A 72,089-nucleotide genomic window follows, 5' to 3' on the forward strand; every position below is an offset into this window, starting at 1 on the left:
TTGTGTTTTCCGAAGTGTTTGACAAGACCAGTAAAGGTGATCCCATCGACAAAAACGAAACAGAAGAGGCCCTCAAACAGCTAGGGAGATCTAAAGTTGGTCACGACAACATTTTCCGTTGTTACAAACCAAAGAATAAAGATTTCCAATGCATTAACTGCTTCAATGACAAGGAACCTGTAGCCCAGTGTGTTGGTAATGTCGACTGAAGATTGTTAATTAATTCATGCTCAACAGAAATAATCTCTGCTTTCTGTCTAATTTCATTGTGCTTCTACTCGCCCTTATATTATTGTACTATTTCATTTTGTAAATGTGATAATTTTGTTATTTGTTATTTGGCTTTAGTTTGACCTGAAAGTTGGAGCCCCTGTTACTTTGTTTTTTGGTATCTTTATCTTCATATGTGATGTGATGAACACTCACAATTTGATATTATCACATCTGTCTTATTGCGCTACCTGCTGGTCAAAGGCCTGTACAACAACAATACAGCCACTTCACAAACTGTTCAAATGCGCTCTTACCCTACTGGATAAAAAATGAACTCATATGCCATTATTGCAATATTATTATTTTTTTGTTTATGACTAATATTTGTTTTATAAGACAGTGCATGGTTGAGCTCCGTCACACCTTAAACAATTTGTTGTAACAGCTTGTGGTGAAATAAGACAAACAAGATCTTCAAAAGGAGAAACTGTCATATAAAATATTGCTCTACAAAATTAGCTCAAACTTCTTTTTCAGTTACAGCAGAGTGTATTAGTTTTAATCAGCTTAAATCTAATATTAAAAAGTGTCTGATAATACTTCTCTGAATGGATACACACTGCTTATTGTAAACTGTTTTAAATAAACCAATAAAAGAAACTTAACCTTAGTATTTCCAGAACTCATGTCATTGTACTCTAGTTCTCTGTAAAGCTTTGGAAAATCCTCTAATGTTGTGTTTCCTTTTCCCCAATTAAATCTTGGCTTGGCATCGATTCTGGTCATTTTTCTGCGTGTCAGTTTGAGTATGAATGAGTAACTGCTGTCATCTGTTATTAACTGTTTAGATAAACCAAACAGTAATACCTTTTTTTTATATTTCAGTGCTTATCTCTGTCTTTCCTTTACTGGGTGGAGTGCAATGTTCTACTGTATAATGCAATTACATAACACCCTTCAGCCCTATACAACACAACAGTCAACTATACAATATTATGTTATAATACATAATACATTAAAACCTTACTGTCATCATGTTATCATATATTAAACAAATAATTCAACTGGAAAAGTAGGTGAAATCAAACCGAATCCCATTAGGTAAAGAGATCACTCACAAAATATAAACTGTCAATGAACCCTGAATTTTAGCACTGTTTTCTCATTTTTACAGTTGTTATAAACACAAAAGATGAAATTTCCTTAAACTAGAACCAGACAAGGTTTTCTCCATTGAACCTGGTTATATTTCAAGTAAACACGAACTACTTCTAAGGAAAATTATTTGCTTTTGAGACTGACACATATGTACAGGCAGACAGTCAGGCAGGGATGTCTAACCTTATCAGGGGCTGAAAAATGAAGCCAACACCGAAGTATGACAAGCTGCAGTTCCTCTAATGGCCACTAGAGTCTGGCTCCAACAGTGAGTCAGTCCCCATAGACTCCCATGTTAAAATGTCCAACTTTACAGCAGAAATAAACATGTTTACAGCCTGGTACAAAAACACCTGTTTATATAACTCACCTGTTTACATTTTATTTAGGACTAAGGTTATGGAGAATTGAGGGCGTGGCCTCTTTGAGTGACGAGCGTATGCTTGCCACAAACCGGCATGAACTGAAGTCTCAGCTCCACACACGCTCCTCCTCTTTGACCATTTATGGATTAGCTGGGAGTTAGAGGCGGAGTCAGACTCTGAGCTTCACAACCACTCTTCAGAAACCTGTGGGTGACGTCACAGAGGCTACGTCCGTCATGGTTTTTATGCTGTTCAACGAAAACATGTTTCTGTGAAATTGTGGATGTCGCAACACCCCTAACACCAACAAGTGTGAAGGCCCTGTGAACCTGCTTAGTCATGACTTCATGCATTAGGCATGACTTGACAAACAGTCGACAAACAGCTAGCTGACCACACACACACATGCACACACGTACACACACAACAAAAACACACCAACACTGTCTTCAGCACTGTTGTTTCAAGTGTAGGTGACCCAAAGGTGTTTTAAGACACACCTTAAAACGCTGCTTCAGTTCATTTAGACTGCTGTCATACAAACACAGGTGAGGACCACACAGCTGCACTGAAAACACTTGTAAACAAACTGCTGTATTGTGTGTGATTTGAAAAGCTAAACAAAAAAACTCCTTTGTAATTAAACAAAATAATTTGGTCACTTGACTGCATTTATATGGCACTTCTATCCAAAGATCTTTACAGTGTAGGACAGTTTGCTGCCATCAGCGTGTGTGGGTGTGACTTTAGTCGTTCACACTGTTGATGGTTCTCACGATCAAACAAAGAGATGAGAAAAAACAGGAAGACTTTGTTTTAGTCAATAATCCACTAGTCATTCACTAAAGCAGAAGTCTTCATCTTATCTTCATCTCTTAATGACTAAACCCTCAGAGAGAGCTGCAGCACACATGCACAACTCAGCACAACTCAGCACAACTCAGCGAGGGACCACTGATACTGTTCTCATCTTGTACATACGATCCTCTCTAGAGTATATGAACGTGTTATATGAACATGTCACGACATCATGTCTTGTGCTGAACATTTAAACTCTCAGTCAATCACTTAATCATTCCTAAAATGTTTATAAAATGTACAGAATGGTGATACAAGTCCATCACAGTTTCCCAGAGCTCAGTTTGACCTCTTCATATTGTTTGTTTTGTCCAACCAACAGTCAAAAATATTCTGTTTACTATCAGAAACTGTGTGACAAAGAAATACAGCAAAACCTCAAATTGATGAAGCAGGAACAAGGGTATGTTTAGCAGTTTTGCTAGAAAAATCACATCATTTCAAGTTCTGATCTGTAACTTTTCCACATTAAAATGTTGAAAAATGACTAGACTTATGTTCTATATGTTGTTGAGTTGTGTTCTTACATTATCCTGAATGTTTCCATCCATTCTCAGAGAAATCTGTGGTTTTAATCATGGTAACGTTTCATTTGGTCACCTGTCGATGACATCATATCCTCTATGCCAGACAGATAGGCAAGCAGAGCTAAGCAGCCAAACCCAACAACACAGTCAAAAATATAGACCGAACTGAAACATACCTTTTCATGACGGTAGCAGGAGTAAATCTCTCTTCATGTGCTGCTTGTCTTTCCTGTGCTGAAAGTCTCTCTCCTCCTTCGTGTTACTCTCTCTCTTTCTGGGCATCTTCACCTTTCTCTTTCCTGGCTGAAGAAGTTTTAGGATTATTCTTCTGAACTGATAGTGAACATATCAAAAGTGCAGTATAGAGGATAAATGAAAATCCCTTCTATGGTAATCTTCAAAATATACAATTAAAGTGAGGCAGATAAGCAAAACAATCAGTCATTTTAAGAGTAAAGCATGAAAGTTTCAGCTTATAATCTACATACCTCAACATTTTATTTCAGGGAGGCAACTTGTATCTGACCTCTGGTGACCTGGAGAGGTTACCTCAGCATTGCTATTTTCCAGTTGTTGCCCCATCTCTCCATTATAATCATGTATATCATTGCCAACATGGTATAAAGGTGCTTATTTGCTGCTATGGTCATGTAAAATAATTTTGTTTAAAGCGCCAATTTTGCTGGGACTGCAGACCCCCCCCACACACACACACACACACATACACACACATACATACACCCCATTTACAAGTGGTAAGGTAGCCATAGCTTGTTAACAACATTGACAACTTCTGCCGTGTGTTATATGGAATTACATGACTAGCTAGCACATTAGCAAACATTCTAATCAGAAGCTAGCATGCTAGTTTGGTCCGGACCACACTCATTATCATCAGGAGGCTCTGCCCTGTCCTAGAGGTCACGTCTGAAATCCACGTTTCTAGAAACACTGAATAAGGTTTTATGCTTTAGTCATAAAGTACACAATACCTTCCATATACAGGCTTATCTGCTGCATTATAACTGTCAATGACAAGGCAGAATCGTTTATTTACCTGTGTCAGTGTAGTTAACCTTTCCTGGCTTGTTGTCTGGACTGTAGCTGAAGCACAGGGCAGACGCGGGAACTTGGGTCTCGAGGAGTCGTAGCATTTATCTACTGACAAACAGCCTGAAATGTACGTAAACCCACTGCTACGTTCATAGCTACACTGCTAACGGCTAACTAGCTAACTCTGCTCCGGTCGCCAGTCTTACTGCTGCCTCTCTCTCTCTTTCTCGCCCGCTGCGCACACAACGTACGTACTCAGCTATTCCCGAGAGAAGCTGCTCTACTCCTGGCTACAAACTTACTGTAAATCTCACACAGATATGATAAATCAGTGTAATTTGCATGTTTATTTGCTCCTGCCTACTACTGCTATATAAGCTATACTGCTTATCTACTGCTGCCTCTCAACGGTTATAAGCAGGTTTAGTTCCCACACACGTCTGCGCATGCGTATAATGTGTGCAATCGTAACTGATCGCAGAACGGTAGAAGTTGAGACAACGGACAGCTTGACAAGCACATTTAAGCCAAAGATCCTCTATACAGTAATAAAATTGTAAAAAAAAAAAAAAATAGGAATAAATATTGGACCCAGTTTTCATAAGCCACGCGTCTTCAGAACATTCTGACATCAAAATGAAATTTTTCAGATGAACAGATCCGGAGAAAATTAACTATTCGAGATCTGCCTCAGGGCCATACTCTCGCGAGATCTATCAACTGCCGACGACGTTTGCCAACCGATAACCAGATGATTAGATGGACCCGCAGTTATTTTTGGATTGATTTACTTATATGTGAAACCATGGATTAAATTTTTAAAACTTAAATAAAACGTGTTTCATTGCTTAATAACCGCTAAAACAGAGTAAAACTGTTTAATTAAACTGACATGACTTTGTACCTGGCAGATCAAATGTCATTAGTAGATAAAAACAGCGGGAAAAAAGGCGCAAATTTGCACTGTATTGTTGTACTATTTTGGCAGGGACAAGTAATCCATTAGTTCGAGCTTTGTGCAGCAACAGGCTGTAAGAAAAACGTATCTGTCTTTTCTTTCCCAAAGGATGCAGAGAGGTAAATCTAGACATGGATAGATTAGATTAGCTACTGTCGCTTAGAGGGAGGGGTTGGGGGTCAATGCCCACTTAGGAGACCGGAACTGTGTCCCATTTCACACCATTGGCGCTGCCTGTGATGCGGCATCTGCTGTATAGAGGATCTTTGAACGGCTGGAAGTCAAGCTAGCTTTCAAATTCACACAGGTCTCAGATCCTTTGTGGGGCAGAAAGCTGTCCTGAGATCAGATGTAAGGAGAGATATCGGTTCTACTTCAGTAACACTGATGCGCAGCAAGGCGGGCAACTGCTTGGGGACCCAGGCTGTTGGGTGGGGGGGCCTTGAGGGCTGACAAACTTTATTCCACAGCAATGTCTCAAAATGTGGCTCCCTCCCCCTTAAACAAACAGTGGACTATTTGCAATGACATCTTAGTAGGAAGCCCCCCTAAAGGGGCCCCATGTCATTCCCATGGACGTTTTGCAACGACATCTCAGAAAGATAATTGAATTAAATTCATGGATGTAACTATGCAGCCTTATAATGTGGGAAATTTTAAATGTGACAATGTTGAAGTTATTTTATGGTAATTTAATTAGGTATTTGTTGTTCTTTATATCTGTAGTTTGAAAAGTACAAGTGCAATGTTCTTTAGATTAAAAAAATTCTACTAACGTGAACATTTGGAATTATCATTACACAATTGCGATGAATGCTGATTGGAGAATTACCACAGACTGAGTGATGTGCTTATTTATTACACAAGCATCTGCCTTAATGGCTTCTCCTTCAATTTAAGATTTAAATTGATGTTTTTATTTTCTTTTATCTCTGTGTCTTAATAAAAAAATAAACTGATAAATTATGGTGATTATGGTGATGATGAATGATTTCTCTTTTTAACTTCTCAAATCATGCTGAGATGAGACTTTACTCCTTTTTCTACTCTTCCTCTTCCTTCTTTTTCAAAAACTTGTTCAAATAAGGGTATAATGCAGCTGTGATAGGTTTGACCATTGTCTCTGTGTCATCTACAAAAAATAAAGTCACTTCCTCCTAACACTGTTCACTGCTGCAGTATCTTCACCAAACACTGAGAAAAAACCAAGAGGACTCATCGGCTTCAGAGCATCAATCAGACATCGTCGTCTACCAAAGCAGGTACATGAAATAAAGCTGCAAAGTTTCCCTCCGCAGGCTGAAACAGTCTAACGATTATTTTCATTATAGATTAATCTGAGTAGGATTTCCTCGATTGAGATTTTGGGCTAGAAAACATCAGAAAACAGTAAAAAATAAATAAATAAATACAGTAACAATTTTCTAAAGCCCAAGTTTACATCTGAAAATATATTTTTTTTATTACAACAGTAAAAAACTTAAAGATATTGTGTGTTTAATGAGAGAAATGTCTGCTCATCACATCATATGTTTTGCATCTTTGCATCAAAATGAACTTCAGCTGTTAATCAGTTGTCAAAATCATTAATGATTATTTTAACTGATAGTCAGCTGATCATGTCGCTCTAAATGGACATTGAGATGTCCTTTGTGTCAGTTATTGAGCAGGATTTAGACCAAACTTTTCTTTTCAATATTAATGTGTATATATTTTTTGTAGGGTGTTAAACCCAGCACATCCTGCTGACAACAGTAATGAAGGTGAGTTATTTATTCAATGGCCTTTGTAGATTTATATTTTATTATATTTACAGTTTTGTCCTTGTTCTATTGGACTTTGGCCCATATACCTCATATACATCATATGCACCTATACTGTATATATGTTTATATTATCTCTCATACAGCTAATTTAAAAAAAAATCATTTTTATTATTCTCCCATGTTATTGTCATTACAATATTACAGGTTTTGTTTTGCACCGTTGTTGCTGTTGTTGTTGTCATTGTTTTTCTTAATATGTACAGCTTGTGGTTTTTTTAATGTCTACTCTATGTGCCCCTTAAATTGCCCCCTGGGGACAAATAAAGTTTCTTGAATTGTCATATACTTGATTAAGTTTGTATCATTGTCACTGTGTGTCATCTGCTTTGTGACAACGCTGTGTGTTAAAACCACTCTGTCACTGCACCTGATCTGTGTGCAGATGGCTGGCCTGTGCTGGGTGACTGTGGTGCTGACCTTCCTCCTGTCTGCTGGAGACAGTGTTTCTGCTGTGGACCAGAACTGGCTCACAAGTATTGTAGATGGCATCAAGAATGAGTGAGTCCTCAAACACTTTGTTCTTCTGATGAGTCTGTTTTAATGACTCCAATGACCTTTAGTGTTCATTTTGTCAGCTATTTTCATGCCTCTGCGCTGGTGATAGCTAGAGCTGTAACTTCTTCAAATTTGGCACAAACATTCGATTGGACTCAAGGATGAACTTATTTGTTTTTGGTGGTCAAAGGTCAAAGGTCAATGGTGACCTCACATAACACGATTTTTTGCCATGTGATGATAGTATGAGGAACAAATCTGCTTTTCAATTTCATCAACCCACGATAGTAATCCTGAATACTGACATTTCAAACTATATCACTCATGTAATGTTTTCCCATGGCAGATATGCGCTAGGCGACTCCTTCAGTGTGGCCGTGAATGTCCCGGAGAACGAAGACCCGAACAACCTTCAGCAAGTCCTTCAGGACGACCCGGCAGACCAAGTGAAACAAGCTGTTTCACAGGGTCAGGTTTACCAAGGCACCAGGGTGGTGGCAGCAGCACAATCAGAGGCAGTGTCACGTGTTCTAGAAAACATACAACCGTTTATTAAAAGCAGCCAGGGTAATTTCCTCATCATCTACTCTGCACAATCCCCCTGTGGTCCAACGTGTACAAATGCAAACGAAGATGGTATTTCTAACAAGATTAACGATGTCACTCAGAACTGGAGCGGTTATGCGTTTGCGTTTTCTAACGTAGCCGATGTTCCCAACGCTGACACGTCTCAACTGGCCCAATCCTTTCAGCAACTTGGTATTTCCGAACTCGGGCTTGACAAGATATTCCGTTGTTATAATCCCGGAGATGGTGCTTTTCAGTGCACCAGCTGCTCCTCAGGTGGAGATGTTACACCCTCCTGCGTTGCAAACACGGCTCTGTCAAATCAAGAACAAGGTGCAGGCGAGGAAACAAGTCCACTCGAACCAGTAGACACAGGTATAGGTGGAGGAAGTGGAGAGCGCACAGGAGGGGGCAAACCCGGACGAGTCTGCAGGAGCAGAGGGCGTGGCAGTCGTAAAGGAGGCTGCAAGCGCAGAGGCGGCAGCAAGGTTGGAAGAAGATGTAGGCGTAGAGGAGGGTGCGGGCGTCGATGGGGCGGCGGCAAGGTCGGAAGAAGATGTAGGCGTAGAGGAGGGTGCGGGCGTCGATGGGGCGGCGGGCGGCAAGGGTCGGAAGAGAAATGGTAGGACGTGAGAGGAGGAGGTCGGAGCGTCGATGGGGCGGCGGCAAGGTCGGAAGAAGATGTAGGCGTAGAGGAGGGTGCGGGCGTCGATGGGGCGGCGGCAAGGTCGGAAGAAGATGTAGGCGTAGAGGAGGGTGCGGGCGTCGATGGGGCGGCAGCAAGGTAGGAAGAAGATGTAGGCGTAGAGGAGGGTGCGGGCGTCGATGGGGCGGCGGCAAGGTCGGAAGAAGATGTAGGCGTAGAGGAGGGTGCGGGCGTCGATGGGGCGGCGGCAAGGTCGGAAGAAGATGTAGGCGTAGAGGAGGGTGCGGGCGTCGATGGGGCGGCGGCAAGGTCGGAAGAAGATGTAGGCGTAGAGGAGGGTGCGGGCGTCGAGGGGGCGGCGGCAGGCGTAAAAAAGGTGGCAAGGTTAGAAAATGGCGCAAGCAAAGAAGAGGGCGCAAGGGTAAAGGATGGGGTCAGCTTCGTGGAGGGCGCAGGGGCAGAGGTAGAAGAGGGGGCAAGCGCAGAGGCAATAAACGTAGAGGAGGCGGCAGACGTAGAAAATGGGGCAAGCTCCGAGGCTGGCGTAGAGGGTAGAAAACTACTAGAGACTGCCATGACTCAGCTAAGATAACGATACCCTACGCTTCGTAAAAATCCACTTGCTTCTTTTCCTTTCCATAATCCCTTCTCGAGCATTTCAATTTATTTTTTAATGCCTATGTCTATATGACACCTTAGCTTTGGCCTCGACACCGAAAGGCTCCGCCCTTTTCAAAAGTCTCTGTAGCTGCCTTTCCATCGCAGTTTCGCGCAAAATAGAAGTACTTTTTTTTTTAGAAAAGTCGTCAACAGCATAATTGCAAATGCTCTGTGTTTCCATTCAGTAATGTTATGCGAGTAAAGCTGGGTTTTCTCCTCTTGCAGTATCTTTCCAATTAAACGTGGCGACGGATTTTCGGCATCTATTAATTAGCCGTTGTAATATTTCATTTTGGAGATGAGGGCGTCTGATGCACGTAATGATGGAAAAGCAAACCCCTTATATCTGGCAGCAGCAACGTATCAGGGATTTTTAGGAGATAATAGTCTGCAATGTTTTTGGATGTCATGTTTCGTCATGTGACATAAATGTGGAAAAAAAATGTTTCCATTCCACTTTTGGGAAATAATGCTTTGTCAAATAGTCTGAAGAACCACCTCATGTGAGCGTATACATTTTTTTTTTGTGACATTTGGGTTTTTTCGGAAATCATTAGGCCTAATTTTTTGTTTTTGTTTTTGTGTAGTTTGCTAAAAAAATCTAATATTTTGACTTACATCTGTCCAAAGAGCAACAAAACAAGACTAGAAGTGACAGTTTTCAATACCTGTTGTTGCAGGTATCAAAATCAATTCAGTCATTTAAGTGAGTCCACATAAGCACAAACCCAATTTCTTGTACTAAGCAGTCACTTGAACTATATGTACTTTGAAAACAAAAGTAGCTCATTAACACTCGACAACAGGGATCAGGACCTTAGTGCCTTTCCATTAGTGAAATGGAGTAATAATACTGTTTAACTGATGAGGATTTATTACAGTGAACAGCTAATTTTCTTTTTGTTTCCAATGTTTTTGCATTATTAAATTGAAATAAAGGGGGAAACTTGTGTAAACTGTCTTCAGTATTTTTAAGTACTTATATACTTGTACTCTATACTTCTGTAAAGTATTAACACATCATCTGATGATGTGTTCTTTCTGATTAAAGCTTGGCTCAGCATCCACTCCTGTCTGTCTGTGTGTGTTAATCAGCATGTCATGTAGAGTACACTGCTACAGGCAATATTAGATAAGGGAGTCTGATTAACGAAGTGTTGATCCTTTAAAAAATATATTTGTGGTTTTAAGAATCTTTTTTTTCAAAGTTTGACTTTCTTTATGAAAAAAAACACCATACAATAATAATAACAATAATAATAATAATAGTAATAATCAATTTCCTCAGTAAAAATGCTGATTAAATAGCCTTGCAAAAACCCATTGTTTATCTCTCCAACCAGAGCTTGTTACATCCCATGGCCAACTGGGATTGTTTAGCCTGGTTTTACCAGCACTGAAGGCCCAGAGTGTCATGGAAAGGCTAACAGGAGAGGCTAACAGGAGAAGCTAAATGACAAAACTAATCAATAAGCTATTTATTCCCATTTTTAAAATGTCTATTCAAATAGGTTTTCAAATTCTATTATCTATTCATGAATTATTAAATTAATTTATAAATGGTTAATTTGATGAGGGTTTTTTAATACTGTTTTTGTAAATGCATTTTTAAATCTTAAGTATTTATTGATGGATAAATCATTCATTTATCAATTCTTTTTACAATTCTTTTTTTAATGTCTATCAAAATATGAAATTAAGGTAATGCTCAACTTGTTGAACCCTTATTGACGAGCAATCTTAGTAAGAACAAAGTGGAAGGGGGAAAAAAATAAGTTTCTGGCGCGTAGAACTACATCTCCCACAATGCCGCGTTGTGCCGGACTTCACGTGACACGTTCCCGATATCGGCTTCGTCATGTGACCGCAGCGACGAGGAAAAAAAAAAAACATGGCGGATGCAGAAGCAGCGAAGTCTCTGAGCGGTTTGTTGAACGGAATCGCTCAGAAAGTTTATTACAACAACAGCGAGATCACGGAGGAGCTGCTGAAGAGCGAGCTGTTCCCGGAGCTGCCGCAGGACGCGTTCACGGCCCTGCACGACAAGATGAAAGGCCTCATAAAGGTAAATAAACTCCTCAGTCTCAGCTCTCACTGTGTGTGTGTGAAAACAGCTGCTTAAAAAAATAATACTACATTTATTATAATTCATGCATTCGTAAAGCCCGGTGTTCGTTGACGTTAATGTGTGTAATGAATATAATGTGCACCTCAGTATGCAGCCTATGTGTGCAGGTGAGTATGTACTAATGTGGGCCTGTGTAAATGGACAATAAGGCTACCCTTATAAAGGATTCATAAATGGTTTATAATTAGGTTATATAATTCAGTTATTTACACTTTATAAATCGTAAATAAACGATTATAAACAAGTTATAACACAGTTTTCATACATTGATGCAGGCTCACTATTTGGCAAGATCAAGTTAATGCTTACTACTCATTAATCTTACTAATAACTACCATTTATAACTGGTAAAAAAAAGGAGCCTCATTGTAACATGTGATGAAGCAGCAGGTACAAACACTGATGATGAAGAGAACAAAGAGCTATGAGGCTGAACAGGACAGATAAATGTGGGCTCACTATTTGGCAAGCAACGGGTTATTGTTGCCCTTTTTATCTGATGCGTTATAACAGCTTATAACTGATTTATAAAGTGTTAACAAGCTAATAAATAAATAGTTATAAACCATTCATAAATCTTTTAGAAGGGGAGTCTTATTGTAAAGTTATTATTCTTTTTAACTTATTAGTTTCTATTACATTTTAGTTTGATACAATAACTGATGGCAACATGATGGATTGATTGACTGATAACTTATTTCTGCATATGACAATAAAGCCATTGAATTGAATTGAATTGTGTAAGGCAACTGACAGTATTACTTTGCAGTTTGGGTATTTAACAGAAGCTGCAGCTGAAAAAATAAGAAATATAATGTCACTAATATCAACCAGAAGTCAAGCTTAATCAACAGTTTGTTAAAGAGCTTTGAAAGTAGAAACAGATTCTGCTTTGTAAAGGTTTTCAGGTTATTATCAGGTAACAACACATGTATGCAAATCCTGTCTGGACTGGTAATAAAGAGTGGTGGAACTGATGTGTTCTCGTTCATAAGTTTATTCCTGTTTGTCTCACCTGTTGTCAGCAGGGGGCAGCACCTACATAAATATCATCACTGTTGTTCCAGGTGCACAGTTACCTGCACTGAGGTCAACATCAGAATAAGATTTACTTTTCTATTTTTGCTTTTATTTAACCAAGCGAACGTTTCATTAAGATTACAAGTCCATTAAAAAACAATTAATAATAAAAACAACATAAATACTATATACAAGAAAACAACAGTGAGATAATGTGCAGCTTGTTTATTGTATTTAATCATGTTACTGAGGTGTTTATATTGTTTACTGTATATCCAAACTGATATAAATGGGTGGGAAAAAATATATATAATATATATATTGTACATATATACATATAGGAGGCACCATAATTCAACAGCAGCACAAACTACAGCCTCCAAAGTAACCCAAAAGTCGTATCAACATCAACATGAAGGGAGGACTTAGTGTTAGACGGCATCAGCTTTAGCCAGGTGTACCTAATAAAGTGACTTTTATTTTTAAGAATAAGTCCTGACAGTGATCTGTTGTATTGGTGCTGCAGCTTTTGTGTTGCACCTCAGCTGATCTTCCTCCTCCTCTTCCTCTTCCTCTTCTCCCTCCTTCCTCAGTCTATCGCCACAGCAGACATGGACCACGCCCAGCTGGAGGCCTTCCTCACAGCTCAGACCAGGAAGCAGGGCAGCGGCGGGGTGAACGCCGAACAGGCCGCCGCCCTCTCTCGCTTCTGGAAGAGCCAGCGGGTCCGGGTGAGGGAGAGCCTGCTGTCTCAGAGCCGCTGGGAGCCCGGACTCAGGGGCCTCTCCTGGAGGGTGGACCTCCAGACCGCCGCCAGCCGGGGGGACGCAGCCCACAGCGGCCCGGTCGCCCTGATGGAGCTGGAACTGGGCAGGGCCGGACAGGTGAGGCCTACGTCCTGTGTTTCCTCTGACACTCATTCAGCTTCACAGTTTCACATATTCAACTAAAAAAGGAACTTCAAACCGTGGAATCAAACATAAAACACATGTTAAACACACATTACAGGATAAAAGACTAAAATAAGTTAATAATAATTAATAATTAATAAGTTTTTTACAATTGGAAGAAAATGAATTAAATTTTCAGGTAAATCCAAAACAAATTCTACTTCAAATTCCTGTAACGTTAAAGTTTAACACCCTGAAAAGACTTAAACCTGTATTTGAGTATGTGCTGCATTCACATTAGAAAAGTGACAACGTGTAGAAAAAGTAGTGCGACACAAAATAGAAAATAGTGCTGTCTCTCTACTATAGCATCAGTAACAGACACAGCTTCAGTTGTTGCATCAGCTAAAATATTCATAATATATACACGAGTTAAAACCATAGAAATCAAATATTAACATTTAACTTGGCGACCAGTGTTTGGACATCCATTCAGCTGACTGCTCAAGCTCGGGCTGGTTTTGAAGACGGAGGCCTGGTTCTGTGACGTGACCGGATTACCGGTTGATTTTAATAAACCTCGGTCCCGTGAGGTGGCTAAATTTACTCGATCTGGGTCCTGATCTGAGAACAGTCTCGGAGCCCCTCCCAGAGGGTAATACCACTGAGCGCGCTGCTGCTGGTAAAATGGTGACCTTCATTTCAAAACAACATCCATTTTGGTGGAAAACATAAAACTGAGGGTCTTAAATTTGCACCTAACAAGCTGAAATGAGCAGAACGAAGTCTGTAGCTGTGTCTCCATTCAGAGGCTGCATTTGAAGACGGATTGCGTCACAGCGGTGCAGCAAGGCCGTCCCATTTCTAAGGCTACTTCAAATGCGTCCGAGGATCCAGCCGGGTGGATCCTCCACAGCCAAACCTATCCCAAGATTCATTGCGCACCACCGACGAATCACTTTGCAAAAAGAGAATAAATACTGTCTTTCTGTTTCTGCTGCACCAGATTTTAATTATCATCTTCTTTACCATCAGTCTGGGATTAAAATTCCAACTAACTGATATTTAGTTATTTTGACCTGTGAAGGTAATGGGGTAAATGAATTTGTGATGACGAGCTCTTGGCAGGTGAGTCACAAAGAGAAGCTGGCAAACAGAGTGGAAAGACTGGCAGGACGGAAACAGGCGCGACCATTCAGTGGCGTTCAGGTCCACGCTGTCGGTTTGATTGCGGTTGATAATACTGGAAAGTGCAGGTCATGAGTAAAAAAAAAAACAAAAAAAATTAAACAAAACACCTCCACATCTTTTAAAATCCACTCTCGATACAGTCCAGCCCAAACATCATGATATACATATTATCGCATACATATGGAAGTTGTATTTGTCACATGCCGAGGTGTGACAATCCAGTGAGGAGAAGCCGGGCCTGTTCTTCCACATACTTCCTCCGTTCACTCGGCCGTAGAGACTCATGGTGCTGCAAGAGAGCGTTTACCTCAGTGACACTTCCCCGAATAAATAAAGGTTTTTATCAAACCTTTATCTTAAACACCTAACATTGATCTGCTGCCAGATATCTTCAGAGTGCTTAATACCAAATCACTGATCAGTAACACGAGATGTAAACAGTATGGATGTGTGAATGTCAGTAGTATTAATAATAATAATAATAATAAACTCTATTTGTACAGCACCTTTCATACAAGAACTGTAGCATCAAGTGCTTCACATGAAAAGACGTCAAAAGAACATAAAACCATGTTAAAAGCATTGATTAAAATGAAAAACATTAATGTAAGATGAGATAAAATAAGGAATAAAATAATAAATCATTAAATAAGAAGATATTTAAAAGAAGATGACCTCAGTGTTCTTGGAGGTGGATATATAATCAGGGATTTAATGACGTAGTTTGGTCCTTGCCAATAAATGCCTTCGTATATAAGGAGGAGGAGCTTGAAATCAATTGTAAATGTACCAGGAAGCGAGTGCAGCGCAGCTAAAGCTGGACTGATGTGCTCCCTCCTCCTGGTTGTGGTTAACAGCCGAGCTGCAGAGGTTTGAATGAACAGTATTAGTAATGATTGTGCTTCTCAATCTGGGCTGGAGCTTGTAAATATTCAGACTGGAGGTCCCACAGCTCAGAGAAACCGGGTCAGCACAGTGGGGCAGCACACTCCTGCTATCCTGGGACGACACTGAATCACTGTAGGATGCGCACACGCTATTATTAGAGTCCGCTCAGTTCAAAACTAATTAAAGCCAATAGACGCCTGAAGGCTGCAGAAGTAGGTGGAGGAGGTGAATGTGTAGCGTCGACCATGAAGGTGTCCTGAAACTCTCTCGCGTCCCGGACGAGCTGGACGACGCGATGCTCCTGAACCCCCATTGGAGGAACCTGGTTTATTTCTGCACAAACTGGACTGTGACGGTTTTCATCATCATCTGTTATTGTCGTCTGGTTCCGGCTTCTCGAAATGCGAAGTACGGTCACAGCTGAAGGGATTTAAACTGTTGGTTGAAATGAGGACGTTACCTTGAGTTGCGGGGACGTGCGAAAGTCATAAGTACGTCTTCGCGTCAGCGCCATATTGTTTTTGGGTCCGTCCCGTTCTTGTGGACACGATATCTCAGTAACGCCTTGAAGGAACGTCTTCAAATGTGGCACAAACATTCAGTTGGACTCGAGGACGAACTGGTTGGATTTTGGTGGTTAAAGGTCAAAGGTCACGTCAGCCATTACCTTAGACTTCACACAGCATACAATCATGAGGCGGTGATTTCCCTGTTTCCTTATAGATTGAAAAACTGAGAAATCAATCAAAAGTTGAATTGATAATGAAAATAATTATAATTAATTAATTGTGTTAAACTTGACTCAGGGAGGGGGTAAACTTTCTCTAGGAGCCAAATCCAACAGACATTCGAGGTCATTTGTCCCGTCAGCTTCACATCTTACTGCAACTTATTATGATGAAATCTACTGTATGTCACACGGTTTTACGTCTCTATTTGTTGTATTATTTTGTCTGTGATTGGTTTTGGTTGTGTTGACGGGAAAGACTTTCTAATCTAATCTTTCGGTCGAAGAAACATGTTACGAGTTCTGTGCTGACAGACTTTGGTTCTGACCGAACAATAGACTCTGGGTAGAGGCAGAGAGCCGTGTCCATGGAAACCGGGAGAGGGAATATCACGGCGTGACATCCATTCTTAATGACAATCGGAGGAAACAAAGGCGGGGCAGATGGGATTCCCCCCGTATATCATAGTCGAGGTAGACTTCATTAAATTGTAAGTAGCATGTCGTGAACACGGAGCAGGGCGGTAACAAGAGCTCGTGCTGCTGCGTCACACCATCTGCTGCAGGTGTCAAAGTCTGACGCTGTGGAACTGAATGCTGTTTTTTGTTTTGGGACTACAGTTCCCATACAGTCATGGAGTCAGTCTGTTAACTTTACGTGTCCGTCACATGTTAAAACTTTGAAAAGAAAATTGTCCCTATTAGAAGCCTGCCGAATTAGCTGTTAGCACAACCCCTGCGCGAGGAGACGGCTGTCACTGGATTACTGTGATACTGAAGGAAACTTTAAAAACATCATGATTCTCTGTTAAGTTCTGGACTTACAAATCTTTTTTTTTTCTGTGATTTTCGAAGTGAATTTATTGGCGTTTACTTGCAATGGACCTCAGAGGTGATGATATCCTCGGAAAGTGCACATCACACTGAATCTAAAAACACGTGCATCATGTCCGTGTGTTCAGGTTTAATTGACTTAATGATTCAAATAAGGACAAGGATGAAATTTGACGCAAATAAGGGCAACGGTGTCAAGGGTTTTAAGTGTTATTAAGAAGTGGGCCAGACTACTACAACTGACTTCCTGTTGTTTTTCTAAACCTCTCCCTTTCACCTCTACAGAGTCTTTCGAATCAAACAACATGTTATTTTCTGTAAAGTGAAACTCCCACAATCCACAATTTGACAGTTTCAATTTGCTGTTTTTTTTGTGTGCGTGATGTTTCACTCTGGACCGACCAATCAGCCGCTTCGCTGTCAGAGCTAATAAACTGAAATCCCACATTTTGGACTCCGACTGTCGGGCACTCCCTTGTTAAAGGGTTAATGTCTTCTTTCTCCTCCTTCCTCTCTCAGGACTCGGAGTTTGTGTGTCTGGAGTTTGACGAGGCCAGAGTGAACCAGATGCTGAAGAAGATGGCCGACATCCAGGAGAGCATCGACAGGATCGTTCACCGCACCTAAAAAACAAAACAAAAAAACAACTCTGTGTGTGAGAGTTTGTCTCAGACAGCAGAGAAACACTGTGATTCTCCAGCCGTCTCTTCCTGTTGGATCTGTTTCATCTCCTTCAACAGCATCACACAGAATGGACCCTGAACGGACATCCTGTTAAAAAGATATATGATCGCCATACACTTCTGTTCGTGCTCACATATGACTCTGGAGGAAGTGACTTGTTGATGGACCAAAAGTTTTGTTTCCTTTCTTTACCTTCCATCATTCAAAGTGCTGCACTGTTTTACTGTTGTGTGTCACAGGGTGTTAGTGTGGTCCTCCTCTGACGGGATCATGGTTCCTCTCTGATCATAGCTGCAAAAAGAGCAACAAACAAACTATTTAGTAGTAAAAACACGACGATGCAATGTGGAAATTATGATTAAAATGATTTAACTTTGATTCTAAAGCTGCGTTCAGACTGAAGGTGGAGTAAATGTCCGAGATGCAGCGATATGGATCCACACAAAGTCGATGCAAAGACGAGCGTGGATGCAAAAACGTTCATTCAGCCGGAGGTGCAACCACTCCAAGTTGAAAATGTTTCCACTAGTGTTGTTTGATAAAAACTGTAAAAGAATATTCTAGCGTTAAAATTCATACGAGTCTAAAATCAGCTTTGTGTTTAGTCTGAGTGACGGCTTTTGTTTTACATCACACCAGGAACATCGATGCTAACGGAAGCGAATGACAAACGTTAACAATAACATTAGCATAAATTGTTAGCATGCAAAATTTTCTATTCCGTTCTTTTTAACATGCTAACTTTAGCTAATATTAGCAAGATGAAACCTCTGGCCCAACATCTGCCTGGTTTCTCGGTACAAGTCTGGCCCATATATACTTCAACATCTGGGCAGATTCCGGCTGTAATCCTCTGGTGTTCCCGGAAGATTGTCTGTGTGTGCGCCAGGATTGGTTCAGATGTTGAAGTAGCATCTGACAGTCACGCCATATATGGGCCAACCTCGGGCCATGGAACCGTGCCTATACTGGGCCAGAAGAAAACACAACCATGTGGTTGGTTTATTTTGCTATCTCGAATGCTAACTTAGTAACTAATGCTAAGATTAGTGATTGAACATGCTAAATGTTAACTTGTCACTTAGACATTCAATTCAGTTTAATTCGGTACAACATTAGGTCAGCATGTTTGCAAGCCAAAGCAAACAATAACAGCTAACAAAGTCCAGGTTGGACTGATAAAAACTGGTGTGTTATTGCCATTAACGGTTAGTGTGAGGCGCCTGTCCCTTTAAGACAGAGGCGTCAGACTGTCCTGAGCCCACCTGGTGTCAGGTAGATGTGTGGCTCATTAATTCTTTAGAGGAACAAAAAACCTGCAGGACACCAGAGTGTGACACCACGGCTTCAAGAAACGCTTTGGTTTCAGCTTGAGTGTCCTTTAAGAATCTAAGTGCAGTTCGTAAACTCTCCACTAAAACAACAACAACAAAACAACAAACAACTCGTACGTCAGCACAGTTGGAACCATATAAACCTGTCTCAGGTCACAGCTCTGCCTTCCAGCTGCGGGATTGAACCCAATGCAAATTTATGCCTGGACATGGACTGTCATCTGATACTGTATATACAGATTTGTGCCAGTTACTAGATCACAAGTTTGCCTTGATTTTTCCCTCTTCTCTCTCTATGTCTCAAATACTGAAACGATGGCCAGTTTTACAGTTCAACAGCCACATATACAACAATAACAGAATATTTCCTGTGATATGAACAGGATGTCTCTTTGTCCACTTCTAAAGCTTTATTTGTTTAGTTTTAAAAATCTAGACGAGGAGAGAATCGTGTATCAGTGTAAATATTTCCTCATCTTTGTCACGCCTGCTTTGTGATAAACCTCAGTGAAGTCAGAGCATTTGAATATCGCCTCATATCTTATCGCTTTGCTTGTTGGCAGGTAGTTCGCACCTTGTGGAGATGTTATAACAGAAGCATGGACTGTAACCAAGGCTGCGTTCACAACATCAGTTTTTCAACGTGTCGGTGTGAGCGGGTCAGGCTACAGAGCAAATGGGTAATCTAAAATATATGGCACTCATCAAGCTCATGCAGGAGTAAATAAACAAACTCTCCAAATGCATAAAGATTATAATCAGGGTGAGGATGAATAACAGGTCCAACTTTGTCCAGTACAGATTAAATCTTACGACCTGCACATGTTAAACAGCAGCATTATATATATATCCTCCATGAGGGGTGGTAAGATGGAGCTGAGTTTTCACGTCTGAGTGATTTTTTTTCTGAGAGATTTTTGTGATATTTCTGTTTTTGGATCATTAAAAAATTGCAGTTCAGCGATGTCTGAGAAAACAACAACATCGACCTACGTGCAGTCGTCCGCTATCTCGGGTAGCTCAAGGACATCCTCATTGACATGGTGGCAACACAAGGGGAGGGAGCCCCGGTGAAGAAGCAGGCCTGTCCCACGTTGTTTTTGAGTTGTGGACCACTGTTTCAATCATTCCAGTTCACTCTTAGACATCAGGTAAAATAAAGCAGACGAACATGAAACAGGAAGAATATTTCACAAGAATCAGTCACAAAAAAAATGTCTGTGTTTTTACTGTAGAGCAGTTTGTAGCTTGATCCCTGTGAGTGAAGGAAGCTCAAGTGTTGAGGTTTCATATGAGCTCAGTGAGGAAATAAACAAAGCTTTTTCTGTTTGATTTCCTTTTTTCAAAATAAAGTACATAAAATGTATGGTAAACACATTACTTGAATCTTTTTCTTTCTTTACCAGAGGACCAGCTGACGTGCTGCTGCACACGCACACACATACTTCTAAAAGGGTCTGGCGTCCTTGATAACCCCTTAAAATGAAAGTCAAATCTACTTGTGGCTAATTATCAAAGTGTCAATCAAGCCGTTTTATAAAGGTTTTTCCAGAGACCATAAAATGTTGGTGTTGAGGTTTTTTGGAGACCTATGAAACTCATGTAGGGAACCACTTCATGAAGTATTTGCACAGAATAAGCTCCAGTAATAATAATAATAATAATAATAATAAGAAGAAGAAGAAAGGATACAATCAGTAAGAATAACAATAAATAAAATAAATAGCAGCTAAAATAAAGTTTCAGAGCTAGTTAAAGGCTGAGGTGAAAAGACGAGAGAGGGAGTCAGGCTGTTGAGCCCCGGGGCCCCACAATCATTCAATCCGCCCCTGAAGATCAGTCCAGGCAGCTGAAAGCTCCGGTTCAACCTGAGGGAGGAGGAGGAGTCAGTGCGCACGACGGAGACTCACCTCTACAGTACCTGTCTCCGCTCACTGAGGACTGGATATAACCTTAATGTCCATGTCCAGAGATTTCAATGACTGACGAACCGTCGGGATTCACACAGGTAATATTTTAATGAGGGTTACCGCGCGCGCGGCCAGAAATTACCAAAGCGCGCCACATGAAGGATGAAGGCGGCGCGTTGACACCGGCAGCTGCCTGTTGATCCGCTCCGGACTTCCCCTCCACCTCAGCACGAGGACTCCGGAGCCGGGCTGAGAGGCTGCTGCAGGTCTGTACATGTGCAGGTGTGATTTATGAGTCCGGGCACGAGCTCGTCCTGTTGGCTGAATGTGCGCATCAGTGAGGACACTTTGAGTCAAAAGTTTGTTTAATGGAAGCTGACAGTGCAACACTGCGACCTTTGATTTGTTTCCTCCGCCGAGTAGGTTTCATTTATTTATTTGTTTTGTGAGCACGATTACGCAAAAAGTATTGAACCGATTTGCGCCGGACTTGGTGGCGGGACGAGTCATGGCCCAGAGAGGCAGCCGTTAAAGTTTTGGCCAGATCCGGATCAGGTCATGTGAATCTGTATTTTCTTTCCTCTGAAGTCTGGTGTATGTTGTTTGACATTGGTCTTGGCGGAGGTCCAAGTGTCCTAGTTTAAAGTATGAAGTCGCATCTAATTGGCTGCCCTGATTAAACACCAAGAAGATCACACACGTTAGATGAGTTTATGACACCTAAGGAGTGTTCAAGTCTGCACTGGAGTTTTCTTATGGCTGATACTGTGGCTCCAACTGAAGAGAATGAAATGAACTCTGGAGTTAGACTTATTATGATAAGGATGATCATGATGGAGAAGTATATAAGATGGGGAAGTGTTCGTCACACTCCAGACTCCAATGCAAAAATGCAACAAAGGGACGTTTCACTGCGTTTTTCTGCATCTAGATCAAAACCCACCACACTTACAAATGTCACATCTGGTCTACATCCTAACCCCAGAGAGGCCGAGGACTCTTTAAAACACCGTTGCTGATTTGTGAAACCTTTATTCTATTTGATCGGGGCCTTGAGCTGGTTCTGGTTCTGGAATCAGGAAGCAAACCTCAGGGCGACGAACGACCCGAGCCTTTAATGGTGGAAACAGAAATTCATTATTTCGGTTTTGTGCTTGTTTGAATGTTTTTGTTTGTTTGTTCTTTAATAAATTGTGTGAAATAAAACGAGCACGCAGCTGACAGCACAGAAACTATTAAAAAGGGATCAGTGAACAGGAACGATCAGAAAAGAATTGGTCCATTTTCTCACCTGGGAGCAGAAAGTCGACTCAAACTCTGTCTCTGCAGGGTCTCTGGCTGCAGAATGTTTTATATTTTAGTATTTTAGAGACATCAGCGGCTTATTTGCATTTTCTCCCAAATTTCCCTCCTGACTTCCTGTCACCTGAATCACAACAAGTGTTTTCTTTCAGCAGCAAACGCAACAACCTTTGATCGTGTGAAGTCTGGGTGTCGCTATCAACCTTTAGTTCCTTGTGAAAGTCAGTAAAACACACACACACACACACACGCACACACACAGACAACATCTGTCTGTATGTTAGTAGTTACGCTTGAATGACATCTCTGCAGATCAGGACGTGAACTCGCCAGACGGGACTTGCTCTCTGAGCTGTAATATCACTTATCACCGGGAGGCAGTAAATTAGATTTGCCCTGGAGTGACCTTTCATTTCCCCTTTGATATCTCGCAGTTGTTGCTCTGTTTATGCGTGTTGAGTTCACATTAGTGCATCAGTCTTCAGGTGTGTGGATATACAGGTCTGTTTCCTCGTTTGTCCCGGAGAGGATCACTGTCGTGACGTTACTGATGACAGAGCTGGAAACGTCTCAACAATTGATCACGATGTATAGTCTAAAACAATCCTAGATAATCGTTGCAGCTTCTTAAGATCCGTTTGTTCACACACTTCTGTCGTTTTGTTAAATTGCAGATGGCGCCGGAAATGACAGCAGCAACCTTCTCCGTCCTGGAGCTCGTCCACATGAGGCCAGGAGAGGTCTGGGTTTCCACCAGACCCAACTGATCCGCCATCTCTCCGTCACTCTCAGGTGTGTGATATCAGTGGGTGGTAACAGAAATTGAGTAAGAAGTAAAATGACTTGTGTAATAATGTACTCAGATACAAAGTACAGCAGTTAAACTGCACTCTGAGTAAACTTTACTGCGTTACATTTTTTTAAAGGGGGAAGAGGAGGAGTAAAAAATATGGTGACAACAATAACATATGGTAAAGCTATTACATTAAAGAATATCTTTATTCTGCTGCTGCTTCTTATAGAATCAGCAGCAGAATAAAGGAGTGTTGCACACACCTGTCTGAACGTCCTCCATAATCTGTCTCTAGTTCTCAATGCAAACTATAACCAGGACGATATAATAATATAATAAATATTTATATCCTGATATCAGATCCCTGATGTATAAAGACTGACGCCTCGGTTTACAGGAAAGTAAAATATTGCCGCCAAAATGACCATAAAGTTTAATCAACACCTTTCTCTTAACTGAACATTACAGCATTCATGAAAGTTGGGATTTATTGTGGCTGTTTGATTAAATTACATGTTTATTGCAGTATCGACCTTCAGTTTATCAGTCTGAACAGCGCATCGATTGTTGTAGCAGGAGAAACATCTGATCAGTATGGAGGACCAGGGACGTCACAGGAAAAGTAATAAAGCATTTCCTTAATTTCATATTTCAATAGGCATTAAGAACAGGAGTTGTAAGAATAATTTATAAATGATTGATCCATCAATAAATACTTCAGATTTAAAAACAGCATAAAATCCTCATTAAATACATTTATTAATTCATGAATAAATAATAGAAAAACTATTTGAAAAGAATAAATAACTAGATTCCCTCTTCAATTTTCATTTCCTTTTTACAGCTGCTTTTCTTTTTCCTATTAGCTAATGGATTAGCTTAGTCACTTAGCCTCTCCTTTTAGCCTTTCTGTGACACTCTGGGTCTTCGGTGGTAAAACCAGGCTGAACATTCCCCATGGGATGTAACAAGCTCTCTGATTGGTTGGAGAGCTAACCAATCATATTATATCTTATATCTTTTACCTGCACAGAAAGCCCAGAGTGTCACAGAAAGGCTAAATGACGAAGCTAATCAATTAGCTAATAGGAAATGGAAAAAGCAGCTGGAAAGAGGAAAAAAGATATTGAAGCGTTTTAAAAATGTCTTTTCAAATAGTTTCTCAAATTGCATTAATTATTGTATTAATGAATGTATTTATAAACAGTGTATTAAACAAGTGTTTTTTAAATCCACATTTAAATCTTAAGTATTTATCGACGTATCAATCATTCTTTTATATTACAATTCTGTTTACAATTCCTATCTTCATGCCTAGTAAAATATGAAATTAAGGAAATGCTTTGTTACCTTTCCTGTGACGTCCCTGGTCCTCCATAGATCAGAGGGTATTTCATTTGTGCGGTTCAATCTTTTCTCTATGCTGATAGTGGATTGGAGATCGGACTGAAAGGCAACACCCTCTGTTATTTTCACTAGTAACTATAAAACTAGTTTCACTCTGGTGACATGAGGCAGAGGCATCAACTAAAATCAAAAGATTTCCCTGTGTGATTATAATGTTTGTTTTGAATTTTTGTGATAAATAACTTGTGTGCAAAACTCGCTCCTTTCCTGTGCCGCAGAAAAAAGAAATTATGCTGCATTTGCTTTATTTGTTAACTCAGTGAAAATAGACAAACATAGTTCTTAAAAACTCCTTTATCTGAGAGCTTTTCCTGGTTTTAATTTTCCTTGAATTGTTTGACTTCTCTTAAAATTACTCTCTTAGACTCCTGATTGTTTTAATTGTTTTATCTGTATTTCTTCTCTTTGAAATCTATTGATTAATTTTATTTTTTTGCTGTCTTTGAAAAAGGCTCTGTAAATTAAGATTATTATTATCATTATTATCATTTTATAAGTTATCCACTTTTCAGAAATAAGATTTTTAACCTTCCCAAAACAGAATGCAATTGTTCGGTGGTTTCATAATTTTATCGTTTTGTTATTTAAACTGTTTGTAAAGTTTTTTTTTTTCTATCTGTTCATGAATAGTTTTTTATTATGTTTGTTTTTTTAATGTACATTCAGATCTCTCTTGAAAAGGAGATCTCTGTCTCAGTGGGATTTACCTGAATGAAGAAATAAATAAATAAAAATCAATCTCAACCAAACAAAACGGGATGTTAGTTCATGGTGCAAAGAGACAACGTTGTCTAAAGTCTATTTCCTGTGTGTGTTTGTGAGTTGCTGGGTTATTCTCAGGGTTATTAATAAGCGTGTGCAGCCAGTAACAATGACACAGACCGCTGCCAGTAAACTGGCGTCATGTGCGTGGCGGCTCAATTGGAAACGTGTGACTCCGGTTGCTGCTGACGGAGGAGGAGGAGGAGGAGGAGGGAATAAGGAGGAGAGGAGGGAAAAAATGTTCATGGGTCCATTCCTGCAGGATTAGGGAGGAAAATGCAGCCGCTCTGAAACAAAATGGGGGTGGGGGGAGGTGAGGCTTCCTGTTGACCTGCTGTAACAGATTCTTCCTCCTGATGAAGACTTCAGGGTCAACCCAGCTGCGACTATGTTTCCAAATGATCCTCTATATCCTGGGTTTGTTGTAAGTCCCTCCCTGTGAGGCCGCGGCGCCGCAGAGTTCATCCTGTTTCTTGTTTATTAAGTTTTAAAATCTCGTCTGTCTAGGTGCGAAGGGGAGGCAACATGTCTGTGACCTGCCGGAAAGCGAGGGTGTGCTACGTGATGATGCTCAACGTCTTCCTCTGCGTCTTGATCGGCGTGTTGCGGAACCACGGGCACGACAAAAGTGACCACCGTGTGATTCGAATCCCGACCGAGAGGTTTTGGCGGCAACACGCAGTGAGCGCATCGTTCTGGAACAAGGAGCAGCAGCGCCTGGACTTCATCTACAACCCCGTCATCAACCCCGCGCTCTCCGGTAACTCCGTCGCCGAGCTGCCGGATTGGCTGAACGACACCGGGCCCCTCGACCCCTGTGAACCAGACTACAGAGTCCCCACGCAGATCGTGGACTACAACACGCTCCCAAAGCAATTCCAGGATTTTCTTTTGCACATGCGCTGCAGGACGTACCCCATGATGATAAACCAGCGCCGCATCTGTGACGAGAAACCCTTCCTGCTGTTGGCGGTCAAGTCCCTGACCCCGCATTTTGACCGTCGGCAGGCTATTCGTGAAACCTGGGGACGGGCGGGCGTCTTAGCCAATCGGACCGTGGCGACGGTGTTCCTGCTCGGCGACACCATGTCAATGGACCACTTCCCAGACCTGCTGGGTATGGTGGGCCACGAGGCGAAACTCCACAAAGACCTCCTCCAGTGGGACTATCGGGACACCTTCTTCAACCTCACCCTGAAGGAGGTCCTCTTCCTGGAGTGGTTCAGCCAAAACTGTCCCCAGGCCCAGTATGTCCTCCAGGGCGACGACGACGTCTTTGTCAACACTTTGCGAATTATCGACTTCCTGGAAGGCCTGTCGGAGGTCAAGGCGAAGGATTTGTTCATAGGCGACGTCATCAGCAACGCAGGTCCACACCGAGACAAAAAACTGAAGTACTTCATCCCTGAGAGCGTGTTTGTGGGCTGGTACCCGCCCTACGCCGGCGGCGGAGGTTACCTGTACTCTGGGGAGTTGGCGCTACGCCTTCACAACATCTCTCAACAGGTCGTCCTGTATCCCATTGATGACGTATATACGGGGATGTGTCTGAGGAAGCTGGGTCTGGCTCCCGAGAAGCACAGTGGGTTCAGGACCTTTGACATTGAGGAGAAGTACAGGCACAACAGCTGCATCTACAGGAGCCTGATGCTGGTTCACAGCCGGACGCCGCAGGAGATGTTGAAGATCTGGTCGTGGATCGTCCGTCCGGAGCTGGAGTGCCAGTGAACGCCGTCAATGATTGTTTGCATTTAACCTTTTTAAATTATTTTAAATCCTGAACAACCTCTGTGTTAGCATTTTAAAGGAATTTAAATAATTTATTAACTGTATTTTAAAGTCAACTGTATTTGTGAATAATTTCTTTTCCATAAGTTTTATATTCACGTAAAAAAGAAAGCAGCATATTTGGCAAACATTTTCCCTCACTGCCGCTAATGTCAGCAAGAGAGCATGTGTGGAGGATACCCCGATGTCTGCACATGGTAACTGCTAACACATATAAACATAAGGTTAGCATGCAGCAGGCTAATGTTAGAGTTTAGTACGTAGTTTCTCATGTTTGGGACTCGCAGTCGTCATTGGACAACTGAAGACAGATGTGTAATTTCAGAGTTGGTCGTGTCAGGGTTAAAAATAATGTGTATCGACACTTTAAAACTATATCCATCATATTGGGTTTAATTACCCTGTTTTTGAGCTTTCCTTAAAATCGATGTAATGTGGTTAAACGTCCAATGCGTTAGGATTTAGTGGCATCTAGTGGTGAGGTTGTAGATTGCAACCAGCTGCGACCAAGCGTGTAGGAGAACCTACGGCGACCTTCAGGTAAAATAAATATGCAAAAGGTTCCTGTCTAGAGTCGGTGTTTGGTTTGTTGATTCGTGGCTACTATAGAAACATGGCGGTGCAACATGGCGGGCTCCATGGACGCTATGTAGATATGAAGGGCTCAATCTGAGCTAACGTACGTGATTACGAATATTATATTATAATAGATTCTACTAAATCCTACACACTGGTCCTTCAAGAATTATGTTGTGCTCTGTATGTTACATGCTAATGCTACCACTGCTATGTTACCATGGTAACGCTAATGTTTGTATATGTGCAGTTAGCATACGTGCAGGTTGATTATTTCGCCCATATAAACTCGGAATCAGTTTTTGGTTGACGTGATCTTCCTCCTGTTCATACAACACATTACAAAGATCCCTTCCTCGTGTCATTCAGCGTGAGTGAGTCCTCGCTCTGTGAGAAAATCTATTCAACGCTTTATCTAAAGGTCAAATGAGCCAAAACAAGTGGTGATCTTCCAAAGTTCGCACTTTTATTACAAAATTCCCTCTTTTTATTTTAGTGTTTCTGTGCAGTCGAGGAATTGAAACACAAAGGGACCAAAGAAACTGTAAATATGTAAAATATTAACTTGTTTTTATTAACTCACTTGCTCATATTAGCTTAGCTGAACTTTTGGATATATGTTGTACAGTGAACACAGACTGTGGAAGAGATTCAAAAGGGATTTCTGCATGGCCAGTATGGACAGGAGGGATGATTACATCCAGAAAAGGACAAGGGGAAATTTACGCTCGTTATAGTGGCATCAGATGAAAAGTTTGGGGGGTAAATGTCTGTCTGTCTCCATGTGACTTCACATCACATGAGCCACTCTGCAAATTAGCAGCGTTATCACGTGCGTGTTGATTTTCCGGTGGATATTATTCATGTTTACAGACATTTTTCAATATGCACCGTGCTCATGTATTTAAAGCTAAAGGGAGATGATGGGAGATTTAATCTCGATGGTGCAATGATATTTAATAAGCCACTACAAGGACAGCATAGATCTCCACAGACTTTCTAATTTCACATTTGTACAGTAAAAAAACACTGAAAAAACACTCTGTATTCATTGTTTTTAACATCCCAACTGTTGCTGCTGTTACTGAGAATTGATCCTGTATATTTGTATTTGTATTGACTAAGGACCAAGTCATTGTCTTTTCTGTAGTTTGTTTATATATTTTTTTTAATAGTTTATGGTTTTTCCCCTTCGTGAGTAAAATTAAAAATAATCTTTTTGTGTCTTGTATGTATAATTGTGTTTTTTTTTTTGTTTTTTTTTTTATAAATAAAATATAAGCAAAAATTTAATTTTCCATTATTTTGTTACCGGAAGAAAAAGTAATGAAGTAAAACACTTTCAAGTGCAATTTAAAAATAAATAAATAAATAATAATAATTAAAAAAAATTATGACATGTATTTAGAAATTATTCAAAATGATTGTATTATTAATGTTATTATGAACTCACATTTTCTAGATTGGCATTGCTGTGGACACATTTGAAATGTTTTTTCGATATTTATCGTCTTATTTGTGGTGTTTTATATAAAAACTGACAGTTCCTTTCCTACCACTTCCTGTTGTGAAACAAAGGTGAAAAACAAAGAGTTAGTAAAATGTACATTTTCACTGCTGCTGATCAATGTGTTGAAGTGAAGCATGAAAAGGACTGAATGTAAAATACAACTGTGACCCCTGCTGGACAGATCTGATACTAACCTCCAGCACAGGAAGCTCAATCAGCAAATTGATGAGGTTCAGCTGCTCAGACCAGAAAGGAAAACAGCAGTTTACCTGAAGCGGAGAGCGTCGACTCGACTTCACCTCTTCTCACATTTCAGTCATTTAACTCGGTCACAAGATGCTGCACACAGACAGCTTTAACTTAAAACGTGTGCCGCTCATATTTCTGCTCATATTTGGTGTATGTTGGAAACACTGTGCTGCACAGGTGAGCTGCCCTCCTCTCTGTAAGATCAACTGGTTCAAGTTTAAAACTGAATGTGATTCTGTTTCCTTCTTCTGATTGTAGGTGAACAGAGAAGAGGAAAACGAGCCTCCAGGTGAGACAGAACTTTTTACAGGTAAATCTGCTGCTTTACTGTTAAACGCAGAGTTAGAAAGCAGCTTCTACAGGTAAACAAAGTCAGAGTCTCCAAACTACCTCTAAATCTCAGTTCAACGTTTCAGATAAATACACTTGTTAGTTATTTGAATTCAAACTTTTTTGCTTTTTAAAAGTTGTGTTCATCACTCGTGAAAATCACTGTTTGAAAGTGAAAGTGGAAGTTTCACCTTTTCACCCTTTTCCTGTTTTCCACAAACCTGTGACACTGAGTAAAGCTGAACTCTGACTTTAACAGGTGAACACATTCACTCAAACTCACTGGTATAATTCTGTTTTTGTTATTTTGAACAAACCCCAAGAAAAGACCAACACCGAGCTTCTAACACGTACTGTGTGTGTATCTAAAGTCTGACGGCCCTAATTTAATACCCTTATTATATATATATTTATATAATATTTAATTTAATTCCTCTGAGCCTGCTGCGTTGTCATCCAGAAAATGTTAAAAACCACTTCCTCCTGTTTTCATTCAAAACTACACGAGCAGCTGTTTGAGGAAATTAGTGAATGATTTTAAGAAGTGAAACAATCCTTGAGGAGTTTGAAAGCTTTACGTCGTCAGTAGGAACCAACAGGGGCGAGGACTTAGACTTTAACGCGTTGTTGGTTTTGGTCTGTTCATGGGATTGGTAGAAGAAAAATAAAATAAAAATCATGAAATAGAAATCATGAGAAGGAGAATGTGAATTTGATCATTTACCTTGAATATCATGAACAGCTGACGATATGTTTGTTGGTTGATTTTCATGTTCTGGAGAAAGAAGATTAGTTCCACAGTGAGGAAGAAAAAGAAACTGCAAAAATGTCAATATCAAATACATTAATAAATAATAGATAATAATATGTACAATTAGATATTTAAATGACAAAAAAGCAGCAGTGTGTGTGTCTTAATTACTGCACGCGGTGAGTTGTCTGTTTGTGGTGTGTGTTTTTAAAAACTGAAGGTGATGTATAAATCATGCTACTTGTCTTTAATGAGCTCACACCTGTAATATCCACTGGTGTGTTTGTTTCCTCCTCAGATGGACACGGTGGCGGCGCCTTCTTCGCCCTGCGGAGCTGCCACCGGCTGCTGCACGGTGGCGACAGCGGCGAGTTCTTCTCCCCGGACTACCTGTGCTCCAACCCGTCTCTGTGGTGCAACTGGACCGTCCGGGTGGATCCCGGCAAGAGGATCCACCTCCACCTGGAGGACTTGACCCCCGATGACACTTGCCACCTCAAACAGGACGAGATCCACGTGGACGACCCCGCCGCCCGCTCCGGGGGTCACAAGGTCCTGCAGAAGTGCTGGCGCGAGGCCAAGTACACTTCCTCCTCCGACACTCTGCAGGTGGTGCTGCTGATTGGCGGCTGGCCCCACCTGCCCTACAGGGGCTTCTACGGCCGCTACCAGGCGTTTGGACCGCCGGTGATGTACAACCCTCAGGACGTCTCCGAGTCAGAACCAGGTCTCGCACCAGAACTGGACGGAGAACAGATGGAGTCCGATTCATCAGAGCATCCACCAACAGCACATTCTGATGTGTTTGATTATTATGATTCAGCCATGACGGCTGAGCTGCCCTGGGGCCCCGAGGGGCCCGAGGAGGCGGCGGACACAGACGCTGAGGTGGGAATCAAACCCTCAACCCTAGCGGTGCCTAATGCCTTGCTCTGCCAATTCAGTTCAGCTCCTTTTCATACAACTGACAGGTGTTAAAGCTGCACCACAGAGAACTGCTGCTAGCTAACAGCTGCTAACTGCTGCTAGAAAACAGCTTCTAACTGCTGCTAGCAAACAGCTGCTAACTGCTGCTAGCAAACAGCTGCTAGCAAACAGCTGCTAACTGCTGCTAGCAAACAGCTGCTAACTGCTGCTAGAAAACAGCTGCTAACTGCTGCTAGCTAACAGCTGCTAGCTAACAGCTGCTAAATGCTGCTAGCTAACAGCTGCTAGCTAACAGCTGCTAAATGCTGCTAGAAACAGCTGCTAAATGCTGCTAGAAACAGCTGCTAACTGCTGCTAGAAAACAGCTTCTAACTGCTGCTAGCTAACAGCTGCTAACTGCTGCTAGCTAACAGCTGCTACCACCCCGACCCTGCAGTTCCTCTCAGCTCTGCGGAGCTTTTCAGCCTCTTTCAGCTCAGTGTTTTGGTTTCATGGCCTCAGACTTCAGAGTTTTGCTTCACACTCCCAGCTCTATTCACCCTCGTCTCCAGCAGTTTATCTGTTTAGATTTATACGTTCTACGTTGCCTTGTCTTCTGCAGTTTACACTACACAGTGACCTCCGGTGGTTACAACAGGTAAATGATGCAACAGGTGGAGAGATAATCCTGCAGATCAGAGTCTCTGTCCGTCGTTGGGGAAAAATATTATAAAACTACACGATGCTGCAGCAAATGTATTTCTAGAATCATCGACATTGTTTAATCAGTGATAAATCGCATCATCCAGTGTTAACTTCATATGTATTATTTTTATTTCTGTGCCACGCTGCTGGTAAACACCAGAAATTATTTTGAAATTCCTCCATCTCTTCTCAGTTTGGTGAGAATCTCCATCCAGCCTCGGGGAACTACAGTCATGTAAACCCGTCCTTGGCCGAACCCACAGCGCCATCATCCACCCAGGGGACCTCCCGATGGGGAAGAGGTGTCGCTCACACCCCTTCAGGTCTCTCGGACTCAGCCGTCCACCCTGAGTCTCCACAGCAGCAGCTGCAGGAAGACGACCGTCAAAACCGTGAGCTCAAACCCACTGATCGCTCTGATCGATCCGGAGCAGCCGTACGACGGAACGTGGAGGAAGCGTCCGCCCGTCCAGAGGATGACAGAGATGAACAGAACCGGTCCGAGGTGGTAAAACCTGCCGCTGGTTCAGACGGGGAGAACAGGACAGAGGTCGGTGAGGCCTCAGACCAGCGACCCTCCTCCTCTGAGGGCCCAGAACCAGGGGAGACCGAACAGACTCATCCCCACCCCAACATGGTGGAGCCGCTGTCGGACCACAGAGGGAACCGTGAGTGAACATGTGTTTTTTTACCACCTGTTGAATGGATCATATCTGAGCCTCTCTTCTGATTGGCTGACTGTTTTCTGAGTGATCCAATAAAAATACAGCAGATTTCAGGTAAAAACACTCAGAGAAACCAAATCCTGCAAGGTTTGGATGGTGGGTCCAGGTGGGCGGGGCTTGGTGACTGCTTTGTTGTGACATCACAAAGTTCCAGAAGTCCTGACGGCTGGTTTTAAGGCTCAGTTTCTGAATACAGGCTGTGTGCATTTCTCTGTGGACTGAGGCTTTGATACTTTCACAGTATTAATATAGAAGCTAGAGCTGATCTATAATCACACTACACATGGACACAGACCTTTACACTGGAGGAGCTTTAAAAAGTTAAACCTGAACAATTACATGTTTGCTCATTTTCCAAAAAATACACTTTTGCTAGTTGTTGTCCATAAACCAGATGATGAATTAACCATTAAAATAACAGTAAAAAGAGAAGGAAAAAACAAAGGTGTCAAACATTGATAAACATTTAAAATGGATCATATGTGGTTCTAAAGGACCTAATGTTTGATGAAGACAGAGGCAAACCTGAGTGTAACATTTTTAACTGAGGCAACAATAAATAATAATAATAATAATAATAATCTTCGTGTGATGATCAAAACAAAGTGTGAAACTGTAACGTCTGAGCTCGTCAGTGGTTGATCTGTTCTGACTGTTTTCAAACAGAAACTGACAAATGTTCATTGTTGTGTCTGATCAGTTTGTCTTTGTGCTTCTGTCTTTCAGTCAATGTAAAGAATCACTCTGAAATCCCACATCTCCCTGGAGGTGAGTGTTAAACTGAAACTGTGCTGGAGCTGAGTCGACACACGTCTTTCTAATGTTGGGATTAAATCAAATTAAATTTATTCATTATTTTTGATGTGATTTAACGTAAAATGCATTTATTTGCAAGGCATCAGCTGCCAGCAGATTCATTATGAAAATATGTTGGTGCTCTGCTACTCGGACAGATCACCTGTTTGAGGCGGCTGTTGAGGTGAACTTCAGTCAGGATTTGGAGGAGCCCTGGGACAACCTGGCCAGGTCACTGCTGCTGTCAGTCAAGGCTTCGGTACGTTGATGAAAAGCATTATGGGAAACATAGCGTCACTGATACCTCCGGAGGCGGCGGCACGCTCACTAAACCACTTGTTTGTTCCGTAGATCAGCGAGCAGCTGGAGGCTCTGCACACACCGCTGTCCATGTCGTCTAAAAGAATAAAGAGGTGAGTGCACGGCCGCTGAGATACAAGCTGCAGTGAGTCTGTTTGAATAGAGCTGAATACAAACACTCATATATCCTGTCTTCACCTTCAGTGGGTCGATCTTTAACCCCTTCACAGAGGAGAGATGCAGGAAAAGAAGAATTAAACGTATTTAATAAAATGAAAAATGCTTTTCTCCAGCCAAAATGTACGGAAGCTGTGAAAGGCCATACTCGCAAATATTTTTTTTAATCTCGTTAACGAGATAATTATCCCGTTATCTCGAGAAAATAAAGCTGTTATCTTGAGATAACGGGATAAAAAAAATTTGATTATGACTTTTCTTGGCTTTGATACAGAAACCCAGAGCCCCGTTTATTTTATTTTTTTTCTCTAATACTCATTTTGGCCACAAGAGGGTGTAGAGAAAAATTCTTTTCACTTGCCTCTCAGGACTCACGTATACATGTTTAGGATAAAATGAAAACAGTAGAAGTAAAGCTCCTTAATCCCACTTCAGGATATTTAACTGTGTCACAGGATGGTCGTTAGCGGGTGGAAAATACTCACTCCTCGTAGAGATCGTCCGTTAACGTGAGCGTTCAGTTCTCGTGTTGTGTGCGCAGGCTGAATGCAGGAGTGCTGTACATCCTGTGGCTGCAGATCGGACAGGGGCCCGGGAGTCAGCAGGTGCACAGGGCCGTCCACGCCGCCATGCAGGGCCTCATCGCCACGTCTGTGGGCCTCAGAGGAACCCACAGCAAGGCCGTCATCGTCTCCGTGTCGACCGCAGGTACAACAGGGCCGGAGCCATCAGAACGAAACCAAATCTACACACACACACACACACACACACACACATATGTTTAATATTTTATGACTCTGGATAAACAGAATATAACCTGGAACTAGTCTGAGCGGCGGAGGGATACGACCACGAGGAGGGGATTTTAGTTTCATGTCTGTCAGCTTCAGCCTAGACATTGAAACGTGTGTGTGTTTCAGATGTAAACGAGTGTGGGACCCAGCTGGTGCTGTGTGATGTGAACGCAGAGTGTGTGAACCAGTTCGGCTCGTACTCGTGCCGCTGCAGGCCGGGCTTCCTGGACCGGTCCCGTCTGGGATCAGGAGGAACCGTGTGTATGGACGTGGCGGCCGCAGGTACGCGGCTCTACTGCTTTATTTGAGATCAACAAAACAGAAAGTCCAGAGGTGACCAGCTGCTGACTTCCTGTCATTTGCCTGCAGGTTGCGGCTCAGGCCTGTCGGCTGAGACTAAAGGCATCTACGTGCTTTTCTTCCTGCTCAGCTCCCTCATCCTGATGCTGCTGGTGGCGGCCGGCACGCTGTATCGCCGCCACCACCGGGGGATGTTCCTGGTCCGTTGCCACAGCAGCAGCAGCGTCTCTCCTCCTGACCCCAACAACAACCAGCACCATCATCACGACGGCTACTCCAGCCCCCATGACTCCGACCTGCCCCCACCACCCCCGCCCGCCCGGGGCCCCAGAGAGGGCTGGCCCCAGGTGAAGGAGCGCTGCCCGGCCATGGACCTGCCGCTGCTTCGCTTCAGCCCTCTGCTGCCGCCGGACGGCTACCTGGAGCCACGGGAGGGAGGGAAGATGTGAACATATCTTAACTCCATTCATTAAAATCTCTTTTCATTTAGTTTTCTTTGACTTTGTGTCTGAATGTCCGATTCTCTTCACTGTAAACTGAAGAATTAAAATCACTCCAAAGCAACACTTCCTTGTTGTCTTGGTGTTTAATGCATGTTACTGTGGAAACAGCGCTGCCACAATATCAGAAATAACAATATTGCATTTATCTCTAGAACATTAGACAAATTCACATTTACCGTTAGACTCTAAGGAGTTTAGGGAGGTGGAGAGAGTCAGTGACCATAAAGATCAATTACAGTTAATAGATCCACAAGGCCAAACGTGCCATCATATTATCATGAATAATAATTAACATGATTTCTATATTTTATTTTTTAAATATTACAGTTAACATCAATAACAGCATATTGCTTCACCCTTAGGTGGAAAGTTTAGCTTCACTGCAGTTTAATGGTTGTAAATGAGCCCAGACACTTGATTTGCATTGAGGGAGCAAGTTGTAAGTTTATGCTATTGCTAAATAGCTAACATTAGCATTAACTGTTTACTTACCGATCTAGAGGAAATGTTATGAGTTCAGCATAAAACTTTATTCCTTTGCTCACTTATCTTGAATTGAAGTTAGCATGCTAACTAGCCAGCTCAGGCCCGGTCGGACTGTCTCGTCACTTTCCGATACCGAGTCGCTGCAGCGTCCAGTGTGAATAAGTAGCTGATCAGAGAATGTATTATAACCTCTTGTCTTGTAAACGGAACAATGGCTGAAGCTCTTGCAAGGAGTGATAAGTAAACAGCTGTTAATGCTAACGTTAGCTATGTAGCAGTAGCAAAACCTACAAATAGCTCCTTTAAGTTCTGCTGAGTAAGATTGCAGGCTTTTAAAAACACATCTGAGTGGAAAAGAAAATATTCTCTGCAGCTGAAACAAGCATCAACCGAAATGAAGCCGACACTGAAGAACCGAAACCTGCAGTTCCTCTAATGGCCACTAGAGTCTGGCTCCAACAGTGAGTCAGTCCCCATAGACTCCCATGTTAAAATGTCCAACTTTACAGCAGAAATAAACATGTTTACAGCCTGGTACAAAAACAGTGGACGGAGTGAGGCACTGCCAAGATGGTGAAGGTGGAGCAGCTCACTCTGAGCTTCAGGTAAAGCTGCTCCGGTCAGTATTTCTGCAGTGGATGAGTCAAAGACAGACTTGCACAAACATAGAGAATCATAAACCTGGATCATTTTAGATTTAATGTACAGGGAGATAAATAATGTGACAAGGCTTCTCTGCTCTGAATCTGACCGAAGACGGGTCGCGATGTGGGACATTATTCTAAATGTTTTTTAAATTATTCTAAATGGGAATTTGCAACAACACACTTCACATTTAAATTCATGAATATACCTGATTATACAGAGAGAGTCTCTCGGTCAAGGACACTCCAGCGGGACACGTGGCCTGTTGTGGAAGCGTGACCTCCCAGTCTCAAACTGGCCACCCTGCACCACTGTGTGCAGGGAGTGAAGTGTAGTGTGCGCTGGCCCACCCAGTCCCAAACCACTTTAATAGGCTTACAGCGGCTAATCCAGGGCGGTGTGCTGTCACATGGGGAGTCTGCTGACCTTACTCCGCTTTATTACAGGGTGCTTGTTCCCTCAGCCCCTCTCTGCTCCAAAAACCAATTCCTTTCTTTACCATCTTACATTTTCTTTAGTGCCTCCACCCGTGAGCTTCACCGGAGAAAAACGCACACCTGTAACATAGATTAACGCTCCCGACACAGATGTTTTTAAGCTCTGATAAATCCACTGTGCACCACCTGCCCAGCACCAAGCAGCAGACAGGTGAAGCTAGAGAGCAGCAGGTGAGGAGAGGGGAGCAAAGACGGGCATTGCTTCAGTTATCTAAAATTAGGTTTGTGTCGATCTGATGCTAAAACAAGAGAGGAGCAGTTTTAAAAGTCTGACTCCAATGAGATGATTGGCTGACGGAGATCGTGGCAGGATCTGATTGGTTTACCTGAAAGAGTGAGTGTGTTTAAATATGTAAGTATAAAGTATAAGCAGTAAGGTAGCGTATTAAAAACTCCTTTCGTTATTTTTACGTCTCAGCGGCGGCGACAGTCGGAGCCGGAGGCGTCTCTCTCACTGACGCCTTGACGGAATTTCTCCAGATTTGGCGCAAACATTCACGAGGACACAAGGATGAACTGATTAGATTTTGGCCGTCAAAGGTCAAAGGTTAAGGTTGTGGTGAACCTTGTGAACATGATATCTCCGCAACGCCTTGAAGGAACACAAACGTTCCCCTGGACTCAAGGACCAACTGATTAAATTATAAATAAATAAATAAATAAATAGTATTACTCCTTAATTATTATATGCCATGAAATACACTTACAAGTATTTATTGATTTATTATCTAATATTTGATTCATTAACTTTATTTACATATAGTAAGATTTTGAAAGCAGACCAGAGCGTCATCTCTCTTGTTACCATAAACAAACGCAGTGTGTGTGTGTGTGTGTGTGTGTGTGTGTGTGTGTGTGTGTGTTGTGTTGTGTTGTGAGGGTCACACCCCTCCTCTGGACCAGATGTGTTCTCAGCAGCTGTCCTACCCCCCTCCCTCCCTCCCCCCGGGTGAAAGGTGCCACTTTCTCCACCCGGAGCTGATCTTTGTCTGAATGCTCCTCACGTTCCAGCAGGTGGAACCGCCAAGGACAGCATCACTGGGCTGCTCTCCGCAGGGTGAGGAGGGGGGAGGGGGGGCGCGAAGGCGATCCTCCCTCCCCACCTTCAGCTTCATACCTCTGCTGGCGGCCTGAGGTCGAGGAGGCCGCTCCTCCTTCTTGGCGTCCCCTCCAGCTTCCATCCAGTGAGCCACGCTGAGCTTCGCCTGCCAGGCAGCGTCCTCCTCCCATAATCCCCTGCTCCCTCCTCCAGCTCTCCACCATAGTCATTTATCTATGAAGGTGTGGGTGTGTGGAATCCGGATCCTTAAACAACAGCTTTGGATTGTGTGTCTTCTGATTAATTAACAGAAATGTATCAATTATAATGTTGTGACATTTAACGAGGATGAGCTTCTGATTTCACAAACCTTAGGCACCTTTCTGATGAACGCCGCCGCCGCCGCCGCCGCCGCCACTGAGTGTTGCTAATGAGGATTTAGCCTTTCAGTCTTGTTCTGATGTCACTCGCCGTGTGCAGTCTGAGGCCACCGCGCTGTGTGTCGTGGAGCATGGCGGCAGGAAGGCGGCGATCTGCTCCGTTAGAGCCACAGGGACGCCACACAGCAGACAGAAGGACCTGACTGTCACTCAGAGCCTAATGAGCCACTGTGGACGCAGCAGCAGCAGTGGCAGCGGCGGCGGCAGTGGCGGCGGCGGCGGCAGCAGGAGCCGCAGCAGCAGCAAGCAGCAGCAGTGGCGGCGGCGGCGGCGGCGGCAGCAGCAGCAGTGGGTGGCCAACAGGTCTCCATCCAGATCTACGTTAGACACTTAGAGGACGGTCACATGATGTAGCAAGTATGTAATATACAGTTTAAATAAATAAACTAAATATGGAAATCAAAGTTAAAATGAGATGTTTCTGGGGGAAGTTGTGACCTCAGTATAGAGGGAAAGTTATGAAGCTGTTGTCATTAAGTTTATTACAGTATTATGAGGTGACTGGGGTTATTGAACTCTACATTACAACATGGACGATGTGCGTCCTCTGGGGAGCATGAATGTGTTTCAACTGTTAAAAAAAACCAAAGGCCTTAAAAACCTCAACTTTTTATGTAAAAAAAAAAAAAAAAACGGCATGCTGTCAAGGTTGCTAGGCGACAGGGGCGGAGCTTAGTGACGCAGCGGTAAGGGCGAGGACTGTCGACGACAGGAAGCAGCTTCTGTCGCTCTTTATACTCCGTCACCTGACTTCATCCTTTGCTCCCGTCATCATGGCTGCGGCCACTAGAGGTCGCAGTCATGATGATTAAAACGTGGGTCATTATAAATAAATACATTTATTTAAATTTAAAGGGCGGGAACAGCTGGAGACGCAGAGCAGAGACCCTCCGGAGGTCAGACCGTCTCATTTCGGTTCGCTCTTCGCGGTCCACGACGTTTACGAAGGTTACATTTGTTGTGTTTTCTGAGGGGTTATTGTGACACGTTGATCGATGGAGTTGATCAATCAGCAGCGAACTGATCCGAGGAATTAATCATCATCAGTCAGTTACTAGTTTGTGCCTCAGTTTTAATACGAGTCTCTTTTATTAAGAAGTTTAATGTTTTCACTTCACACACAGCTACAGGCCAGTCATGGTCTGTTGTCCACTGTGTGTGTGTGTGTGTGTGTGTGTGTGTGTGTGTGTGTGTGTGTGTGTGTTCTGACAGGACGGCTGAGGAACGCTGACCTTGCATCTGGAATCAGGATGAGCTGGTCAGTAATCCCATCAGTGTTTAATAACCTGATCCCGGTGTTACGGGCTTCATTATATCAGAGGAATCAGACTCCGGTTTCTCTTCTCGTGCCACACTGTGTTGGAATTGGCTCCCCGGCAATTTATTTTTCTATTAGCGGAGCCGTGTGAAGTGTGATTGGGTGGCGGGCCGCGGGTTGGCGGCGGGGGGCTGCTCGGCCCGATAAGAGGACAGTCAGAGATCCTGCTCAGCGCGGCGACTCTCAGCTCTGATTGGATGAGGATACGAAGCGGACGACTGACCGGCTCGACAACCTGCAGCCGGGAGTCGACCTCTGACCTGAGTAAAATCAGCAGATGCTCACAGGGTCCTCGTCTCTGTCGGAACACACAGAGCTAAAATAAGATCTGGGATTAAAACAAATAAAACTGAGAAGGTGTTTTTTTTTTTAATCAAATTTGGGGATTTGGAGCAAAAGTAAGAAATTTTGGGATCAGCTAAATACATTTTAGAGGAGTTGATGGTTTCACCTGCAGCTGATCAATCAATCAATCAATCAATCAATCAATCAATCAATCAATCAAGGCATGAACCACGATGATTCACAACGTCAACAGTGTTGTAACAAGCTGCTGCAAGTAAAGGTTTCACTTTTGTTATTTCAACTATTTTCTTTTGACTATATTGAACTTCAGCTATTGTTCCTGAGCAACTGTGTGATGAACGTTTCTAACTGACAGGATCAAATCTTCTGATTTTAATGACGTTTCACCTCAACTTTAGCTTCTCTTCCACTGTGCTGCGACATGAACGCTGTCGCCTCTAGGGGGGGCTGATGGTGAGGATTCTTTTGTTTTAAAGCTCCTCCAGTGTAAAGGTCTGTGTCCATGTGTAGTGTGATTATAGATCAGCTCTAGCTTCTATATTAATACTGTGAAAGTATCAAAGCCTCAGTCCACAGAGAAATGCACACAGCCTGTATTCAGAAACTGAGCCTTAAACCCAGCCGTCAGGACTTCTGGAACTTTGTGATGTCACAACAAAGCAGTCACCAAGCCCCGCCCACCTGGACCCACCATCCAAACCTTGCAGGATTTGGTTTCTCTGAGTGTTTTTACCTGAAATCTGCTTTATTTTTATTGGATCGCTCAGAAAACAGTCAGCCAATCAGAAGAGAGGCTCAGAGCTTCCTCTCTTCTGATTGGCTGACTGTTTTCTGGGTTTCAGCTTTGATACTTTCACAGTATTAATATAGAAGCTAGAGCTGATCTATAATCACACTACACATGGACAGAGGCCTTTACACTGGAGGAGCTTTAAAAAGTTATTATTATTGATGCAATAATGTGCACGTCACTTAAATGTTGCAGCAGTTTTATTTTAATTATTTTATATTCTCCTGGATAACTTGTTAATTTCCCCTTAACTACAGAGTAATGGCAGCATTGTGTTGCTTGTGTCACAGTCACAGGGACGATAGAGAAGAAGACTGAGGTCTCCACATGAAGCTTGTGAGCAGCAGAGGTGACAGCGGCCTGCAGTGAGCAACACTGTCCTACAGGGGGCAGTGCGTCGCCTCTGCCTTCTCCTCCGTCTCCCTCCTCAGGCTTTAATCATTCGTCAGGCATAATAAGAGAAGCATTTATAGTCATATCCCTGTAATAAAGGAGGTGTCTCTTTGTCCTTTTTCATTCAACACATTGTCACAACCCAGAGCCTTAATCCTGCAAACTGACGGACAGTTGCATCCTGGGAAAAGAGCCGCATGCCATTGTTTGAGTGAGTTAAATCTGTTAAGCCCTAATTCTTTTGTGGGCATTTGCATACTCGGAAGTATTCTTTTACTGAAGGGCCAAATCCTCCTTGTGTGTGATGCGAGGCATTTTTAGTATCATTTGTGAAGTATCTACATGCACTATTAGCGCCGCATAATACCTCCATATAATACGGCGGCATAATCTCGCAGATAAGAGGGGGGTTTTTCTAAAGTGTAGCATTACGTCGGGATGAAACGCAGCAATTTCAAGCAGATTCAAACAGGCTCAAATGTCATCAGAAATGTCAAGTGGCTCTGCGCTGACAGGATACCAGCACGCCTTTCTTTATTTTTATCGTTTTCATCACGCGCCTGATTCCTCGAATTTACCCCCCAGTTGAAAGGCCCGGCTCGGCTCGACCGCTGCGATGTAATGGGCCTGGTGCTGTAATAAAAGACGGTTACCTCTGACTCACCTGGCCTCACTCCTCCTCTCTTATTTCCTCTTTCTTCCTTCCTCTTTGCGTCTCGCTCTTTCTATTTCTCCCCCTCTTCAGCCTCGACCCTCCGCCTCTCTCTCCCACTCGTCCTCGTCCTCCTCTGATTACGGCGGGATGGCTTTCCCTCTTCCTGCAGAGTTTCTTTGGCGGGCTGATAAAGTGTTTGTTATCTGTGTGCGGCGTTGGGCACAGTGTGCTTCACACGTTCACACCCTCTGCAGGCCTTCCCTCCGCTGCTCTCTGGAGTCCCTTCTGCAAAAGCTCTGATAAGACTGTGGAGGAGAGATGGCAGATGGAGAACCGAGCGGTGAAGGTGTGCGGCGTGAAGGCAAAGCTGCGGCGCACAGACCTTCAGCTTCCTACCTTTAACACATACATGTAATATTACACGGACTTTCAGTAGGTGAAGTGACAAGTGACTAGGTTCACGTTACAAATAAAGAGTCAAATAAAATATGAACCGTTTGTCTGAAATTTCTGTGTGACGTCTGGAGTTATGGTTAAAAAGTGTTGTGTGAGGTCACCGTGACCCTGACCTTTGACCTTTAGCCACCAAAATCTAATCAGTTCATCCGCGAGCCCAAGTGGACATTTGTGTCAAATTTGAAGGAGTTCTGTTACTGAGATATCGCGTCCACGAGAACGAAAACAAGATGTCTCCGGCTGCGAGCTGAAGAAGTGGAAAATCCATGATTCAAATCATCAATTTATCTTCGTCCTGACACTGATCTTTTCACCAAATCTCAGCCAGATGTGTAACTTTTCGTCACATCTGGCTCGCAAACAGCAACGGTGACGAAAGACACTTTAAGACCCGCTGACACCGGGCTTTTGTCGGCAAAGGGAAAGGGTTAAATGGGCGCTCGGCCCACGCTCCGACCTGCAGTGATGTGAACACAACACGCCAACTTTAACCTCCGTAAACACCGTAAACACACCTGTCACCTGCCCAGCACGGGGCCGTTAAAGCGTTGAATGATATTTGAGCTAGATGCTAATGTAAGGGTTAGGGTTAGCACGTTCACAGTATCTTAGCTTAGCATGTTAGCATCTGTGGACATCTGAGTATCTGACTTCAACACCAGAGGTCGCGACTCATTTCAGCTTTTCTTTACCCGCCTTTTTTCTTCAACCACAACAAAGAGGTTTTAGTTTCATGACTTTAAACCAAAGCTCAAGAATCAAGAGAGAAAAAATGGTTTAATCAAATAAAATGTGGTTCAATAATTAGCTAAGGACAGGTGGGTCTGTTACCTTCATCTCCGCCGCAGGTCCTGACAGGTGCAGTAGATCTTCGAGGTGGACGGCGTTTCTTCCGTGACCTGGATGGATTCGCAAACATACAGAGAACATCAAATATTCACCATTAGTTTCTACAGCGTCATCAAATGTAATTAATTAATTACATAGTCATTGTCCAATCAGATTCAGCTGTAAAAACAGGGCGCTTTTAACTTCAGGGTCACGCACAGTGTGGGAATTTTGAGCGCTCATTTTTACGCACAGTTTCCTGCTTTGTACAAAAGACCAGATATCATTTATCATTTCTTATTTTTTACAAATGCACAAACTTGAATTTCTCCTGCAGATTTATTTTACAGGTTTAGAAACTGTAGGTTTATTTGTGAATCCCTTTACAAGCTCCAAATCTATTTGACCCTAATTTGATCCCATACTTTCAGGTTAGTTAAACTCATTTGGAAGAGCTGAGCAGTAAATCTGTCTGCAGTTGTGTGTGCGCAGATTTCTCCAGGTGCGCTCACGTCCAGTTTAACCTCCACAGAGCGATTTAGAAAATGTGAACGTTGGTTTGTCTGTTTTTGTCTTTTTATTAAATTCGACGTGTTGCCAGATCTCCGGCGTCCCCTCAGAGAGCGCTGAGTTCTCACCACCAGGAGAAACTACAAAAACTCACACAATCTGTGATAAAACCAGAATTATCCTCCAGGATTCAAAGCCTGGTTTTGCGTGACAGGGCCTTTATCTGCGTCTCACGTGAAGCTCGTGTACAGTACGACTGCGGCCTCGGCTCTGTCCTTTTCAGATTCACTGTCTTTGTTGGGAAGGATGTTTCACCGTGTTGCACCATCACTTTTCTCTCCCCTTCTTCCCAATGTCACACAGTTAGAGAGAGAGAGAGAGAGAGAGAGAGAGAGAGAGACGGAGCATCTGCTCTCCGGCTGCTGTTTGTCTGTTTGTTTTCTTCTTTCCCTCCTGTGTGTTTAAGCGTCGGTTTCTGCCGGCGAGGGACACATGAAAAGAGCCATGGCACGAACAGAAAACAAGCCCTCAGAGACGAGGAGGAGGAGGAGGATGAAATGACAACACGAGGAAGGAAACAAGGCCCAGGAATAAGCTGCGATTAAACCGCAAGACAATCAAACTGCGGAGATGAGAAGAAGGAGGGGGGGGGACACAACACACTCAACAATGAAAGCAAATAAAACAGGCAAACAGGGACCGCTGCGTGTTTGTGAAAAGACCCTGGCGAGGGCAAATTACACCGACTGCCAGTTCTGGATGCCTGGCATCAAAGGGAAGCAGATGAGTTTTGTTGGAAATGGGAAACGCTTCTCTGACTAAATGACACCGTCGGATATCAGTGTGCGAGACGCAGAGTGGGATCAGGGGAGGCGGCGGTGTCACAATATCAAACAACACGTTCATTACAGCCCTCACCTCAGAGGTGGGAACCAAAACCACGTCTGTGCTAATGCAAATAAACCCAGAGAAGGCAGCACGGTTTTAGAGCCACCTGTGGGCGACATGTCATCGGGGTGATATGTTGAACTTGTTGTGCGGTGAACGGCGGCTGATTTACACAGAAAGCTTCGTTAGCCTTCGTTTGTTTCCGTGCGGCCGGTCTGTGATCTGTGACATCAGATCAAAGCGCCTCACGGTTGTTCTGCCTCCGACACTCTGACTAGCTTCAGGTTACATCCATTACATTACATTTATCCAGATTCGTATAAAATATTAAACATTTGTGTTCAATGGACATTTGTGCCAAATATGAAGAAGTTCCTTCAGGGAGTAAACAGGATATCAGGTTCAGTACTTCCTGCTAGGGCTGCCATGATTTTCACTGTATGATTATCGTGGCCGAAACAATTAATAATAATAATAATAATGTGTAATAATAAAATATTGATAAAAATAAAAAAATCTTTGTTTATTGTGTGTTTTGACTCTTTTTCTACGGTGGCCCTGAAGCTCAAAGCACTACAACATCTTCACCTTCGTCTTCATCAGACGCACGAGTTGCAGATACTCACAACACAACAGGAAGTGTTTCCAGGGCGACGCTTTGAAGAACAACAACTGCGTCCCGGCTGGGTGCGTCACTCTTTAGCGTCCTCTGGAAACACTTCCTGTTGTGTTGTGAGTATCTGCAGCTCGTGCGTTTTTCTTAAATTGAGCTTCGGGGCCACCGTGATAAAAAAAATCACTTGTGTATTATTAACACAATATTAATATTTCATTTTTTAAATACCACCATTATTGTCAGTTCTGGTGCATCAGGAAACCCTGCTTCGTAGGAAAACCCTGTGACCTCTGACGTTCCCAGTGAGATGCACGAGACGTCACCACACATTACAAACGTTTCGTGATCCTGCTAAACCCCAATGACAACTATTTTTTCAGCGCTATGGAAACATGTTTTCAGTTTGTAAAGAAGACGTAGAAAGCTGAATGTTTCTTTCAGGAGCAGTGTTTTCTGCCTGGGAAGCTATAAACTTCTATAAAAGTCTACAAGACAACATGAGAGTCAGTGATTGGCTGCGGCTCCGTAGTTTCGGTATTTCTGTTAATTCTGTAAGAGCGTTGCCTAATTAGCTCGTTACATTAGCTCAAAATGAGCTAATATCATTAAAGGAGCCGTGAAAAGGACACAGTTTATCTGAATGTGCAGCTTATGAATAAATTTGTGCGCCGTGCGTCGCCTCTCTTGTGCCCCGTCGGTATCTGCGGGGGTGCAGCTCTCGGGTCCAACAGCGCTCTGGTGTTCCTGTTGTTCCGGTCCAGCGGCTCCCTGACGTCCTGACACCGAGGCCTTTATGACAGATGAAGACTTTTTAACTGCCTGTGTGTGGAGGCAGTGGACTGGCTCCTCTTAATTAGTACTTTGTCTCTGCTTAGAAGTGACCTTTTCTTGTCTCTTGCACTTTGGCTAAATTGACTCCCACTTCACCGCCGCGTGTTTCCTCTGTTTTACATGGCTGCCGGTGCGTGGCGCTCCTCCGGGGGCTGCAGGGGCCCGGCGGAGTTAAGGTTCAGCTGGGTTTGGGATGCCACTGTATCAGGCCTACATTCATTTACCAGATACTGACTTATTATTTTACACTTCAGACATGAACGGAGGCTCCTCTCTGAGCTCAGTCACTAGTTAAGTGTTTGTTTTGTTGTGGTTTTTACATTTGGGAGTGAATATGAAAGTGTCGGTCCATGTTTCTGATCTGGTCTCAGAAAAACGATTCACTACAAGTTGTTTTCTGATTCAGGTTTGAAAAGATCACAGTTATGGGAGGAGCCAGCCATCCGCTCAGATCCACCTCTAACAGTCATAATTTGCACCATCCTCTGACTTGTTTTAGCAGTGTGGCTGTGTTCCCAGATCTCAGCTGTTAACGTGGTGAATTAAATGTATTTATTATAGAAATACACATAAAAATCTCTACGTTATAAAATCATGAGTTTATTATAAAGACCTATAAAGATTTGTCACCACCTGCACCACACTGCCTTTATTCTCACTGGTACAAGTTTCCTTCCATTTTTGATGAATGATAAAATATAAAATATATATATTAACTCCGAGGTTAGAAGCCATGTTAGCAGCTGTGAGGCTGTAGTCTTAGCGACACTGCTGCTTTGAGCTACAGGCTAACGTCAGCTTGTATTTGTGGCTGCTCTTCCTCATGCTCTGTTAGCTGTGAATAAAACAATGGTGAAATGTTTCTCCACCACTGCCGCCATTTTTCCTGACGTCTTCTGGGAAAACAGTCACTTTCTAAGAAGAAGGAGAAGAAGAAGAAGAAGAAGAAGAAGCCATCTCTGAGGTCATGTTGTTCCAGACATGCTCCATCACTGAGTAATGACCTGAGCAAAGACTAATGCATCCAAAATGACACAACACACACACACACACACACACACACACACAGAGGGTTCTCCAGGCTCCACCATGGCTTCCCTGCTCGGAGACCCTCTACAACCATCGCCTCCTCCATTTGGAGAATCAGCGATGACCTTTGCATGAATAAAGTCAAAGAGGATTAAGGCAGGAGAGACCTTCGCAATGTCGGCCGAGGGGAGAAGCGGGTGCATCCTCCCTTTGGGACGTGGCTTGAGTGTCGATGTCTCTGCGCTCGTGTGTGTGTGTGTGTGTGTGTGTGTGTGATGGCGTTTGCAGAAAAACAACAGAAAACAGACTCTTACGGGACGTGAGGAAGCAGAAGCCCGTGGTTTATGCAGATTTAAAAGATGAGGCGTGTTTTCTAATCCCGCTCTGATGAGAAACACTCAGGTGCTGTCAGTCTCTCACTGGAGGTGATATCTCTGGTTAATATCCTTATCTGATTTATGTTGTGCTTTATCTAATCCATATGTTACAAGATGTACAAACACACGATCTCTCTGCGTAAAGTAAAAGACCCGTCCGTCACACTGCCAGGATTATAACAATTTACATCAGCCGCCTTTCTCTACTGCCTCATGATGTCAGCCGTCAGGATTAACGGGATCCCGTCTGGTCATTGTTACCTGTGCGGTACCTGTCAGGATCACCTGCAGCGGATTCACCGACAGTCTCTAAATGTTGGGATTAAATCAAAAAGACAACACCTTCAATAGAAAATTATTGCAGCTGGTTAGAAAACAGCAGCTTCAGGCGGTCACGTATCCTCCTCCAGTCCTCCTTCTTCAAAATGTGTGAACTGCCGCCATTTTTCTTCTTAACCACGGGTCAAATGGAAAGAGGAAAGAGATCAGCGCAACCAAAAACACGTCAGCGTCGGCCCATATCCGCTAGCTAGTTCGTAGGTCCTGCACGGCGGTCGTGACGGGGACTGACGGGATTCAGATGATTATTTTTGGACCCACATGTATCAAGAGATAAACCAAAGAAAAGGAGAATTAATGCACGTTCAAGTCATTTTTTTAATAACCGGCTAGCTGCTAACGTTAGCTAGCTAATGTGAGAAAGTGCCTGGGGAGCATAATACTCCGTCTCGACCGTGCAGTGGCTTGTCAGCTTATCAAACAACTGTAGAAGAAGAGGGCGCAACAATATGATGTCATTAAAGGAGCTATTTGTAAGTTTTGCTATCGCTACAAAGCTAACGTTAGCATTAGCAGCTGTTTACTCACCAGTCTAGAAGAAACGCTGCGAGTTCAGGCGTAAACTTCATTCCTTTATTCGCCAACAGCTGTATCCAGAGGTGGAGAGCGACGCCGACGTCAAGTTACAGCTTCTGTTCAGAAGTGAGAAAACATCAGTAAAAATCAAACTGACATTCGTAATAATGGAAATGACTAAAAGTCCGACCTCAGACCAGAACCTTAACTCTGTTTTTAGCTGTTTTTTAAATGTAAGAGCTGTAGTGGATTCTCATTAGTCCTGAAGGAGCAGGACGTGAGGGCTTTGACTTTCTGTCAATATAAAACATATTTTAATTTTATACATCTCGGCAAAAATAGTCCAAATCTTAATTCGACTGAAACTCAATTTTCCTTCATTGACTTTTGAAATAAGAAAAAGAAACTGCAGAGTTATACAGAGCAAGGTGATATTTCTAGACTTCATCTTTCTTTAACAATTCCACAAGAATTACCCAAAATGCAGCATTAATCAGGCGACTGACTATATATACATATATATATATATAGTGAAGAATGAACTGGCTGTGTCTAAATTCAGCCGAGGTCGTTTGTAAAGAGTTGCACAACGTGCTTCTTTCTGATGGTCTGGTCTGAACCACGCTCGCTGTGGATCCAGAGAAGAGAAGGATCTCCTCCTCCTTCTCCTCTCGTTCGCTCAGAAGCTCTCGAGCTCCCCGAGGAGAAACAACATGACCCACTAATTAGCAACAAAAAAAAAAAAACCCCACAAATAAGAAAAAAAAAAAAAACCCCACAAATAAGAAAAAAAAAAAAAACCCCACAAATAAGAAAAAAAAAAAAAACCCCACAAATAAGAAAAAAAAAAAAAACCCCACAAATAAGAAAAAAAAAAAAAACCCCACAAATAAGAAAAAAAAAAAAAACCCCACAAATAAGAAAAAAAAAAAAAACCCCACAAATAAGAAAAAAAAAAAAAACCCCACAAATAAGAAAAAAAAAAAAAACCCACAGTTGTGTTCGGGAGCCCCGCTCCTCTCTCCGCAGACTGGGGGCCATCGCTGAAAAATGTTTCCAAGATCACTTACCAGAAAAACAAAAGGGGAAGAGAGAGCTGTGGTGCGGGCAGGCCACAGCCCCGAGGATTATTCTCCTAGTGTTACATGGATTAGCAGCAGCCCAACCTTTGACTCCTGTTAGGGACGACTTGACTTCTGGCTCTGTTCAGGTGGGGGGGGGCTCTCAGTCATTATTATGGTATGTACACATGAGTCAGAGCAGGAAGATAAACCATAGACGGTGTCTATACGGGCCCTGGAGGAGCCACACCAGAAGAAGAATATTATCAGTTAATGTCTTTTAACACTTTTAAATGGTTTCTTCAGCTTCAGTCAGCGTTAAACCATGAAGGAACACTTCATCACTTTTCCTACAAAGTATAAAACTCACTAAGTCTCAGTTTGCTTTAAAAGCATGAAACTTTATTCTGCTTCATTTCAAGGAATAAAGAAAATGCATTTGAACACTGGCGCGACTACACTCTTATTTTGAAGGCTCCTTCAAATACATCCTTCTTTTCCTGGCCCAATCTATCCCAAAATTCATTGCGCGCCAGCAATGAAAATAATATGGCCACAACACCGACAGCACAACACTTTTACATGTAAGTGTTGGGCTTCAGCTCAGTTCAACAGCTGACGGTTATGACTGTTAAAACCACCGGCTTTAAAAACCCCGAGTTTATGTGAGGAAAAAGTTCTGTGTTATCGAGGTTGCTAGGCGACAGGAGCTGCGGTAAGAGCGGGAACAGCGAAGATCCTCCGTAGACCAGACCAGTCTCACTTGGGTTCGGCCCTCTGAAGGATGCGGTCAGATAAAATGTAGTTTCCAAAGTAAAGGACTGTTTGACGGCACATAAAGTGGGGAAATTTTTCAAAATAAAGCGCATACTTATATACTGATATTAGCTTTTTTTTGTTGTAGAATCCCATTAAACAGATGGGAAACAACATGTTACCTGGTGAACTTCAGAGGTGTTGGTTGGTGTATTTATTTTCTTTTAAAACGGAGCCACACACACAATATTATATATTCATACATTCAATCTTTTCATCTCACTCGTGGGAGGAAAGTGAAAAAGTAAATAACAGAGAACGTTGTTGTATAAATTAAAAACTAAATGCTAAATGTGACACGTCATTTTCCAGCTGAATTTCACCGTTTTTTTTTAACCTGAACTTTTGAACTGTAAATCACCAGATCAACGCTGAGTGCGTCCCCCTTAGCTCCGTCTCCGTCTCTCCTCAGTCAGATGCAGAAAAGCAGCGAACGTCAATCATCGCACACGTTTTCTTTTCCTGGGTTCAAACCGCTCTGAATCTCCTCCTTGACTTCAAGATTCGGAGAGTTTCAACCGCCGTCTCGTTATTCAGTCGACAGAAGTGGAGTAAGAATAGCACACAGGAATGATGTGTGTGTGTGTGTGTGTGTGTGTGTGTGTGTGTGTGAGCGCTCAGTTCTCGTGTTAAGTCCCTGCAGATCTCCCAAATACCCATGCACATGTGTATAGAAACAGTTTACAAAGCCCTGTGTAATCTTCCTTTTTACGGCGCTCTTAGTTTCATCTGCAGGGGATTACTGTACCACTTTTTTTCTTGTGTGGAATCTGCAAAAGGAGGAGGGACATACAAAATGGCGGAAAAAGGAAAACAAATTGTAGCGTAATCTCTGCAGAGAAAGGACGGCTGAGTGAGGGAGTCCCCCAGACCCTCCATCTTTTTTTTTTTTTTTTTGTGCCATAAAATCCCATAATCCTCCATGTTTGATGTCTCAAAGCTAATGGCGTTTATTAGGACAGCCCAAAAGGCGCTTTGTCCGCGGCGCGGTCGCCGTTGAGGTTTTGAATGACATTGCAGGGAGAGAGCCGGTAACTTTAGCTTAATCTGGGCTTATCCGGCCCCGATGCATGCACAGGTGTGTGGCCCTTAAGCTCAGAGGAGGCCGGGCTCTCCTGTGCGAGCCAAAGATCAATCCTGCTCCAGGGGCCGAAGAGGTCCAGGGGAACAAACGCTGCACCTTTAACCCAAGAGGTTTTTACCCCCCCCCTCCCTCCCCCCGAGAACCGAACGGCCTATTATCACATTTTAATTAAACGACTGCTCCGCTTCCCTCCGTCCGCTCAATAAGACGTGGAACAACCTTTTCCTGCTCGATCAGTTTCCATTACACGAGGCGAGTCGCGCAGGTTGAGTTGCATAAACTCACCTGGAGGGTTTTTTGTTTCGGCCTCTGTGTTCACCCCGAAGTCTTCTGCTCTGCGCTCCGGCCCGGAGTTCGCTCGGCTCACACATATCTGTTCGATATTAGAGATTTATGTTCCACAACAATATTCAGCACGTTTACATTACCTTAGCTTAAAGCTGCATTCTTCCCGTTGTGAATAACTGTAAACACAAACACTCCCTGACACAGCATCGCCTCAGAAAAAGTCTTTCTGGCTAGAAGACGCCACCTGATGAATATTAGTCACTCTCTATTAGCTCTGGTTGGATCTCCACCAACTCCTGAGGAAAATATCTTGCTCTTTAGCTGCTGTATGTTTCACAGAGACTGAACAATATAATAAATGTGCCATAAACAAATACAGTGTTAAAAGGTTTATTTAGAGCTGAGGAGTTGGTTATAATCTCTGTGAGTCATTTGATTAATATATAAAAATTCAGATTAAAGGAGCTATTTGGTGAGTAAACAGCTGTTAATGCTAACGCTAGCTATGTAGCAATAGCAAAACTTACAGACTAGAGGAAACATTACGAGTTCAGCAACAAATTTCATTCCTTTTCTCACTTCTCACTTTCTCAAGCACTCCTCTTGTTTTGCTTCTATTTCCATCACGTCTTTTCTTCTAAAGGAGTTAGCATGCTAACCAGTTAGCTTAGACTGTCTAGTCTGCCCTGAACGAAATAGCGCTGCTCAGAGGGCGTTTAAACGCAACGATGGCTGAAGGAAGCTCTTGGCAAGACTGGTAAGTAAACATCTGTTAATGCTAACGCTAGCTATGTAGCGCTAGCAAAACTTACAAATAGCTCCGTTAATGGAGGTTTTACAGTGTATTTTAGTTGCTAAAATCAACCATCCCCAGCCCATACTGTGAGAGTATGAGAGTCAATGAAATCCAGGGTTTCAGGGTCTTCACACAGACCAGCGTCGGACCTTAGTTCGCAGAGGATTCTGGGATTTCATCAATAGAAACCAATCATTAGCACGACACACAGACATGACATAACTGAAGCTCCCTATCTCCAGATTTGGTGTTGTCGGCCATCTTGAAGCTTAGCGTGGTGTCGTTAGTGAAATGATACAAATGCCCAGTTCCCAATGCACTTCAGTGCTGTAACCTCCTGTTTCAACCTCCAGACCCAGGCGCTGGTACAGCAACCAGGAAGTGATCCCTCACTGGCTTCCTACTCGCAAACATAACTCCTAAACTCAGATTTAATATTTGTGTTGAGTTGATTTCAAATCTGCCAGAAAATCTCCCTGATCTCTATTTTTTTTTAGATTTTTTTCTACTCAGTTTTAAGAACCAATAAATTCTGTAAAGAAGCTCCACTCCTCCTCCACACCTGCTCCCGTTCACCACCAACCTATTGGAGGAGACGTGACATTGCTGCTGCTTCTGAATGGTGAGGGCTCTCTGACCGAGGACTGCTGACTCTCTTATTGGATTTTGGAAGCCACTCCTTCAATAAAAAGAATGAATTTCCCATAATTCAATAACAGAAATCAAGGCCAGCGGCCCAGTGATCCATAAACACTACGATGATGAGGTCACCCCCCCCCCACACGATGCCACGCCGCCGTCGGCTGCAGAGAGGCTGCTGTATTAGCCACAGAATGACATCATGTGTTTCATTTTCAGATTTAAATACAGTGCGTCGGAGTAATGTGATATTTCTGACACCTGGGCGGCGAGGAAAACATTCGACAGTGAGATCAAAATCATTTTCTAAAAGTTTTATCTCTGTTTTGTCCAAGGCCACTGAGATGTTCTCACATTATCCTGGCATTTTCACCAACAATATATATATATATATATATATCATGATGTGTCCAAACCCTGCATTTCACCGATTGCTACCATCATCCTTCAAATAACATGCTCCACAGTTTTATTTTCCTGCAGGAGGGAATCTGCCCTCTGCGCCCTGCAGTCGCCCTCCCTGTGGATTCATACGTCCCTATCTTTTTTTTCCTTTTCCCACAGAAGGAGATGTTTGCATAGACTGAAACAGCCCACACACACACACACACACACACACACACACACACACACACACACACACACACACACACACCCTGTCAGGTAGAGAAATGTCTCTGCATCATAAGCATTTCACTGTCGCTGTTAAAAACGTCTCCCCCGTCTCACCTTTCGCCTCTCGGACGCTGGTGTCACCGGTTTATGACTCAGAGCTTCTTTGTACCATGTTTGGGCAAAGCAGGAAGATTTCCAGTCAGAACATCATCAGAACATGTGTCAGGACGGCCAACAGGGGGCGTCAGCTGGCAGCTTAACACGTGTGTGAAGCATCCAGAGGAAGCTGCTCCTGCTCAGTACAACCAGCGCCTGCACAGGAGCACACGCACACACACACACACACACACACACACACACACACACACACAATGCAAAGTAAAAAAAAACAAACCATCATCAAACTGTTGTGAAACATGATGCAGGGTAAAATCTGTGTTTCTGATCATTTGTGCTCTAAAATTAATAATCACTTCCCTGAAATTCATTATTTTTTATAAAATTGAATAAAAACAGTCGCAGAAATCCATAAGTATTTCAAGGTGTCTCAGCTTAAAATAAAAATAAATGAATAATTAAATAAAATAGGGCTGAACGATACGTAAAAAAAAATATATATATATATTGTGATAAGAATCCTGATTTCAGTTGGAATGATGGTTTTTTTGCATCTTCACTGAAAATGATGATTATTGTACAAAAATGAGCAAGTTGTGACACATGTTACAGTACAGTACATGTTGTTGTGATTTTGATCATATTTCGATTAATTGTGCAGCTCTGAAATAAAACTCTAACACACATTCATATTGTCCTGCAGCCGTCACTGTTTATTTTAGGAGACCTGCAATTATAAAGGTTTTTATTACCTGTAATCACAATCTCTGCCAAACCCTCCAGGAAGACATAAACACAACCGTCTCTTAACCGCAAACATTTCGTAGTCGCCCTGCAGAGATTTTATAGATGCAAAGAAAGAAAAAGTCATTAACAGTTCTTTTTTACAGTTTTGCAAAATTGTCTAATATCAATCAATAAACCTCCTGCTTCAATAAAGTGATGTCATTTCTTATTTCAACAAAAAACATCAACAGAATCACCTCTGAAAACAAGACGACAAAGTTCCTGCAGTGTAATATGTTGTGCGCAGTGTGTGTGAAGCCAACACTTCCTAATCTGTGTGTGTGTGTGTGTGTGTGTGTGTGTGTGTGTGTAGGAGTGTGTGTGTGTGTGTGTGTAGGAGTGTGTGGTGGATATTTGTTTGTCGTAACAAGATTACTCTCCTGAATCCTGACGTCTCGTCCTCAGACCAGCTGACACCTTCTCTAATCCAGCGCTCGATAAGACTTCAAAGCGACATGTAATTAATAACGTGCTTGACATTATCCACGGCAACGAGCAAATGACCCTTCATTATGAGCCGCATGTTCTCCCCAGTCATTACTCCATTCAGCGTTTTGCTCTTTAGACTTTAAGTATGCCTGCAGGGCTGTGCTGTTTCATTACGGCCGACGTAAGGAAGAGAAGCGCCTCTGCTTCGGGGGGGGATGAGACGTGAGACGTCAGCGTCTAATCGGAGGTAGCACATGGCGGCGACGGTACTTTGGTGTTTCAGCTAGCAGGAATAAAACCCGGGAGAAGGTTCTGTACTGCTCTGTAGGTGCAGAGGTGATGCAACGAGGAACGCGAGAGCTGGTGAGAGACAGGACTTTAAAGATGCTGCATTTGCAAGTTGTGTTTCCTGTCTACGTCAGAGTGTGAGGGCAGTGGCTACAAACCGAGGAGCAAACCTCCAGAGGGGTCAGAACCAGAACCAGGACCTGTGCCGGTGTTTTTAGGACCTGACTCAGCTTGACCATGATAAATCTGGGGGCACATGCCTTTTTTCCTCTGGCCCGGTACATGCCCAGTTCCACGACCCGACTCTGGCCCATGTATGGCGTGATTGTCAGATGCTACTTCCACATCTGGACCAATTCTGGCGCACACACAGAAGATCTTGCAGCTGGAATCTGCCCAGATGTTGACGTATATATGGGCCAGGAGTTTAATTTAGGTGGAGCCAGGAAGATGAAGGAGAAATGTCTCAACAGCTGACCCTGTCTCACGTTCATATTCAGCTCAGGATGACGTGTAATAAACTAATGACAGTCATCAGCTTATAGGCAAATGCTAGCATGCTAACATGCTAAACTAAGATGGTTAGCTCTGGTGTTCTGTGTGAGGAGGCGTTCAGGGACAGCGTCGAGTTGTAGGTCACCTGAGTTTGGAAACACAGAGTCACATTCAGTGTGTCGGTGTCTCCGCGGCAGCTCTCAGATAAATACAACCGCAACAGAGACATGAAACAACGCGCAGCTCCTCAGCGACATCACCAACTGTCAGGAATCACAGGTACAACAAACACGACGCACAGCTCCTACTGTATCTTCAGGGTTTGTGTAACAGAGCGCTAACCGTTCCGTCAGGACACGCGTCGGACCGACAAAACCTTCAGCGTAGACGTGGCGTTGCAGAGCGGGGCGTCGACTTATCCGTCTTCAATTCTTTCATTTCTGACAGTCGGTGAAACGCCGGTCACGCTCAGTGTTAACAATAAACTGTCAGACGTTAAGTACTTTTCTTACGGTGTAAACACGGATGGAAGGATCTTAGTTTCAATGACCGCATCAACGCCACAACTGAACCTGTGTTTTGGCGTCTCAACAGCAGCTTCGCTCACAGACCTTGTGATGATGCACCAATTTATTTAATCTGTCATCTTGCACTTTAATTAGATATTATCTGTTTTATCGTGTTTTTATGCTTATTTTATTCTTATTGTGCTTTTTTTTAATCCTTCTTTCACTTCCGTTCAGTGAATTGAATGAAACACTTCAACATCAGGTTCAGAAAAAGGTTCAAAACTCTCTAAAAGTTGCTCATTAGTCCGAGCTGGGTCGTTAGCATGATCAGCGTTAGCTCACTGTTGCACAACAGACCGAGACAAAAAAGAAAAGACAAAGCAAGAAGAGAAAAGAGGCAAAAATGAAGTTTTATTTAACGTCTTCTATCGACCACATTATGAGGATCAGAGCTGCGACAGTAAATGTAAGAGCTGGTGATAAAACTTTGAACCGAACGTCTCTGAAGCTCCTCTGCTCCATCAAACAGAAACACAAATGAGAGTCATCTTTTGCTCCGAACGTCAGTCCCCTAATTACCAATTTTCTCAGAGCGGGGGGCCCTGACATCACAGAGGAGTCTATCTCTGGTGTCGGTATAGATTATGGAGCCCACCTACGGGGAGTGGCCGCCAAACAGTACAAAACAATTAACGCTACTGCGCCGCTATCAAAGGCTCGCAGAGAAAACAGTGAGCCACGCATGGCTGGAGCCGGGGCTCGGCGGAGAGAGAAATGAGTGTAGTCACATCAAAAAAGCAGCGGAGCAGGAGTCTGATTCAGTACAAAGGGCTGCAATTAGCACAGCACATTAGGAGCACATGGCAGGGCAACTCGCTCACTGCACCTGTTTGGAACGAACGAGGACCGAGTCCGGCTGGGATCCGGAACGACCCGCGCACGGAGACGTCGTTAAGAAAAACACAATAAACAGTTAAAAGCTCAGGGTAAAGCAGCGAGAGAACAGCATCAAAAAGTCAGCGTAACCACAAACTGACCCGCACATTCACTAATCCATGACGTCCGACTTAACATGTGGAAACACTGTGAAAAACATCAGCTGAACTGAGTGAATCAATATCTGATCCAGTAGCTGATCAGCTGGATGTCCGACTTTCTGATGGTTCAACAACAGCAGCAGCTATAAGTCGTCTGTTGATTCTACAAAACAAGGACGTACTAGTGTCACATTAGAGTCGGACATTCATTTCTTAAAGCTCCTCCAGTGTAAAGGTCTGTGTCCATGTGTAGTGTGTTTATAGATCAGCTCTAGCTTCTATATTAATACTGTGAAAGTATCAAAGCCTCAGTCCACAGAGAAATGCACACAGCCTGTATTCAGAAACTGAGCCTTAAAACCAGCCGTCAGGACTTCTGGAACTTTGTGATGTCACAACAAAGCAGTCACCAAGCCCCGCCCACCTGGACCCACCATCCAAACCTTGCAGGATTTGGTTTCTCTGAGTGTTTTTACCTGAAATCTGCTTTATTTTTATTGGATCACTCAGAAAACAGTCAGCCAATCAGAAGAGAGGCTCAGAGCCTCCTCTCTTCTGATTGGCTGACTTGATAAGTGACATAGAAGATCAATCGATGATCGTGCTGAAGCTACGCACATCGGATATTCCACTAGTCATCATGTTTAAAAATATGAAGGCTTAAAAATATAGAAAAATTAGTTTTGCAGTTGAGGAAGGAAATACATTCATCACGTGTTGTTTGTTTTTATTTCTTCATATGAAACTACTACATGTAATTACTGTGGATGTCTCTGGGTGAAGGTAGAATATCGACAAGTCTCACATTGTTGTTGTTGTTGTTGTTGTTGTTGTTGTTGCAAACAGTGAAGTGAGTTTTGAATTGTGAGCGGCCACAATGGGAAACGGTTTTGTTTTGGCCGCAGGTCCTCAACAGGTTGTCAGCGCATCCCCGATGGCCTCTGGTCGGGGCAATTAGCGTCCCAGGAGTCACTGGGGCAGAGGCATGTCCTGGAGGAGAGGAGGGAGAGTCCAGGTGAGCCTCCTCCTCGTGATCACTGGCATGTTAGAATCAGTTTAATTGGGCTCTGTTTGATTTTCACCGACGACAGCCACAGCGCCTCCACCTCCTCCACCTCCACCTCTTCCTCCTCCAGCTCCAAACACTCCACAGACCAGCAGAGAGAGAGAGAGAGAGAGAGAAAAACCCCTTCCTCCCCCAAACTTAAAGGCAGAGCGGCGACTCGTCAGAGTTGACAGTGACCTCGCCGTCGGAGGGAGGCAAACGGCTCAGAAACTCCTTTGAAGTGTCGGCGACTCCCCTTTGCTCCGCTTCTTTAAAGAGCCACATTTTTGTCTTCGTGGACGAGCGGCTTCAAAACAAACTGACACCTGTGGGTCTCCGAGCTGCTGCTTTTAAAAGCTCCAGGCACGTCTCTGACGGGGAATTATTACTCTGTCTTAAAGGGAAACTGTAAATATGTTCAAACACATTTCTTTTTATAAAAATGCCAAGTTAAGAAAATGAGAACCTCCTGGAGATGAGCTGGTTGTCGACAGGAAGTGCTGGTTTTGGCGTTTTAATATTGGACCGAGGTTTTTGCTGAAGTGGATTCATGATTAAAACTATGTGAACGTACAAAACCATAATTATAAATCTGTGTGTTCGGTTCAGATTTATAAATCTCACTTTTCACCTGACTGATCGAACTGGTCTCTGGGCCGTGTGGGCGTACGAAGACTTGTCAGTTACCTTTACCTTTATCAATCAGTCTGTTTCAATGTCTGTTTTAATATTTGATTTCCGATATTTGATTAGATTCATAATAATATAAAAAGACGTTGACTAAAACAGTTTAGAGATATTTTCTGAAGCAGATAGAAACATGAAATAAAAACCATTCGAGAGATTAAACCTTTGACTTGAGTCGTGTTTAAAAGTTTAAATGTACAGCAGGTGATTATCCACTGTGATGAAGAAAACAGCAGCAAAGAAACACCAGCGAGCGGAAACTAGACCACACGCACCAGCAGCAGGGCGGTGCTGATGGTGCGTGTCAAATGTTTTATATGTGAAACCTTCATTTGTGAAGTATGACTAGTTATTAGTTACTTAGTAAAGCTGCTGAATAAATAATAGTGGTAAAAAATTAACTTAAGGTCCATTTTATTTACTCCATCTCTCACTCGCCTCTATTTTCTCCATCTGTTTTCAAACAAAGGTTTTAGTGAGAGCGTTGCATCAGGTGAATCTTTACCTCGCCGATCCTCCTCCTCCTCCGACACGTCCGTCACCCTGAGCCTTGACTAGCTGGTTAGCAGCTAACCAGGTCAAAGTCTGTTTCTGAATCTTCTCAGTTGTTGCTGCTGTACCCCCCCCCCCCCCCCCGGGCGTCAGACACTGTCCGAACCGCCTCCTTTTTTGCAGCTAAAAAACCACAGAAAAATTACATTTTCCCATAATTCATTTCAACTTCCTGACGTGAATTGCAGTGAATCACGCTGCGTTTCATTGGTCACGTGTCGTCTGTATCCGGTTTGAAGTGTTCACTCAGTAACTCACACGTTTCATAAACTACATTTAAATATGAACTTTATTATGTTTCATGTTTTTCTTCTCAGAGACTGAAACTCCTGAGATGGAAATTACTTTTTAAGAACATCACACACTCCGTCTTTAACTTTTTAAATCCATCCAGTGACCGTCCAATTTATGGTCATTATTATTTCCATGGCTGCCCTGCTGCTAATTGGAGTGGTTTGTTTCCATAAAGTGATGATAAAAAGAGCGAGGGGGGGCGGCGGTGCTAGCAACTCATCGATGCGTTATGCTCGCTGGACATTTTTCCATTTAAAGAGGCCAATTAGGACTGCAGACCTCCCCGCTCATCACATGCCGATCAGGTCGAGGGCACAAACAAACACACCCAGGACCCTATTATCCTGCTGCGCTCTTCACAGGCACTGAAGCAGTTTCTGCCCTTAAAGACATACTCCACGCAAATCTATCAAACACTCCAACTCTGCAGACTTCCAGTGTTTGAGAAAAGCTCCGTTCTCCAGCTGAAAAAAGTTTCTAAATGTCCCATAAACCACCTCCTCCTCCTTCCCTCTGTCTGTCTGTGTGGTCAATACGCTGTTACCTGCTCAGTCTGAATTAAAATATGGTGAAACAGACTTTCTACGTCTCAGTCCTGATGCACAACCCTGTGAGTTCAGCTGCTGGATCAAACGTTTGCTTTTCCCTCCGAGCTTCTACTCGACTGCTCGACTGTGTCGTTACAAACTGAATTTAATCGTCACGTGAAACTTTCTACAACAACCGAGTACGTGCTGCAGCTTCAGTCCTGCCCAGCAGCTGCTGCGTCTGCAAACTGCAGCAGTTCACCGCGGTTTCCAGGCAAAATGTTTTTCTTTTTTTTTTTTGCTCATAATCCAAGAAGTGTGGAGACACAAACTGACTGTGAGTGTAAAAAAGGCTCGGTTGTAGTTGAAGCGTTTACATCATCAATAACATCCTGGTCGTGAGCGTTGTGGGTTTTCTGGAGTTTTTCCCAGATGTGCAAATCGAGCAGAGCGGGAACAGCTGCTGGGACTCTACGACTGAATCTGCACAGGACGCCACAAAATCTTACCACAGACACACCGGCAACAAAATCCAATCACAGTTCCATGTTGGAATTATTGACTCCGACGACAAAAAGCTCCAGCAAAAAGAACCACCTGTCCACCACCTGTGCGCTCGTTGGCTACCTGTGGGTTTCCCACACGTGCACATACAGCATGTCGACTCATCGAGCGAGTGAGCGAGAGAGAGAGAGAGAGAAATTAAAAGTTATATAATATATTAAATATCCCCCAGAAACGTGCGGGAAAAGTCGACATTCAGCAACAGATTCTCTCCTTTAGCATCATCATCATCATCATCATCATCATCATCATCATCATCATCATAAGTGCAGCTGCCTAACGAACAAGCAAGAACACACGAGACAATAAAATGAATGAGTGTTTCTGCCTGTTTGAAGTTCAACTCCTACAGAGCGACATCAACGACATCAGTCTGGACTCATCGTGTCAGAGACGAGGTGCAGCCACAAACAAGACAATTTTATTTTAAAGATATGACGTTAATAAAAAAAAAAAAAGCTGCTGAACATTACGTCAGACCTTCGATACCTTTGAGTTCAGAAAACAGTGTGTTTCTGATGATGATGATGATGATGATGATGATGATGGTTTCCCCTCCCCCATAAAAGATTCCACACATCATGAGAGCAGTGCAGGAAACCAGAGAGAGGCACAAAGTTATTTTGAGGGAATTCCAGGTTTTTAACCCCCCTCCTTCTCTGTGTTGTGGAATCTGCCCTAAATGAAAGCACATACTTCTGCTGGGGACCCGGGGGCCACGCAGGCTGGGCATCGGGGTGTTTCGTGCCGCCCCGTCAGTTGGTGTTCACCGGGCAGTTTGACGGCAGATCAAAGGGGTTTCTCCCTCCCAGAGCGGGAGTCTGGAGGGTCGGACAGACCGACTCCTTTCCGCCTCAGCCGAGGGTCGAGGCGCCGGGCGGAGCCGAGCGTCCTGTCCTGTCTGTCCGCTGCACCGCTGGGATGACTGCTGGAGGCGGACGCCGGGACGATTTGGTCTCTCACTTTGACCTTTTCCTCGTGGTACAGGTGACAGCTGCACGAAACCTGCAACGTGTATTTGGACAAATTATATAGTGTGGTGGAAAAGATCCCTGGGAGACATCACCTGCTGCTGAAGGAGATACACAAAAAAACAGGCTTTAAAACTGCAGACTTCCCCACGACAGAACCCTGGAACAGAACTACGATGAGAACTGTGCAAGACTTTTAAGTTGAAATCCATCTGTATTAACCCTCTAAGGTCTAAAGTACTTGCATATGACATAATATACCCACATGCTCTTTCTTAATGAGCCCCCTCTTTGTTCTACAGCAGAGTGCACAGACATCATTTGGCCCAAATGCTGAAAATTCTTTAAATCTCTTGTGAAAATAAACCTTTACTGATGTGGATGAATTGTTTTGGTGCTTGAAACGGGTTCACCAAAGTCTTAGGTTCATAAAAGTATTGCAATACGTGAGTAAAATAGTAATTAGATATATAATAAATGCCTAAAATGAAGTGTTGTCTGTCACTCTACTTTAACCAAATTTTAGAGGCTTTCTAGCTCCGGCTATGAGTCACGTAAGATCTTGCAAGATAAAGAAACAGAAAGTGGGGAGTTTACAGATTCTAACAACATTTAAATCATGTTTCTACGCTGTACTGTTGCAAAAATATTAATAGAAACATCAGAGGGTTAAGTTGACCAGATTTGTGAAATGAAAACCGGGGACATTTCCAGTTCAATGGTCAAAACATCATTAAAATATCAAATGTTTTTATCTATAACATAAAAAAGGGCGACAGTCCCGGTGTCATGAATTTTGACCATGGTAACTGTTGTACTGTACTAAACTACGGTGAAGGACGACTCCCTACCTTTGAAGCAGTCGTTAAGTCCGATTATCTGTTCTTCGATTTATATTATTGTAGTCCATTGCAGACAGTCGGAAAACTTCTTCTTCACTATTTTTTCAAGTTCCAGCTCGGGGGCTTTGGGTAACCCTGACCTGGTAATGAACTCCTAACCAATGATTGAGCCAGCTGACCTTTTCTCTGCCTAGACACAACAACAACAAAAAAAGAAAGATCTGATTGGATAACTGTATTTTGATGGTTTTAGCTTCTTTTCTGAAGCTGCTATAGCTAGCAGCTAGCCCCCTCTGTTGGCCAAAACAAACGCAAAGCTAAACGTCTGTTTTTAATTCACTGTTAAAGAAATGGGGACATTTCCACTTTCACCGGTAATGAAAGCAAACAACACTCCGACAGAGAGTCAGCTCAGTTCAACAGCTAACGGTACAACTGTCAAAACCAAGGGCCTTAAGACTTGTGTGCTGGTTGCGGGAACGCAGTGCAGAAATCCTCCGTTGGTCAGACCGTCTCACTTCAGTTCGGCCTTCACGAGCTACGGTGGCTGCAAAGGTACAAAAGCTACGCCTCTGTAGATTGTGTCCTTTGAAGGTATGAGAATACAGGCAGAGCCAAAACCATGAAGGATAGAATATTAGCATGCTAACATTAGCTAATTAGCTGGAAAAACAAAGTCAAGCTGAGGCTTATGAGAGTGTTGTTAATTTTGCAGATGTTTAGACAGTTTATCCTGAGGGAAACAGGAAGCAAACTTCACAGCGATCCATCACCCATCGATCACCCATTCATCCTCTGGGGAACATGAATGTCTATTTCAGTCTGGAACAAAAGTGGGCCGGACAGACTGACGTTGCTACTAGCAACAACTGAAAACAGCTCAGCTTGTAAGTTAAAATAACCTCAGGAACCTGGACTCTTCCTTCGGTGTAACCCATCACTGACGTGAGCGACATCACTGTTATACTATTTCTGGGTTTTTGTAGTTCACACTTTTCAAACTGCTCCCTCTCTGCTCGCTGCCATTCAGAGCGAGCAGCGTGTAAACTCAGGCTACGCCCTCGTTTTCCTTTTACAACGCATCTGCTCCGCGCCGGTTCCTCCTCCCGCCCTCACCACTCCGGCGTTTTCGACACCAAAAACAGAGGCTTCTGAAAACTCTTCAGTTGTTTGATGATGTCACACCCGCGGTCTCTCCTGATTGGCTCTCCTCAGCCTGGACTACCGGTGGTGAATACACCATGATAATGAATCACAGTGTCACTGACCTTGTTGTCTTTGCAGCTGTTGTTCACTGTTTTAACTCTACAACCGTCTTCGCTGTCCCTCCTTCGCAGTATTTTTTTTGCAACGAATCAACTGCAGAGGAGACAATCTACTTCCTGTTTACGATAGCTCGCACGTGCTCAGTGTATGTGGTTGCACAGGTATGTGTGTGTTTTCAGGTGTGACAGTCTGGACGGAGATTTTCGCTTTTAAAATGAAAACGTAGTCGTGTGGATGCAGTTTCAGTCTTGACAGGAATCCCCTCCTCCCTCCCTCCCTCTCTCTCTCCCCCTCTCTCTCTCGCCCGGCCCTCCTGCAGCCTCACACCACTCCAGTCCTGCCGTATCATCCTCTCACACACACTCCGCATCATAATTAGGCCATGTACCGAGTTCCCCGATAGCGCGTACAGTTTAGTTTCTGTCTTAATTCCTTATCAGATGCATCGATCGTTGACTGATCTGCGGCGGCTGTCTGGAGAGCAGCGATAAGCCGTGTGTATGTGTCTCTCTCTGCAGCCCGCCCTGTGTGTTCAGCCTCTGTACAGCGTGTGAGTGTGTGTGTGTGTGCATGTGTGTGTGTGTGTGTTTGTGTGCAGCAGCAGGATTAGCACCTTATTAGCTCTGCAGCTTCAGCCTTTTTTTAACATGACTGACACCTCGACGCTCGACAGGCTAAAGAGCAGTAAAGACTCCAAAAGAAGAAGGTTTTTTTTTTTTGGACAATGTGAAGGAGGTGAAACACGACGTTCCAACATTCAGACGGGAGGGAGCCGACGCTTTCCTTTTTACCGCCGGCTGATAACTGCTTGTGAAAAGGCTTTCTCCCTTGAATCGAGGGCTTTTTAACGGACGGCTAACATCAGCAGAGACGAACGAAACACTTTTCAGATAAAGGTCATTGGAAAAGAAAAGTGTTTTTCATGGTGATCAACATGGTGGTGATGGTCTGTTGATAGCAGGTGTTAATGTCGCACAAATGTGACACAGTTTGGGTTTAATTTGACTTTGAACTGAAGTCTGTTGTTTCTTGGAGGGACAGATGAAACAACAGGAGAAACTTCAGTTGTTCGTGTTGTTCTTGTTTTTATTACAAATTGTTTTAATGTGTGGTTTCAAACTTTACAATCAGACCTCCCTTATAAAGGATTTATAAATGGTTTATAATTAGCTTATTGATTCAGTTGTTACCACTTTATAAATCATAAATCATAACTTGTTTGTTTATGATTTATATAGTGTTAACAACCAAATGAATAACCTAATTATAAATCCTCTATAAGGAAGTGGCAACATATTTTTCATTTATCTTAATAAGAAATATTAATTTTATCTTTAAAACATGGCCGAACAATTAATGATGCGTATGTGGATTATTTTTTTCCTGTGATGTTCTCCCTCCGACTCTGGGTTTATTCTGTCGGTACAACGTGTCAGACGCATGTTTTAATAGACGCTGTAACACACAGGGTATTAAACCTCTACAAAAAAAAAACTCGCTGCAAACTTCTGGATGTTTTAAAGTGCGAACTAATTCGTCATAAGATCGTGACACTTGACACAATAAACAACTTGGCATTCATAAGAAATTGAATTTTACTCATCCTGATCCAAAACAGTCTCTGAGGTAAAACTCCACAGAAGTCCGGCGTTCCCACGCGGCGTATCGCAGGTCTGGTAACGTGGTGCGTGACACCCGTGGTGACGCAGTGACGCGGCTCTCTCCTGTAACCCACAAAAGAAATGCAAGAGGTTCTTCAGATGTGAAAACAAATCAATTTATAGAAGTTTCCTCTTGGAAACCCTTTTTGTTTGGTGGTCCATTGAGTAGCTCCTGTTCCGGAGCTTTTGATCACGTCATATGATTTTAATCAGCGGATGGAGTTCACTCAGTCGCGATGGAGTGGTTGGTGTAAACGTTTTATTTTAATTTCTTTCTGAGCGTTCAAAGAAACGTGGCGTCCATGTCGAATCCTCTTCTGTTGATGAAGAGCATGTGATATAATCAAAAGCTCCAGAACCATAATTAAATGGACCTTCAGGCAAGGTTGTTTTGTCAAGCTGGACATGTTTCCAAGGTGAAACTCTAAATTCTCAATTGCTGCCTTTGCTGCAGCTTTCAGCCATATTTACATGGTCTTCTTCAGAGCAAGCTACACCGTTTAAACAAACTAACAAACCTATAGACTTTGTTATTTGTGAACAGTGTGTACACATGGTAACGACCGTGCCGCTACGTGACGAGGGAACGAGGGAACGAGGGAACGAGGGAGCAGGAGTCTGATCCTTCCTTCGTGTTTTATATTAAAGCAAGTGACAAAAGTTCAAGCTGAAAACTCAAACTGTGGCGTGATGGGACTGTTCTCTGGATGATGTCAGCTTCGTGAGAAACAGCTGGACACCTGCTGCACATCTCACAACGAGAAACCTTTAACCTAAAACGTCTTCATCCCTTTAATCAGGTGAGGACTGGTCGACATGTCCTCGTTCATTAGGGTCTAATCGGTCGTCATAGTTACGGAGCAGAAGTACAAAATCTCAAAGACATCCGAACTTATTTCTGTCGCTTCAGAGGGAGTTGTACTGATTTATGTTGAAACTCTAGAGTCCCGCCTTAATGTCGACCGTGACCACGAACATCAGTCTGTTCTGTCACTGCGAGGACGGTCACTAAAACTCATGCGTGTGTGTGTGTGTGTGTGTAATGGTTCGCTTCTCTTCAGTGTGTTTACCTGTTCGATTTCTCTGTTTTATTTCTCCTCATTTCCTCTCTGCGCTTGTTACTTTATGTGAAGATAATTAGTTTAATGACACACACACATGAAGTTGGTCCTATCAGGAAGCTGAATCTCCTGTGAGTCTTCAGAGTGACCTGAGGACATCCACCCCTGAGGGAGGGGGGGAGGGAGGTGTTTTGGGGGGGGGGGGGGTCATCATCACGGCTTCTGGGCAAATGGCTGTGAATGGCCCCATTAGGACACTGTTATTGGGACTCCTTCATTAGCATCTCTGCCCATTGTCTCCTCCAACAATGGCAACAAACAAAACATTAACATGGAAATGGGAGAAATGTACCTAATTAGTTTTCTCTGCCGGCATTGTCGGGCAGAATAAAGATGGGGCTGTGTTGCTTTTTGGATCCGCCTTCGTGAGCTCTGAGGCCCCACAGCAGCATTGCATTCTGGGAACTCATCAGAGGTAGAGGTCTTCTTCTTCAGATCGTACTCGCGCTCATCTTTTCATCTTTTCTGGAGAGACTTCAGCAGCTGCGTCATTGGAGAATGTGGCGTTTTGTTTCTACGGAAACCAAAAAAGAGAACGATAAATACTTTTTTATTATACATTTTTCATCTATAAATGTAAATCAGTGATAAAGAAAAACTAGCTTCACTGTTAAAGATGTGGAACAATACATAAAATTCATTTCTAACTCCAAGAATAAAAAGGCAAAACTATCGACATATGTTCCTGAGTATGTGTTTTTGTGTGATGTAAAATGAACAGCCCTGTCTGACACCCAGCAGGGACCGGAGGTGGACCGGGTCCAGATGAGGATTGCTGTAGGTGTTGCACTGCAGCGGGTCTCATCACTTTTCTGTCACCGAAAGTCTCAAAGAGACACGAAACGATGTAAAAGTTTAATATCACGATTACAGAGACCGAACACGGTCATCAGTGTTATCATCAGTGTTATCATCAGTGTTATCGCTGTGTTGTTGAAATGTGATGAAAATGTTCAGAAACCACAAATAAATAATCAGCAGCAGCTTTTGTTGCATTTAAACATGAAAGGACAAGGGAGCAGAAGCTGCGGGGTTTGCTGCTGCACGCTCCCTCTGTTAACAAAGGGACAGACGATGTATTATTATTATTATTATTATTATTATCATTATTATCATTATTATTATTATTATTATTATCCTGCTGTAATGTCTTTCAGAGACAGACACTGTGAACACATCTGTCACCTGTCCGCTGTGCATCAACCCGGCTACAGGACGCGACAGATCTGTTTTACCAGTTAGCACCGCGGCTAGCAGCTAGCAGCTCACTGTTTCTGTGTGTGTGTATGTGTGTGTGTGTGTATGTGTGTGTGTGCTGTGATAAACATGTGATGACATCGCTCGTTGTGTGTCCTCAGTCTGAACAGAAACGAGCTCAATCGGCTTTTATTAACAGATTTACCCGCGTTTAAAAAAAAATCTCCATCCGCCATGTTTTCACAAAACAAACACACACTCTAGGTTGCCGCGGTTGCGTTTTTGGGTAATTTCTCAGTTTGTGGTGTGGTTGCTGTATAGAACCTAACGTGAGTCGAATTAACCTTAGTAACTAACCACGGTAATAACACGGTAACTAACCACGTTATAGTGATGGTTAAATGTGAACGACTGGTATGAAACCGGAAACAGTTTCGAACGCAGAGCCTCCGTCCGTCCTCTTTACATCCTTTGTTTGTTACTATGGAAACACAAAGCAGGTTGAAACATTACTGTCGAAAACACCTGTGAAGATACGATCTGCTTCTGGATTGAAAAATAATCTTTAGAGTTATTGATGGGGGTTTACGTGACGAACGCAGTGCGAGCTAAAGTCCTGAGGTCCCAGAGGAGACGCACGTGTTTACACAAGTGAATAATTCAGAGTAAAACCACGTCATATATTTATTTATTTTTCATCATCTTCACTGGGCGTCTCCCTCTTTATCGTGTCAGGTCTCTGCGCGCAGCAACAGGTTTTTGTTTCCGGCCCCTGACGACGAAGGTTAGGAAGTAAGCTGATCATGGATCAGCGCCTCCGGAGCCCGCGTGTGAGCCGCACTGAAGAGCAGGATTAGGCCTGTTCATAGGCTTTACCGGGCTTTAATCTTTATTCCAAAACCATAATATCCGCACCTTCAGTGGCTTGTCGCTCATCGCAACATAAGATAAAACCGTCGCATAAAAACACTCCGGGTGTCAGAGGCACTCAAACAAAAGCTGTTTTGTCTGACGTCCCCGGGCCGCTTTAAATTGTGTGAGTGTGAGCGAACACACGGGGACCAGGAGTGTTTTTATATGAGCAGCACATCTGGAAAACTGACGGAGGCGGAGTCACGGCTTCACGCACGACACCATTCATCAAACAGCTGGACCTGGATGTTAGTTTCCGCTCTGTGAGGTGATGAGTCAGATCAGAGGGACGTATGTTGATGGATTATCACAGACAGGTAGAAGTTTAAAACCACAGATGCTATAAATCTGAATAAAACTCCTAAAATTCAGTGTAAATAGTGATCATTGATTACATCTGGAGATTCCATGTTATTTTCAGGCAGTTACGTGAAAGAAAAACCAGATTCCTGATGTGAAAACATCCGAAGCTGAGGACGACGGGAGGGTTCACCTGGACCGTTCACCTGGACGCTCTAACACTCGGCTCCAGTGTTTCGTATCAACCTCGTCTCTCAGGGAACAGATTCATATTTTACTCATTTTGCTTTGCCAAATATATTTAGCAGGAAATGTAATCTTTGCCAGGATTAAATATCCGCTTTGTTTTTCAACGTGTGGCATCCTCAGCGGATGTTGTCATGAATCCAAAGTAGTGAAGTGAATCTTCCATCAGCCACTAACTCTGCTGCTAATCTGCCTTTCTCTTTCTTTCTTTTTACACCATCTTCCCCATAAATTAACATTATAAAAGTCTTTGAGCTGCTGACTTCATTTCATTTACATTCATAGTTAACGAAGACAAAACAAACACATAAACACATGTTGAGCATTTCGCGTCCGTCCATACGAACACACCTGAAAACACGTCCCATGACCATTCACAAACACTAGGCGTGCCGGTGTAAACAGGAAGTCCACTGTGCAGTCGGTTGCTTAGTTGCAGAAAACACCACAAACAAGAAACAGCAACGGTGAAAAGAGATTTCTGTGCTTTGACCGACGGCGATGTGGAACTGTTACTGACAGTAACTCACGACAACGAGGCGGAAAACAGCGTTTTCATCCACAAAAGCGAGACGACGCAGGGAAGGACACGTGACGGATAAGACCCAAACAGGAAGTGAACACGAGCGTCTGCGTCATCATTTCTCGGGGCTCGTGTTGATGCAGCTGCACCTGCGTCCTTCACCAGCTCTCCTGTGTAAAACGTGTGTGTGACACTTCCTGGTTCAATAAAGGTCAAACAAAATGCTCGTGACTTGTGGAGCTAGTTGACCAGCTGCTGTGGTCGGTGAGCTAACTGCTAACATGCTAACTAGTTGATGTCCCAAACGGTCTCTATTTAATGAGGTCGACTAACATGAGAGGCGTGAGTTCAGGGGTTGAGTGATTGACAGCTGTGTCAGCCAATCACAGCCAGCTCCCTCCACTTCGGCTCTCAATTAGCATTTCTTTTTGGCTCCAAGATGGCAGCAACGCTTCTCACACACACACACACACACACACACACACACACACACACACGGAGACATCACCTCGCTTCCTCCACCATCACTCCCTCCGTGATCATCAAAGCCTTTCGTCGTCTCCTCCTCCCTCCTCTCATGTCGGAGTTCCTCGGGGAGAAGGTTGGGGGAATTTCCCAGCCTGCCTCTGTGCTGCCGGCCTGGGGTTAATAGGTGTTCAACCCTCCTATTATCCAGGAGCGTTTGTGAATTACCAGCCGAGTGATGTTTACCACTGATATCATATATATGCTAATGAGGATGCTTAATTGGAGGGGAGGGGCCGGAGGGCGGGAGGGCGCGGGGTTGCGATCATGTGTAAAATTGATTTGTGAGGGCTGATATTTGTTCGACGGCGGGGGGGCCGGGGGCCGCAGGCGGTCGGGTGGGCGGGGGGGGGCGCAGTGCCACAAACCTCCTGCTGCAGAGAAATAAACTTGTCCCTCCTCCCTGAGTGTTCAGCGTCTCCACGAGGACGAGGTTTTCATGAAGGTTTGACGGGTGAATCGCTCCCACGCCGCATCATTAAGCAGACGCCCGGTATTTAAAGGCTGTTGTTTCAGCAGCTTCTCACTTGTGTTAATTAGTGACGGGTAATAGTTGAATTTGCCAGTTGACGTTGAGCGAATTCCCCAATCAACTTCTGTTAATTACTGCAGAACGCCAGCGACAGTCAGCGGAGAGCTGAGAGAGGAAGGAGGAGAGACGCTGTTTGTGTCTAAAAACACAAGTTTAAAAATCTACTTATCAATAACTGAGATTTTCTACTGATAAAGGCAAAGAGATATTATTTATACAGCACAGTTCATTTAGTGAGGAAGCATCTGAACCTGATTCACAAACACGCAGTAACTCAAAGTGCTTCGACGTTCAGATTCAAAACAGAAACATGAAAAACTAAATAAAATAAAAGGCAAAAATAATGAATAGAGAATAAAGTAGGATTCAGTTTAAAGACCCTCAGGTTTTCTGGGAGTTGGACCCAGATGTGTGACGTGCTGGAGACCTGAACCAGAACCACCTGAGAGATGGCAGGTGTGTTTGGAGCCTCAGTTCTTCAGCTCAGCTGTTTTTAAACATGTCACACAGGGGGAGCGCTCGGCGTCTCAGTCCCTCCGACCGGACCGGCAAATCAGTGGAGCTCTTTTAGCTACTGGGTCTATCTATAGGTCGCTCCGACTTGCGGCGCCTTCAGGCTGGACGCAAAACACACGATAGTTGAATTTTCAGTGGGACGGTTTCATTTTTGGCCCCTTAAGTCTGGGCTAAGCTCCGGACGTTTACAATGTCTGGCTCCGCCCCTGGACACGGACGTTCAGGTGAAAACTTCCACCAGAACCTTCTAGCATGTGTTCTGGAACTTTGTGATGTCACAGCAA

The 72,089-nt window shown here is 43.3% G+C and overlaps 4 protein-coding genes across 4 annotated transcripts in view; all 4 read left to right on the top strand.

Annotated features, from left to right (window-relative positions):
- LOC111232967 overlaps nucleotides 1-979 on the top strand; it is a 2,940-nt gene extending 1,961 nt beyond the window's left edge. Inside the window, exon 3 of the mRNA XM_022760685.1 lies at nucleotides 1-979. This exon is cut by the window's left edge and continues 350 nt beyond it. Within this exon, the coding sequence (XP_022616406.1) occupies nucleotides 1-209 (209 nt within the window). The 3' untranslated portion in view covers nucleotides 210-979.
- A 5,360-nt stretch (nucleotides 980-6,339) lies between these two features.
- LOC111232928 lies at nucleotides 6,340-8,646 on the top strand. Its single transcript, XM_022760635.1, has 4 exons — nucleotides 6,340-6,394; nucleotides 6,855-6,895; nucleotides 7,341-7,456; nucleotides 7,800-8,646. The coding sequence occupies exons 2-4, from the start codon at nucleotides 6,890-6,892 to the stop codon at nucleotides 8,644-8,646; spliced, it is 969 nt and encodes a 322-aa protein (XP_022616356.1). The 5' UTR covers nucleotides 6,340-6,394; nucleotides 6,855-6,889.
- A 2,569-nt stretch (nucleotides 8,647-11,215) lies between these two features.
- On the top strand, nucleotides 11,216-19,540 carry commd1 (copper metabolism domain containing 1). Its single transcript, XM_022760704.1, has 3 exons — nucleotides 11,216-11,391; nucleotides 13,068-13,358; nucleotides 17,524-19,540. Exons 1-3 carry the CDS (start codon nucleotides 11,218-11,220, stop codon nucleotides 17,629-17,631), a joined length of 573 nt encoding a protein of 190 aa, XP_022616425.1. The 5' UTR covers nucleotides 11,216-11,217; the 3' UTR covers nucleotides 17,632-19,540.
- A 6,176-nt stretch (nucleotides 19,541-25,716) lies between these two features.
- Nucleotides 25,717-26,970, top strand: LOC111232960 (N-acetyllactosaminide beta-1,3-N-acetylglucosaminyltransferase 2-like). Its single transcript, XM_022760676.1, has one exon. The coding sequence runs from the start codon at nucleotides 25,722-25,724 to the stop codon at nucleotides 26,922-26,924; it is 1,203 nt and encodes a 400-aa protein (XP_022616397.1). The 5' UTR covers nucleotides 25,717-25,721; the 3' UTR covers nucleotides 26,925-26,970.
- Nucleotides 26,971-72,089: the final 45,119 nt, after the last annotated feature.

The sequence above is a fragment of the Seriola dumerili genome, unplaced genomic scaffold, assembly GCF_002260705.1.
Source record: "Seriola dumerili isolate Sdu_G_001 unplaced genomic scaffold, Sdu_1.0 BDQW01000349.1, whole genome shotgun sequence".
NCBI lineage: Eukaryota > Metazoa > Chordata > Actinopteri > Carangiformes > Carangidae > Seriola > Seriola dumerili.

Coding starts and splice junctions, on each gene's coding strand:
- LOC111232928 (XM_022760635.1), top strand. Junction 7,457..7,799: donor GTAGATGGCATCAAGAATGA/GTGAGTCCTCAA, acceptor TTCCCATGGCAG/ATATGCGCTAGGCGACTCCT.
- commd1 (XM_022760704.1), top strand. CDS start 11,218: ATGGCGGATGCAGAAGCAGCGAAGTCTCTGAGCGGTTTGTTGAACGGA. Junction 11,392..13,067: donor AGATGAAAGGCCTCATAAAG/GTAAATAAACTC, acceptor CTCCTTCCTCAG/TCTATCGCCACAGCAGACAT. Junction 13,359..17,523: donor AACTGGGCAGGGCCGGACAG/GTGAGGCCTACG, acceptor TTCCTCTCTCAG/GACTCGGAGTTTGTGTGTCT.
- LOC111232960 (XM_022760676.1), top strand. CDS start 25,722: ATGTCTGTGACCTGCCGGAAAGCGAGGGTGTGCTACGTGATGATGCTC.